The following is a 72,089-nucleotide window of genomic DNA, read 5'->3' as shown; positions in this document are numbered from 1 at the left end:
CATTAGAAACATTAGAAAGCCAGGTTATCCTCTATATGGAAGTGTGAAGTCATTGTGAATCTGTTTCATAAAGTGTTCTAGCCAGAAAATGAGCAAACAAAAAGCATTCTCATTCATCCACACTTTTTTCAATTATAGCCACCATTTTAGTTTCGATTTACACTTCCCTAACGACAAGTGATATTGAAGGTATTTCATGGGTTTGCTAACCATTTGTCTATCTCATTCAGATACGCATCTCTTAAAGTTCTTTGCCTATTTTTTAACGGACATGTTTATTTTTTTGTTGTTGTTGAGTTGTTCTTTATAAATTCTATATAGTAGAGACTTATTAAATATAGGGTTTGTAAATATGTTCTCCTATTTGTAAACTGTACTTTCACTTTCTTGATAATGTGGTTTGATGCTCAGAAGTTTTTTTGTTTTTGTTTTTTTTAGCTATCATTTTTTCTAGTATTATTTCTTGTTCCTTTTCTCTCTTCTACTGGGAATCTCATCATCCATGTATAGTTCTGCTCTACAGTGTTCCATGTTTCCCATAAACTGTTTTCATTTTTCTTCATTCTTCCAAATTTCTGACTTCCAGAATGAACAATTTAAACTGCCCCATCCTAAGGTTCACTGACCCTTTCTTCTGCCTCCCTTAACCTACTGTGGAAACATTTTAGTGAATTTTCATTCCATCCCTTGCCCCTTTCAGCTCAGAATTTCTATTTGGTGCCTTTTTATGATTTCGTTCTCTTTGATACTTTCATTTTATTCACGCATAGTTGTTTTTGTTTCAGTTATATCTTTGTCTATGGTTTTCACTCTTTTAACATATTTAAGACAGTTGATTCAACTTTGTCTATTAAATCCCATGTCTCGACTATCTCAGGGATGTTGTCCATTAATTCATTCTTTCATCTAAAGGGGCTTACTTTATTGTTTCATTGTATACTTTGCGGGTTTTGGTTAAAAACAGGATATTCAAATATTAGGAAGTGGTTACTCTGGAAATCAGATTCTCTCCCCTCTCTAGGTTCTGCGGTTTTTGATTATTGAAGACTGTAGATGTACAGGTGTTTAGTGATTTGCCAATATGTTTGCAATAGCTGTATTTTGTCATGGGTAGTTGCTAAGATCTCTTTTCCTTTAGCTTTTGTTCAGCTAGTATTTTCATAGAGACCTCCTGGAATGTTAGGGGATATAAAAATGAAACAATGACAACAACAACTCTTCCGTGGTATACAGAGGGACATCATGCTGGGACACTCCTTTAACACTTTGCCAGACCACTGAGAAATTTGCATCAGCTTTCACTTCCTGCTTGTAGTGAACCTACAAATCAGCCAGGAGTGAAAACTTTGTATTTTCTCAGATCTTTTCTGAACATGTATCCTATCCTGGGTATGTGTGTGGCTTTCTAAATTCCTCATTATATACAGACACTTTTGAGTGCCCTAATAGCAAAAAAACTCTCTCCCCAACTTTTCCTCCATGCTTAGGATGTCTACCCTACACCTTAACCATTATCTTTTGCCCCAGGAACTTGTGGTCTTTCATGTACTTTACAATTTTTTTTTTTTTTTTTGAGCAAAGACTGCTGTTTTTTTTCACTCTAAGTTGTGAGTAAGGCAAACAGAGACCAGCACTTTACATTACTTTTTCAGGTAACCCCCAGATAGAGTATAATAGACACAGACAATAATTTGCATGTGAGTCTGCTCTGTTTTCTCCAGAAACATGGAAGAGAGTCCCACACTGGGAACACAGGCTGTAGTCTTTAAGACTGATGCTGAGATGAGGAGAGGTGGAGCAAGGGCAAGTAAAAATGGCTCAAAGCTTTTCTACCATTTTTAAATTGAATTTTTTTCCTATTTGGAATTGTCTTGAGAATCAGGTAATCATGAGAAACACTATCTCATGGTTGTTGTGAATATCTGACTGCTTTTCAGAATTTAGACAAATTTGGTTTTAACATTTTGCTTTGCAATATATCTGTAGTAATGTGTGTTTGAAGCTATATACTCTGATCATTAAGTTACTTATTTATACATTTTTGGCTAACCACAGTTTACAAATGAAAGAGAGGTCACTTGCCTTATATCTTAGCACACATGTTAAATAAGGGTTCTATACAGAATCCAGGTCTATCTGACTTAAAAGTAATATATTCTTGTCCATGCCATACACCACCCACATACCATTTTGCGTAGTTTTTTTTTTTTAACTCAACACAAATTTATTGATTAAACATTAACTGCACATCAGATAGTCTAACAGTGTTGACGGTAAAAGGATGGACAAGTCTGGTCTTTATCCTCAAGAAGTTTATAATCTTTCTCAGGGAGCTGTCCCAAACTTTGTAAGGTAAGTAGGAAATTTTACTACAGCATAGTTACAATAAAGGAAAGGACAAGATACTATTCTGGAAAGGCTTTTCTTAGTTTTGTTTTGTTTTTTGTTTTTGTTTTTTACCACAAGAATAGCAGTCACATGAAAGAGCAAACTATAAGAAAGAAAAAAAAACATATGTGTGCGTGTACATACATCAGCCTGTGAATACAAATATTGTGAGCAAAGAGTAATATGTCATTTTTAGTTTTTGTTCTCTGCTTCATACTTAATTTCAAATACACCAAATATTTTAGTACTCAGAGATAGTGTTTCTCATGTTTGCAATATTAAGAGGATTAAGGAAGCATTGATCATCAAAAACTGTAGTTAATAAATTACCTTCTTTCATAAAATGCCCAATATGTTCATCATGCTTATAAAACACCCGTGATTTTTGGCCTCTAGTTGTGAGAATAAGTTCCATAAAAATGAAACAAAAAATTCTTTAAGTACCAATAATAAAAAATGTATATACTCACTGCAATTCAGTTTACACATGGACATGTATCTGTATAATTCACCCTGATTTTTATTTATAAATCACTAACACATAGTATATCCAGACTCATGATAAAAAAATATTCAGTAAAATCATATGCTGGCTGTACCCTTTAAAAATGAATTTGGGCCCTAAATTAACTTTTGACTGATAGTTATGTGCAGGGAAATGCTTCTGTAAAAACAAAGACTAGAGTAGTCTATAATTTAAATTGGCATATTGATGAGCTCTGTAGGCAGATTTGATACATAGTGAGCAAGAATAAAATTATGTATGCAAATATAACATTGCAAGTGTTGCATTTCCTGAAGAGAATATATTATAGGAATACAAGTTTGGCTATAGAGTATAGGGTACACCTGTTATGCACCAACATTTTATATTTCCTTCCATGAAATTACTCATGTGGAATGAGCATGTGTATGTATGTGTATTGGACTGATTTTGAGAGTACCTTAGAGAGAAGGAGAAGTGTATGTCATAAGATGCTCCCAGTTGCAAAACACTCTATTTAAAACAATGGAGCTCTGCGTTTGACACCAAGAAGATCAGCTCTGGGTCATAGTTCTGCTATGTTCAAGCCATACGACTTTGCTAGTGACCTAACCCTCTGATCTGCATTTAAAGAGTGGGGAATCTAATAACCACTTCTTCAGATTGTAACAAATATGAAATGAAATCAATGGCAAAGTGTTTTCTAGGTAGTAAATCATATAAATACAAAAGAATGATTAAGAAGTAAGTTTTTAGAGTTCAACCTTAAATATACATTTTAATTCCATATTCAGAAAAGCATTTTAATTCAGCATTTTACATGGAATATTTCTAGGACAGAAATGCTCCTTTCTCCCAGCTTCATTCTTTCCAATCATTTCCATGATTCAAGGTCCAGTGTACATTTATAATACTCTAGAAATCCTTTTCCAGTTATTCTCAGTAGACACTGACCTTGTAAATACAGATATGTAAGTATATACATACACACACACACACACATACACACACATATGTATATGTGTGTATATATATATATATTCCTAAAACCTCAAGTTACATGGAAATGTACCTAAGTTCAACTTACCCATTTTGCCAATAAGGACTCTGAATTCCAAAGCAGATGAGTGTTTTATCATATTTGTCATGTTACCAAATATTTACCATAGCCATATATATATATATATTTTGTACCTGTTGTTGGTTTTGCCAGGTGACCAGGCTAAAACAAGAGACATAACAGAGATAAAACATACCTGCTCATTGTCACATACTGAGAAAATAATAACCCCTAGCATAGAATGAGAAGAATAAATGGAAGGAGTCAAGGATTCAGTTTCAGAGTAAATTCAACAGTCGCAAAATCACTGAAGTTACTGATAGGCCAATGTGGAATCCAATCTTTGTCCCTCCTTGCTAACTATCAAGTCTTAGATGAGTCTGGCCACCCTATAACTGTAAATCAGATATACTGATAATATACTATCCTAGATGAGTTTTAATTTTATCAGTAAATGAACTTGGTTTGGCAGTGGTTGGCATAGTAAGGGGCTTAATAAATGTTAATCAGTTGCTTTTGAACAAATAAATTCTTCCTTGCAAGACTCCATTTTTATCCATGGCTAACCTAATCACAAGTCCACACATTTTCATCTCCAAAATATATCTCAAATGTACCTATTCCCCTCTTCACCCATTAAAACTGCCCTCATCCAACCCAGCATCATAACTGGGTCATAACCCAGCATCATATGTCTTCAATATATTCTGTCTGTGCCCTGATCCTATTTTAAATCTGCTCAAACTATTTCCCACAAAATAGTGGGGAGTGATTTCTTCCTCCCTGCTTCCATCCCTCTCTTTCTCTCTCCTTCCATCCTTACCCCCTTCACTTTCTTTCCCTTCCTTTGTTCCTAAAACATGTATTTTAAATCATCTACTCCCTTCTCTATTTCTCATTGCATTTACAATGCAAAATAGAGACTGTCTATGAGGGCATCCCATGTCCTGCAAGATCCAGACCCTGATGTCAGTTTTTACCTCCCATCATTCTCCCCTAGGTGGACTTTCTTTTAGTTCTTTCATAGGCTGGGCACCTGATGACCCCCCAGCCACTCCCCAACATGACTGTAAGGTCTAAAGGACAGCACTTTAGGGAATCATTCTCTATCACTGTGGCATACTCTTTTTTAGTCACTCACCATTTTTCTCCTTCACTGCATCCTATCCATTTTTAGCATGTAACCTAAATTATATTTCTATGTGCATTTAGGGGGTCCCTTATTCAATGTTTGCTTCTTTCATTAGAATTGGTTTATTCATTAAGGTATACTCAGTATCTGGAATAATGCTTGCTAAGCTCATGAAGGAGCTTAGCAAGCTCATGAAGAGCTCATGAAGGAGCTCTCTAATGCTGATTCTTACTACTGGGTTGGAGTCAACAAAAATAGAGTTATATTACACAGATTGAGTTGTTCAAGTTTGTATACATAACTTCAGGTTAAAATTTGAGTGGGACTTTGATTTTTAAGAAGTATTCCATGAAGAGACACTAAAAGTGAAAAGGAAAAATAAAACATTCTTCATCACTTATAAACACATCAAGAATGAGCATTTATTTGGCTGGTATGCTCAAATTATTGCCTTGATTTTCCACTTTTTGTGGTAAGACTAAAGGTATGGCAACCTAATATGATGGTAAGGAAGGCCTCTGGGGTGGACCAGCACTACCCCACCAGCGATGTCCCAAGTTTCCCACCAAAGGTTCTTGCCTCATAGAATCACAACAATTCAGAGGTTATTTCCTTCAAAGAACTTAGTCAATGATTCTCATACAATGAGATCACATACAAGACAATTCCTACAGAAAGGGTTCCATCGCAGCTTTGATAGATGATTTACTTCAAATTTTTCTCACCCATTGTTTTTGCCTTCTAGTCCCTGGTTCCTATTTCTTCCTACAAATTTCAACCTATAGCTCCACAGACAATTAGCAATACTATACAGACTCTTCCTTCTTCCTTTGCCTCCTCCTACCAAGTAAATTTTAATGTAAAATGGCATGCTTTCTTTTATATCATCTCCATGCAGAGTTTAGCTATAGCAAGAACATATGGAATTTGGGTCCTCAGAGAATCAGTTTTTTTTTTTATTATTTCAGAATATTTGGAAACAGAAAAATAAACACAGCTTTGGTGAAGCAGTCACCACAGAAACAATTCCTGCTCTCATTTATCTATTTTTATAGGGTATATTTTAGTTATAGTCAAAAATACATATATTTATTGTGGGACCTGGGTTTGCATTTATTTTCACAGATGGCATAGGAAATTTTTCCATTACATTCCTGGTGCTAGTCACTGGATGACTAAAATGTGATCATATTTAATGATTTAAATGAAAAACAGTAAAAGTGGAGTTCTCAGTGTTCCTTCAAAAATTAATAAATCTCTTTGCACATAACAGATCATCTCCTTCTGGGAAATATGTTTGAATTTGTTAAGGGCTTAACTTATAAAGAAGTTTGCACGAAGACAAAATAACTTTTAATAAGTAAGAAATAGCTCCTGACATGGGGAAGGGAGGAATCACTTCATTCAGAGTTAGTTCTTTTGGCTCTTTTTGTGCAGCAAGATAAGTTTGCAGAGGTTAGTCAATGGAATTCACCTTTTTTTTTTTTTTTTTTTAAGTTTTTTCTAACTCAGTCTTAGCCCTGTGATCCTCCTTGTGACATCTTGGGGAAGAAACATGGAAGGAAAATGTCAAATCTACATATCAAATCAACACCCTATATTATTGGCTGGGCTTCTGCCTAAAGCCCACATGCAGAACTCTGGTAGACTAAGCTGGAGAACATGGCTTGTTAGATAAGTCTCAGCCCTAAAGAACACCTAGTCTCCCTAAGGTCCATTTAAAAACCTTGGATGTTAGCAGCTAATGGTTTGTACTAGGAAGAGAAGACCGATTATGTGAGAAAGCCAAGAAATGGGTACAAAGAGCCCTGACCAAACAAGGTAGCCTCTGGTTTTTAGTCAATCTCCAACCTCACTGATGAAAGAGCAAGACCCAGTAATAAACGTGGCCCAACCAGGAACTCTAGAAAGGGATCAGTTTCCTTTGGAAAAATATAGGAATAAATGGGGAGGAAATGGACTTTTAATGCCATATTTCTCACTAAGCCCCCTTCTTTGAATCCCCCAAATGTAAAATATACTGAAGATTCAAGCACCATTTTGTTTTTTTTGTTTGTTTGTTTTTGTTTCTGTTTTTTTGTTTCTTTGTTTGGTTTTATTTTAGGCAGAGAAATAGGGTATTATTTCTTTTAAAGATTCATTTATTTATTTAAGAGAGAGAGCATGCAAGCATGGGTGGAGGGAGGGGCAGAGGGAGAGAGAGATAGATGGGAAGCAGACTTCCCCTTGAGCAAGGAACATGACCCAGGGCTCCATCTCAGGACACTGAGGTTATGACCTGAGCTGAAACCAAGAGTTGGATGCTTAACCAACCTTGCCACCCTGGTGCGTCAGAAACAGGGTATTATTAAACACTGTACTTGCACTAGATTCAAGTAATTATTCTTTGGTTCATTGTAGAGCAGAACTGATGCTGCAAAATACTTTTGTGGCAAATAGAAGCAAAATGAATTACTCTGAATAGCTGGTTTGGGAAAAAACATAACCTGTTCATTGGTCAGCCAAGACCAAACTTCCATCTCAGCACCACAGGAAGACTTACACAAATATATTCTCACAACATAACTAAGGTGCCTGGATGTGTGCTGGGAGAAACTCCCTGCTGGCCTGAATGCCTTCAGCTAGGAAATGAATGCTGACAGTAGTTATTCTGGGAAGTGATTAATTAAATCTCTTTCCTGGCAGTTCCATTAATATCAACACAACATGGCAGAAATATTGACATAGTGAGAAAACATTGCTCTCAACAATAGGGCTTTGTTGACAAAACAGTGAAATGTCTAGACCATTAGCAACAAATCAGGAATCCTATCTTCTCCATCAATCTCATTTAGCTTACATATAACACAAACATACACACATGCAAACACACACTACATTCTCTTAAAATGTTTAGCTGTTAGAGAAATGAAGTGGAATTATTAAATATGAATGCAGTTGGCAACACACTAGACCAACTCATTCTCATTTTTTTTTCTGTCTCCACATACACACATACATAACTGGGAAGGGGGAACCATCTGAGGTTGACTGATAATATTATTTAATCTATAATGTAATATAAAATGACATCATTTACTAATGGTCTACTTTATGTCTGACAGCTCACAAATACTATTTCAAGTCCACACAGAACTTTTTTAAGTTGTTTCATTGCCCTGAATTTTCAGCAGAACAAACTGTAGTTAAAAGAAGTTATGAAACTTTCGGACAAAGGAGGCAAGATGGAGGAGTAGTAGCAGACTAAAATGACATTAGGTCCCAGGAGTTCAGATAGATAGTTATCAAACCATTCTGAACACCTACAAACTCTACAGGAGAGAAGAGAAGAAGAGCAGCAATTCTAGGAACAGAAAATCGACCACTTTCTGGAAGGTAGGATGTGCAGAGAAGTGAATCCAAAATGATAGGAAGATCACGGTGGGAGGGGCTGGCTCCTGGCAAGCAGTGGAGCAATGAAGCACAAAATCAGAACTTTCAGAAATCTGCTCCACTGAGGGATATCGCTCCAGAGGTTAAGTGGGGGTGGAGCCCTCACAGGGACAGTGTGGGCTCAGGTCCTGTGGAGTCATAGAAAGACCAGGGGTGTCTGAGTGTGGCAGAGCTCAGGTATCAGAGCGGGGAAACCGGCTACAGAGACAGAGCAAAGGAATGGGCTCTCATAATGGGTTTACCTTAAACCGTGATCCAAGGCAGAATTGGGCCACTGCTCTTTGAGGAGGGACCCCACAAGTGGCAGATCCAGAAAGAACCCCCCTCCTTCCTCCTCTGGGAGGAGCAGCGTGGGAGCACGTGGTAGGAATCTGCTGGGTTTGGAGACTCCAAATGGGGCTGTGAGCCAGAGATAGAAATGCTTGGGCACAGGCCAGGTGAGCTCAGAGTGCAGCCAGAGTACAGGGAGACAGGAGGGATTGACTGCTTTTCTCTGAAGGCGCATTGAGGACTGGGGCCCCCAGCTCACAGCTCCTCCGGGCCAGCGATTGTGAGGCTGCCATTTTCATTCAAGTCCTCTAAAGCTCTATGGAAAGCGTCAGAAAACAAAAGCTCCTGAGACGGAAGCCAAGTAGATGATTTAGCTTGGCCCCTGGCAAGGGTGGTGCAATTCAGCCTCCAGCAAAGACATTTGAGACTTACTGCAACAGGTCCCTCACCCAGAAGATTAGCAAGAACATCTAGCCAAGACCAAGTTAGCCCGTCAATGAGAACTGCCAAAGTACAGAACCAGGCGAAAACAACACATAGAATTCATGGCTTTTCCCCCATGATCCTATAGTCTTGCAAAGTTAAATTTTTTTTAATTGTATATTTTTCTTATTCTATTTTTTTTAACATTTCCTCTTTCCTCTTTTAAAGTTTTTTAACTAGTTTATCTTAACAATACCTTTAAAAAAATCTTTCTAAATCTTCATTGTTATAGCCATATTTTATCCCTTCATTGTATTTAACCTTATTTTTTGTATACATACAGATTTTTTTTCTTTAAAATTTTGGGACACAATTTCTAATATATAAAAATGTACACTAAATTTAGCATATGCTTTGTTCTAATCTCCAGCCTGATCACATTTTCTCTTCTTTTTTTCTTTTTCCTCTTTTTCTTTTTAACTTATCAATTCCCTTTTAACATTTTTAAAAAATTTTCATCTTTACAGTCATATTTCATCCCTTCATCGTGCTTACCCTTATTTTTCTATATATATGTTTTTCTTTCTTTAAAATTTTGGGAGGTAGTTTCCTCCAAGAGACCAAAATACACCCCATATCAAGTGGGTGGCTCTGTTATCTTTATCAGTCATATCTATATATCTATATCTATATATATATGTATACACACACACACACATACACGCACACACATATATGTGTATGTATATACATACATACATACATACATATACTTGTTAATTTTTTAAGTTTTATTTCTTTTTCCCCCTTTCTTCTCCCCCAAGTTATGGGTCCCTTCTGATTTGGTTAGCATACATTTTTCTGGGGTCTTTGCCACCCTTTTAGTATTCCATTCTTTCACGCATATATTCTTATCTGGATAAAATGACAGGTGGAAAAACTCACCACACACAGATAAAAAAGAACAAGAGGCAGTACTGATGACTCAGATATTGGTAAATTGTCAGAACTAGACTTCAGAATGATGATTCTCAAGGTGCCAGCTGGGCTCAAATAAGGCATGGAAAATATTAGAGAAAACTTTCTGGAAAAATAAGATCCCTTTCTGGAGCAATAAAAGAACTAAAATCTAACGAAGTTGAAGTAAAAAATAAAAGCTATTAATGAGGTGCAATAAAAAATGGAGACTCTAACTTCTAGGATAAATGAGGGAGAAGAGAGAATTAGTGATATAGAAGACCAAATGATGGAGAATAAAGAAGTTGAGCAAAAGAGAGACAAACAACTACTAGACCATGAGGGGAGAATTCAAGAGATAAGTGATACCATAAGATATTAGAATAATTGGGATCCCAGAAGAAGAAGAATAAAAGAGAGAGGGGCAGAAGGTATATTGGAGCAAATTATAGTAGAGAATTTCCCTAATAGGGCAAAGGGAACAAACATCAAAATCTAGAGGCACAGAGAAAACCCCTCAAAATAAAAAAATAGGTCCACACTCCGTCATCTAATAGTAAAACTTACAAGTTTTAGTGAAAAAGAGAAAATCCTGAAAGCAGCTTGGGACAGGAAGTCTGTAACATACAATGATAGAAATATCAGATTGGAAGCAGACTTATCCACAGAGACCTTGCAGGCCAGAAAGAACTGGCATGATATATTGAGAGCACTAAATGAGAAAAATGTGCACCCAAGAATACTATATCCAGCGAGGCTATCATTGAAAATAGAGAGATAAAAAGCTTCCAGGACAAACAAAAATTAAAAGAATTTGCAAATACCAAACTAGTCTTACAGGAAATATTGAAAGAGGTTGTCTAAGCAAAGAGAGAGCCTAAAAGTAGTAGACCAGAAAGGAACAGAGACAATATACAGTAATAGTCACCTTATAGGCAATACAATAGCACTAAATTAATATTTTTCAATAGTTGCCCTGAATGTAAATGGGTTAAATGCCCCAATCAAAAGACACAGGGCATCAGAATGGATAAAAAACCAAAACCTATCAATATGCTGTCTACAAGAAACTCATTTTAGACACAAAGATACCTCCAGATTTAAAGTGAGGGGGTGGAAAACAATTTACCATGCTAATGGACATCAAAAGAAAGTTGGGGTACCAATCCTTATATCAGATAAATTAGATTGTAAGCCAAAGACTATAATAAGAGATGAGGGAGGACACTATATCATACTTAAAGGATCTGTCCAACAAGAAGATCTAACAATTTTAAATATCTACATCCCTAACATGGGAGCAACCAATGATATGAACCAATTAATAACAAAATCAAAGAAACACACTGACAATAATGTAATAATGATAGGGGACTTTAACATCCCCTTCCACTGAAATGGACAGATCATCCAAGCAAAAGATCAACAAGGAAATAAAGGCTTTAAATGACTCACTGGACCAGATTGACAACACATATATTCAGAACATTCCAACCCAAAGCAACAGAATATACATTCTTCTCTATTGCACATGGAACATTCTCCAAAATAGATCACATCCTGGGTCACAAATCAGGTCTAAACCAGTACCAAAAGATTTGGATTATTCCCTGCTTATTTTCAGACCACAATGCTCTGAAGCTAGAACTCAATCACAAGAGGAAAGTTGGAAAGAACTCAAATACATGAAGGCTAAAAAGCATCCTACCAAGGAATGAATGGATCCCCCAGGAAATTAAAAAAGAATTGAAAAAATTCATGGAAACAAATGAAAATGAAAACACAACTGTTCAAAATCTGTGGGACACAGCAAAGATGGTCCTGAGAGGGAAGTATATAACAATAAAAACCTTTCGCCTTTCTCAAGAAACAAGAAAGGTCTCAAGTACACAACCTAACACTACACCTAAAGGAGCTGGATAAAGAGCAGCAAAGAAAGCCTAAACCCAGCAGGAGAAGACAAATAATAAAGATCAGAGCAGATACCAATGAAATCGAAACCAAAAGAATAGTAGAACATATCAACAAAACTAGGACCTGGTTCTTTGAAAGCATTAATAAGATTGATAAACCCCTGGCCAGACTTATCAAAAAGAAAAAAGAAAAGGACCCAAATAAATAAAATCATGAACAAAAGAGGAGAGATCACAACCAAGACCAGAGAAATACAAACAATTATAAGGACATATTATGAGCAACTATATGGCAGCAAATTTGACAATCTGGAAGAAATGGAATCATTCCTAGAGACATATAAACTACCAAATCTGAACCAGAAAGAAATAGAAAGCCTGAACAGACCCATAACCAGTAAGGAGACTGAAGCAGTCATCAAAAATCTCCCAAAAAAGAAGAGCTCAGGGCTAGACAGCTTCCCAGGGCTAGACAAATTCTACCAAACATTTAAAGAATTAATATCCATTCTCCTGAAACTGTTCTAAAAAATAGAAATGGAAGAAAAACTTGCAAACTCATTTTGTGAGGCCAGCATTACCTTGAACTCCAAACTAGACAAGACCCCATCAAAAAGGAGAATTACAGACCAATATCCTTGATGAACACAGATGTGAAAATTCTCACTAAAATATTAGCCAATAGGATCCAACAGTATATTAAAAGGATTATTCACCATGACCTAGTGGGATTTATTCCTGGGCTGCAAGGTTGGTTCAACATCCACAAATGTGATACAATACATTAATAAAAGAAAGAACAAGAATCATATGATACACTCAATAGATGCTGAAGAAGCATTTGACAAAGCATAGCATCCTTTCTTGATAAAAAACTCTTCAAAGTGTAGGGATAGAGGGCACATACCTCAATATCATCAAAGGCATCTATAAAAAACCCACAGCAAATATCATTCTCAATGGGGAAAAACTGAGAGCTTTTCCCCTAAGGTCAGGAATACGGCATGCATGTCCACTATCACCACTGCTATTCAACATAGTGCTAGATGTCCTAGCCTCAGCAATAAGACAACAAAAAGAAATAAAAGGCATCTGAATCCACAAAGAAGAAGTCAAACTCTCACTTTTTGCACATGATATGATACTTGCGGAAAACCCAAAAGACTCCACTCCAAAACACTAGAACACATACAGGATTTCAGCAAAGTGTCAGGATATAAAATAAAATCAAAGCAAAGCACAGAAATCAGTTGTATTTCTATACACAAGACAGAAGAATGAGAAATTAAGGAGTTGGTCCCATTTACAATTGCACCCACAACCATAAGATATCTAGGAATAAACCTAAACAAAGAGGCAAAGAACTATAAAGTACTCATGAAAGAAATTGAGGAAGATACAAAGAAATGGAAAAACTGTCCATGCTCATGGATTGGAAGAACAAATATTGTGAAAATGTCCACGCTACCTAGAGCAATCTACACATTTAATGCAAAATACCATCCATTTTTTTCAAAGAAGTGGAACAAATAATCCTTAAATTTATATGGAACCAGAAAAGACCCTGAATAGCCAGAGGAATGTTGAAAAATAAAGCCAAAGTTTGTGGTATCACAATTCCAGACTTCAAGCTGTATTACAAAGCTGTCATCATCAAGACAGGATGGTACTGGCAGAAAAACAGACACATAGATCAATGGAACAGAATAGAGAGCCCAGAAATAGACCCTCAACTCTATGGTCAACTCATCTTCGACAAAGCAGGAAAGAATGTCCAACGGTAAAAAGACAGTTTCTTCAACAAATTGTTTTGGGAAAATTGGATAGCCACATGCAGAAGAATGAAACTGGACCATTTCCTTATACCACACACAAAAATAGACTCAAAATGGATGAAAGACCTCAATGTGAGACAGGAATCCATCCAAATCCTTGAGGAGAACATAGGCAGCAACCTCTTCAACCTCAGCTGAAGCAACTTCTTCCTAGAAACATAGCCAAAGGCAAGGGAAACAAGGGCAAAAATGAACTGTTGGGACTTCATCAAGATCAAAAGCTTTTGCACAGCAAAGGAAACAGTCAACAAAACCAAAAGACAACTGACAGCATGGGAGAAGATATTCCCAAAGACATATCAGAAAAAGGGTTAGTATCCAAAATCTATAAAGAACTTATCAAACTCAACAGCCAATGAACAAATTATCCAATCAAGAAATTGGTAGAGGACAGGAATAGACATTTCTGCAAAGAAGACATCAAGATGACCAACAGACACATGAAAAAGTGCTCAACATCACTCAGCATCAGGGAAATACAAATCAAAACCAAAATGAGATATCACCTCACACCAGTCAGAATGGCTAAAATTAACAACTCAGTAAATGACAGATGTTGGCAAGGATGCAGAGAAAGGGGAACACTCCTACACTATTGGTGGGAATGCAAGCTGGTGCAGCCCCTCTGGAATACAGCATGGAAGTACTTCAGAAAGTTGAAAGTAGGGCTACCCTATGACCCAGCAATCGCACAGCTGGGTATTTACCCTAAAGATACAAACGTAGTGATCCGAAGGGGCACGTGCACCTGAATGTTTATAGCAACAATATCCACAATAGCCAAACTATGAAAAGAACCTAGATGTCCATCAACAGATGGATAAAGATGTGGTATGTATATATGTATACACACACATATACACACTGGAATACTATGCAGCCATCAAAAGAAATGAAATCTTGCCATTTGCAACTATATGGATAGAACTAGAGGGTATTATGCTAAGCAAAATAAGTCAATCAGAGAAAGGCAATTATCATATGATCTCTCTGATATGAGGAATTTGAGAGGCAGGGTGGGGGTTCTAGGGAGTAGGGAAGGAAAAAATGAAACAAGATGGGATCGGGAGGGAGACAAACCATAAGAGACTCTTAATCTCACAAAACAAACTGAGGGTTGCTGTGGGGAGGAAGGGGAGGAAGAGGGTGGTTGGGTTATGGACATTGGGGAGGCCATGTGATATGGTGAGTGCTGTGAAATGTGTAAACCTGATGATTCACAGATCTGTACCCCTGGGGCAAATAATACATTATATATTAATGAAAATAATTAAAAAATGATACAAAAAAGAAGTTATGAAACTTTCTAGAAGTTACATGGCTTATAAAGCAGAGATTTCACTTTACATTGGTCTTATTTCAAAGTCTTCACCCTTTCTATACTGATATCCTCCCTTACTTCTTGCCCCTAGAGAACACTGCAAACTTCCCTTTCAGTTCCCTTCCATGCCTGAGCATCTGTGATCTGTTAAACAGGATTACATAATTAATGCAATGTTGCCATTAATTTCATCAGTGGTCCTGCTTAGTTGCTTATGTGACTGCTCTGCAAAGACTACTGGCTTCTGAAGGAAATTTGATGACTTAAACACACTCTAGTACTTTTTTACAAGTGGACATAAATGTTTCCAAGGAATCATATCAAAATAAAATTAGAAGTGTACAAGAAAGTCCATCATTGTCCATTGATTATTATCCTAATTTATTATATACTCCATCTTCTAACCCCTGATCTCCAAATTGCCTAGGAATCACCATCCTTACGACTTACAGGTCTTTCTTTCAAAGAGTGTGTTTCCCACAAACTCATGCTTTTATTCCTTCCCTCCCTTCCTTTCTCCCCTTCTTCTTCCTTCCCTCCCTTCCTTCCCTCTTACCTTCCTTCCTTCCTTCTTTCCCAAAACTTCCATGTGCAATTATCTAGGAGTCAACTATTCAAAATTCTCATGAGAAATAGGCAATTATGTAACAGTGTGAACAGTAAAAAGTCAGAGGTGTATGTATGATACACTGAGAACACAGTACACTTCTGATGTTTCGGGGCTCAAGAAAGACTACTTGGAAGAGGTAATTAGTGAACTGGATTTTGAAACATAGGAAATAATAAGGCAGGAGCTAATAGAATGTTAAGTGTTTTTTGTTTTGAGAAAAGAGAGACTAACACATTTAAAAGCTTTTCTTTTTAAAAATATTTATTTATTTATTTGGGAGAGAGAGTGTGAGGGAAGGGGCAGAGGGACAGAATCTCAAGCAGACTCCCCGCTGAGCTCAAAGCCCCACACAGGACTCAATCTCAGGACCCATGAGATCACAACCTGAGCCTAAAACAAGAGTTAGAAGCCTAACTGACTGAACCACCCAGGAACCTCTGTTTAAAAGCTTTGGGCACCTGAACCCTGATGTTTATAGCAGAAATATCCACAACAGCCAATCTATGGAAAGAGTCCAGACGTCCATCAACAGGTGAATGGATTAAGAAGACATCACACGCACGTGCATACACACACACACACACACACACACACACACACAGGAATATTACACAGCCATCAAAAATGAAATATTGTCATTGCAATGACCTGGATGGAACTAGAGGGTATTATGTTAAGTGACATAAGTCAGTCAGAGAAAGACAACTACCATATGGTCTCACTGATATGTGGAATTTAAGAAACAAAGCAGGATCACAGGGAAGGGAGGCAAAAATAAAACAAGACAATACCAGAGGGAGACTCTTAATCAAAGGAAACAAACTGAGGGTTGCTGGAGGGTCGGGGGGTGGGTTGATGGAATAACTGGGTGATGGGCATTAAGGAGGGCACATGATGTAATGAGCATTGGGTATCACATAAGACTGATGAATCATAGGCCTGTACCTCTGAAACCAATAATACATTATATGTTAACTTATTGTATTTAAATAAAAAATGTTTTGGGGCACATGGGTGGTTCAGTGGGTTAAGCCTCTGCCTTCGGCTCAGGTCGTGATCTCGGGGTCCTGGGATTGAGTCCCACGTTGGGCTCTCTGCTCAGCAGGGAGCCTGCCCCACCCCACCTGCCTGCCTTTCTGTCTAGTTGTGATCTCTCTCTGTCAAATAAATAAATAAAATCTTTAAAAAAAATGTTTTAAATAAAATAAAAGTAAAGTAAAAAAAAAAAAAAAGGTATTTAAAAGTCAGTTTCACTCAGGAGCTCCAGATTCAAGGACGAAGGAGGCACGATGGACAGGATTTTCTGCAGATTTGTTCCCTTGTTTGTTTTTTTCCCTGGGCCACACACTTGAATAAGGGTGCATATTTAATGTGAAAAGGTGTATTTGGCCTGCCAGAGTTCAAGCACAAGATTATAGTGTTAATTCCCATTATTCAAGGCTGGGCAGGTTGAAAAAAAAACTATCATCAGGGAAAATCCCAGCATGGAAAAGGGACCATGATGTGTTCACTGGGAATGGGAGTGGCTACCATCTACGGACTTGGCAGACTGGGGTTGGGATACCATCTGCGCCATTCACTGGCTGTGAGGACTTGAGCAAGTTATTCAACTCCAAGAGCTTCAGGTTCCCCACTTACAAAGTGATGATTATAAGCTGACCAGCAACATTTAAAGTTTAAATGGGAAAAGATATGTAAAATAACTTTCTGTAAGTTCTAATATACTATGTTCAATAAATAATATGTACTACTACATTAATAATAATTATATTGACTTTATTTGCTGTTCTCCACCCTAGGTATATGTCAAAATGGCTTTAGTGCTTTTGTACAAATTCAGACGTCTTTTCCTAGAACCCACTTGATCACAGTATCTGCAGAATGAATTTAGATATCTGTGACTTTAAAAAGTATGCTAGACAATTTCTATGCATAATTAGAATAGTGTTGGAATGTAAAAATGACCTCTTAAAACTCCATCACACAGCAGCTCAGAGTCTGTGGCCAGCAAGTGGACATATTTTCTGCAATTGCTAGAGATAATAAAAAAGGAAGGCTCATTCAGTGTTTTTCAAATTGTTTCCCAAATTATTTGTTCCCTACCATAAGCCTTACTCACAAAATAATAGATAAGTTATAGACTTATATCTATTATTTTTAAGCACTACCTAAGTGCTTTGTATAGATATATCATTCTATTTACACAGCAAGTGAATACGTTATTCTTCATGGCCTTTGTGTGACAGTTGAGGAAAATAATCAGAGATGTCAACATACTTTTCTAAAATCACACAACTATTGAGTATAAAATGTAGAGTAGAGGTGGGTACATGCTTTCCTCCAGCATGCCATGCTGCCTTCGGGGGTTACAAATGGATATGATTATATCCAAATCTAAAGACATTTTATATTATACTTTGTCTGTGGGACTGTATTGGGTACACATTTACAGTTCTGAAATATCAAGTGAACAATCCTAAGTAGCGTCTACCTCAATGGCATCTGAAGTCCAGTCAAACTGGACTATTATTTGGGAACTGAAGAGCCGCACTCACTTTAAACACGTGTACCCAGTGCGGAGCCACCGCTTTCTGAAATATCCTGTTCTTTCTCACTCAGTTCTCTATTAAATCCATTATTTAAGCATTCTTGTTTTGCTGTGTGTGTGGTTCCACTCCACTGAGCCGCTTCTGTGTGGATTACAGGCACCGTATCACTGTGGCTCAAACCGAATTGATTTCCATGGTAAATGTCAATGGAAGGTGGCAAATATGACTAGTTGTCCATCCAATATGACATGAGGTGGCTAATGCCTGTGTGTAATGAGGGGAAACTCTTCTGAGCTTCAACTCTTGCTTTACGGAGAAAAGGAAGTGAATCCTCAAGTGACTGCTGACAAGTCTATGGCAAATGTGTGCACCACGTGAGGAGGTGAAATAAAAGTGCTGTATGAAGTCGTTAAACATCAAGCCTGATGAATTATTCATTTAATGGCTTCAAAGTTGGACTTGGAAAAATGTAAATAAAATACACTGAAAACTTTCTCTTTTCTGGAAACTATTTTATAGTCATGAACTAAATGCGAGGAGCACTTAAAGTGTTGAACTGCATTGTATATTTTATGTAAATTAAGAATATTGAACAAATTCCCCATTTGGTACAAAAGAGAGAAAGAAAATAGACCTCTCCTGATGATCAATGCCTCTGAGAAAATGAATTATCTTTATTTTCTCCATTATCTTTTATTGTCATTTTATATACTCTATAAAATATCGACCTGCAAGGTATTCAAATGAAATGTGATGTAATTTTTCTGATTCACGAGCCTTTTCTTATACCCTTCAGGCATGACTGCGGCCTTCTCTACATCCCTAAATATGCCTCACAGCTAGACTCTGCCTTAGTATTAGAAAGTACTCTAGTAAGAGAGTGTATTACATTAAGGCAAAGGTAGTCCTTGGAGTCCAACAGGCTGGGTTCAAACCCCAGTTGTGTTCTTGAATGTGTAGCCTTGGAAATGTTCATTGCAATGACTAACTCAAAGTATTGCAAAGCTGAAGACAGACAGAAGGCACATCACATCTATATGATAGGATCATATAGAAGTATTAGTTAATGAAATGGATTCTAAAGAAATTCTTTTAGTGACTGTGCCCATACAATCCCTCTTGAATCCACAACAGCTTTTTCTCAAAGCTTAAAATTCACTACTGACATATCTTTATGCTCCTATGCACCATCTAGGGCAAAACAGAGAGTTATCATTCAAAAATGATGTGGGGCACCTGGATGCCTGGGGCACCTGGATGGGTTAAGCTTCTGCCTTCGGCTCGGGTCATGATCCCAGGGTCCTGGGCTCGAGCCCCACATTGGGCTCTCTGCTCAGCAGGGAGCCTGCTTCCTCCTCTCTCTCTGCCTGCCTCTCTGCGTACTTGTGATCTCTCTCTGCCAAATAAATAAATCTTCAAAAAAAAAAAAAAAAAAGATTTGACTAACCTTGTAAGAAGGCAGCATTCCAAAACCTTACTGAAAGCCAACACATACACAGAAACCATATCAAATGCCAAGTTCTCAGTGGAAATGCCCTGATTATCCAAGGAGTGCAACAGAATGGAGTCCATGGTCAAGTTTCCACTGATAGCAGGAAAATGAAAATAATATACCCATATGTGTGTATTTTTTTTAAAAGAAAGATTGGAATTGATTTTTTTATAACCTAAGTTCCCTGAAACTATAGTCTGATACAAAAACCTTGTACACTGGTAGTTTATTGGGGAATTTATTCCAGAATATAGGAGCGAGTAACCTAGGAATACAATTAGGAAAGAAGAAAAAACAGTAAAGTGCATTAGTGGTTGTTGCTACTGCTTGGTCTTGCCTTCTGAGGAGCCTGGTGCAACTGCTCACAAAACTGACCACTTGGCACCAAAAGGAAAGTCATTGTCCATGTTGTGCTGCTCAAGGGAGGCCCTAGGCTTTACCTCCTATACCCTTCTTGGATGCACCTGCATAAATGTCACCAGAGTTCCCTTGGGCATGCCATGTAGTCCAAAGAAAATCCTTGGACAGGAAGAAAGAATTTCTTGGTATAAAACAAAGTGGTACCCGGATAAAGCTCATAGAGAGTGAATGGAATTAGTTGCCTCAATAGGGGCCGGAGTAAGAAGTGTCCAGTACAGCTCTCTTTTCAACACTCAGATTGACTTACATAATTTAAGTTCAGCCTCTCAGAGAGTACCCTTCAGAGTTGACAGTCTCTGCAAAGGCTGATTATAAGAGTTTAGTAGGACAACTTACAAACCCCACTGTTATGGTTGATGTAGAAACACTAATTGAAATCCATCATTTGTATATGTGAGTTGCTCCCTACCTACGGTTTTGATTTGCACAGCTTTAGTTACCCACAGCCAACTGCAGTTTGGACGCAAATGACCCTCTTACAGACTGGATCATCAGAAGGTCAGTAGTAGCCTAATGCTATTTCACAGTGCCTCTGTCATTTACCTCACTTTATCTCATCATGCAGGCATCTTATCATCTTACATCATCACAAGAAGGATGCACATGGTACAATAATATATTGTGAGAGAGAAACCACATTCACATAAGTTTCATTATAATATATTGCTGTAATCATTCTATTTTATCATTGTTATTGTTAATCTCTTATTGTACTTAATTTACAAATTAAAATTTATCGTAGGTATGTATGCATAGGAAAAAACATGGTATATATAGGATTTAGTCCTATCTGTGATTTTAGGCATCCACTGGGGGTCTTGAAACATACTGCCCATGGATAAGGAGGGACTACTACCTTCCAGCACTCATTTTATACTTCCCTTACATTTAGCCAGCACTTATGCTGCTCTAGGATGCTTGTCTAGGACTGGGTGATTTAGACTCTTTATCCCAAAAGACGCTATGAGCCCTTGATTATCTTGCCCTTATGAGCTGTGGTTCCTACAATTTCCTTTTCATCAATATTACCAGATATGGAAGTGCGAAAGACAACATGATAATAGGACTGTGGTTCAATCTAACCAGGGGAAACTACCTCTGCCAGGATAGCAATTCTTGTTTGTCTACTGGACCAGTGGCAGGATTCCAAGGTGGGAGAGTTAGCTTTGGTGGAAGTGATTCACTCTGGAGGACATGAAACCTACCACTAGCCCAAATGAGTAGCCATTAAAATAGGCTGGTCTATGATCATGGTAATGGAAAACATAATTTCATATTTCCTCTAATTAGGTATAATTAGTAAAATTAAGTCAAACTGGATCAAACAGAAGATGACAGAAATAGTTGTTCCTGATTCCATAATTCCAGAACTTATGTATTGTTGCTGCTGTAGACATAGCACCATAAGACTGGTTAATTCAGTAAATATCTCACATATGAGTGGAGAGCATCTAAATTCTGCAGGAACTTATCTCTGAATTGATGCTTTGGATGAACCTTTAGTGGACTACTCCACTGTTTTTCAAGACATTTTTACATCATGGGGGCCCCTGGGTGGCTCAGTGGGTTAGGCCTCTGCCTTCAGCTCAGGTCATGATCCCAGGGTCCTGGGATCGAGCCCCACATCAGGCTCTCTGCTCAGCAGGGAGCCTGCTTCCTCCTCTCTCTCTGCCTGCCTCTCTGCCTACTTGTGATCTCTGTCTGTCAAATAAATAAATAAAAATCTTAAAAAAAAAAAAAAGACATTTTTACATCATGACATGTATGGTAAGACCAATGGGTCATAGTCACAGGTCTATTGTTGTGCATTTGCTGCCAAAAAAATGGACCCTTAGTCTGAGGAATTATTGTGCAAAATATTGAAGTGGTTAAGGAATTCTTCAAATATTTGGATGGTGATACTTCCACAGGCGCTGCAAGCAGAAAAGACAAACTCGTATGTGAAAAATCACTGTATCTTCAGTATAGAAGATTTCTTATGAAGCTAATCTGCCATCAAGGGATTCCTGATTCATTTAAGAGAGGGATCCTATTGGAGGATGCAGTCTTGGGTTCTGCTGCTTGTGGGTTAAGTAGGCATTGAGTGTTCACAGTGGCAAGGTCATACATTTTGGAGAGAAGGCCATGATGTCTGGCCCATTTTCATTTACATCCTTGCCACAATGACCATTCCATTCATGAGCCATTGCACTAACACTGGTTTGACTGAAGGAAAATTCTAGCTGATATCCACAGGATGAGACAACCATTTGATAGCTGAGTGCCTCCTCTGAGTCTAGTCAGGTCCCTCTTTCCCAGATTTCCTTGGGCCAATCTTTCAGTCTTGCTGCTTCTGAGTCTTTTATTAAAAGGCCAAGCATTCTCCTTGGGCAGTGGGGTTGGGGGGTGTCCTTGTATGTCCACACCTGAGGCTTCTCACTCCTTCCCACCAAGCTGATGACCAGGCGTACCATACAAAGCTCTACTCACTGGGAGTATTTCTGCCACTTTTGTTTGGGAACACCCTGGGTGGTTCTTGGTAAGGCAGGAGTCTATTTGTGGCTTATGCCTATTTGTGAACAAGGCCCAAGTGTTTTCCTCCCCATCAGTGGGTCATCAAAACAAACAAAGATGTATTTGTGAAGGGAGTATTTGGGTTGAGGGACTGGCAATAATGAGACACAGGTAGGTGATATGGGAGACTAACCTACATGTACATGTGACTTATATATGCCCCCTGAATGAGCCTGGCCTCATGCTGGAGATATTTCCATTGCCTGCTCTGAAGGATTGCTGCTGCACCATTGTGACCCCATAACAAGTCCTGAAGGGCAGCTCTGGACATATGGCCACTTGCTGTCCTCCACTTATAGTCTCTCAGTCTCTACAAGGGCTCAGGAGCATGTTAAGAGCTTCTTTTTAGATTCCAAGGAGTTTTCTGCCATAGGAGGCATGTTTTTTTCTAGGCTCTAGGAATCTCAACTGAGATTCCTCTCTTGCACATTCTTACCCAACCTAGATAATTGTGTACTATTGAATGTGCTTGATCATGTGGCAGCACAGCTGGCACCACCATCTGGACCTCCTGGAAAGCTTTCTTGTTCCAGGCCTTGCTCAAAATCAGCAGGACTCCAGGTTGTGCAGCCCTGAGCACTGAGTGAGTTTGTACCGACTCCCTGTGCCTTGGTGTCAGAGAATCCCTGAGGCAGGACACAAGAGATGGTGATAACACCCCAGGGATGTGCTGCTGCACAGTGGTTGTCCCGGTGGTAGGTGGAGGGAGAGGCGGGACCATGGAAAAATGAATTGGTATGCAGTGGGTACCTACAAAAACATGATAATGAAGATGTATCATTACTCAACTTAAGTAAATACTTTTATTTTTAAAATTAATGCCTTTCTATCTTTTTGGTAGTCACTGGGCTTTTCACTTTTTTTTTTTTTTTTTGAAAAGAGTAAAATGCAAAAACATTGCCAACCATATATCATTTTTTCCTCATTTCATACACCACATATTTGCACATGTGCATGCACAAACACACCACACAAACATACATACACCTACAAAAAAAAATAAAAGTATTACATATGGATGGGAATGCAGTCACCTCAGACAATTAATTAGTTAATTACAGTAGTCTCCATGCCCAGTGTGGAGCCCAGCGTGGGTCTTGAACTCACAAACCTGAGATCAGATTTGAGTTGAGATCAAGAATTGGACACTTAAGCAACTGAGTCACGCAGGTGCACAATTTGGAATTTAAATCTTCAATTCTGTTGATCAGATGACCATGGATATAGGACACATTTCTGACTTTTAATTTCCTTACATGTAAAGCAATACATAAAACTTATACTCATATTCTACTGCAAAAAGTAGCTTGGAGCACAAAGAGACATATATACACTCCAGAAAGTCCACAGGAAAGCCCTGAAAATCTGTGAATCTGCTGAAATGGAATGTAAAATCTGCATGTACACCACTGTCCAAGTGCATACATGAATTTTTTTCTAGGCCTCGGTTTTGATGAGACTAACAGAGAACACTCAATTTATTTTAGTACCTCTTTTTATTTTCTTCCTTCATTAATCCACCCATCTTCTACAACTTTCTTACTAAAGAGGTTTCTGCTAGAATGCAACGACTTTAAATCACTCTCTTGATTTATCTTACCCCAGAGTTTCCTGCATATTCAATCTTGTTTCCTATCCTTTTTAATATTTTTGGTTTTGGCTTATTTTATTCTATTTACTATTTTTGCCTTCAGTCACAATTCTTGCCAATAGAAAGGTTGGAGTTTCGAGAGAAAAATTAAATTTTCAGTGGACAAAAAAATCGTAACTCTGCTTTATTTTTATGAGATGAAGGCAGTCATGGGGTCCAAGTGAAGGATAAATGTTTGGCAGATATCACTTCCTTGCCTTTCAGTGTAAAATATCTTAGGAAGGCAAAGTTGATTCAAAACTTTAAAATTCCATGGTAGTTACAGTTTGCAAAATTATCTTTCAGCCTTTCCATCTGAAACAATAATCAGACTTCCAAGAACAGGCTTCATAGGTTGGTCTTCATTGCAACATAGTATATTTCAGATGAAAAATGTATTTTGCAGCACAATCAAAATGATAATTTTTTTTTCCAATATGCCTTTAGAAGCAGCCTTTGCCACAGAAGACAACAGCATACACAAACTGTATTGTGCAAACCGCTGTTTGTCAAGACTCTATCAAGAAACAGAATTCATTCTCCTGGGTGTTTTATAATATTTGTTCTCCTTGTATTCCTATACCCACGCCCTTGGTGGATTCCAGTGGGCATCCAAATCTATAATTCAATGGAATTATAGTGTAGTAATTTAATTTTTTTCATACAGCATTTTGACTTTACATATACTGCTTTTTAAAGGAAGAACAAATAGACTAAAGAAGGTCTAGGAGTTGATTTTGATTTTCTGTGAAAACAACACAATGTTTAGAGTTACTAATATCAGGATGTAACAGCCTTGGGTAAGATATTTCAATATTAGGCTCACTTTTCTCACTTCCTGAATTAGGGTAATCATTTCTCCTTCAGGTTGTTTTCATTTGTTCCTAAAGTTTGAATGAGACAATATATATGAAGTGATGAGCGCAGTCACTGGCTTATGGGGGAAAAGCAACAACTGGCTATTATTATTTAATGATGTTGTTATCACCAAAAACTATAATAATATTTTTCTCCCTTTCTTAAAACCAAATATCTCCAGTATTTATCATTCCAGCTAAAACTGATCACTCAAGACCCTGTCAAGTGTACTGCTCACAGGTGATGCGGTGAGGATGGTGAAGGAACTAGGTATCGTGCCCAATGATGAAAAGCTGATGGGATGAACAGTGTGTAGTCTGGACACTAGATATAATTAATATAAACAAGCACTTAGAAGTACTTATGTGGGGGCGTCTGGGTGGCTCAGTGGGTTAAGCCGCTGCCTTCGGCTCAGGTCATGATCTCAGGGTCCCGGGATCGAGCCCCGCATCGGGCTCTCTGCTCAGCGGGGAGCCTGCTTCCTCCTCTCTCTCTGCCTGCCTCTCTGCCTGCTTGTGATCTCTGTCTGTCAGATAAATAAATAAAATCTTTAAAAAAAAAAAAAAAAGAAGTACTTATGTGGAAAATACAGGAAATTTAAACTCTATGATTCCAAAGGGCAGAATTTGGGCCTACAATTCTAAGGAGTACAATACCAGTTCTGGGTTTGAAAAGGGCTTTACCAATGCAGCCGTCTAGTAATACAAAGTATACAGGAAACAGTCAGTCATTCCTTTGTGTATTTCATTCGGGTCTAGAGTAACTTTGACCTTGGGAGAATGGATCTATTACAAACAAGCAGTTGATAGGGAGAGAGAGGAAGCAATATTTATTTTCTCATCATCAGCATACTCTCTTGAGGTCTATAGCAAGGGAGAGAATAAAAGAATTTTTGTTTGTCTTTATGTATAATTCCTGCTTAGTAGGTGTCAAAAACAATCATTCTATACCTCAGGAGATTTTGCTATTCATTCAGTCACTCACTATCCTTTGTTCCATGTCCCATCCTTGTCCCTGGGTACATAAAGGTGAATCAGACATGGGACTTCTTCCTGAACACAGGCAGAGTTGTAAGCCCATAGTTGCAACCTGGTAAAAACTTAAGTGAGATGTCTATAAAGTACCATGTGGTCTGAAAAACAAAAACAGCTATCCACGCTGGTGCTTGGGATTAATTCAGGAGAGATACCAAAGGGACGGTGTTTTCTGGACAGTGTGCTAAATTATGCATAGTTTTTCTAGCAAGGCAAAAGTGGCATACATCAAAAAATGGCTGAAGCAAAACTACAAAAAATGAAAAGGAACTGGAATGCTCACGGGTCAGCAAGTAATTTGTGGTAGCTGTGGAGCAGGAGCCTATGTGGAGTTATTATGGGAGATCATTCTACAGAGTGAGGCTGGGTCCACCCCAGGAAAGACCTTAAACACCAAAACAAGCAGCTTGGAGTATGTCACATGGTTCGAGAACATGACATTTTACTCTGAAAGGGTGAAGATGGAACAAGGAGGGCAAGAAAAAAGACTGGGTAAATAATTCAGCACATACCGGGATATTAAAGGTAACAGGTGATGAGGCGGTGACTATGGCAGCAGGACAAGGAGCAGACAGAGAATGAGACCACTGATCTTCATGCCCTATTTGCTAAAAGGTACCATTCCAGGGGCACCTGAGTGGCTCAGTGGGTTAAGCTTCTGCTTTCGACTCAGGTCATGATCTCAGGGTCCTGGGATCGAGCCCCACATCAAGGTCGCTGCTCAGCAGGGAGCCTGCTTCCCCCTCTCTCTCCACCTGCCTCTCTGCCTGCTTGTGATCTCTGTCAGTCAAATAAATAAACAAAAATATTAAAAAAAATAAAAATAAAAGTTACCATTCCAACATGCATGGGGGAAATGTCAGACTTACACTGAGAAGGAAGGGCATACGCTAGGGCTTTGTCTCCGACTCACTGTGTTAATTGGAACTAGATGACTCTCTGTGATCCTTTTTGGTCCTATAGTCTCTATTTTTGTGACACAGAAGGCTATTATTTAATAAATATTTACTGTATTTCTTCTTTGCTCCCTGAATTTAAAAGATTAATATAGAAGCCTTGAGTGTACGACTTTTGAGTACATGACTTAAAATTCTATGTCATTTTGATCTTTTTACCATGCCTAATTTAGCTCCTTCTATTAGATTCATTAAACACTTGTTGTCTTTAAAGGATACATTTTTCTTCTCGCTCTGACCCTTCTTAAATGACTGTTAAAAAAAATTGTCTTACTTGACTTTAATGAATAAGCTACAAATATTCAATTAACAAAATATATTTAAAAACAAAAACTTGGACCATTTTCAAAGCAAAAGCCTGCTGCAAACAATTTCAGACCTCCATCAGGAATTAGCAACTGATGTGCTGACATAGTACATGCATATTTACTTTTGTTATTCCCCCCAAATGCACTGTTACCATGGTAACCCATGTAGTGCCACTGCTACCAAGAGACAGAAGTTCTTGGTGGCTATAAAGGAAAAAAAAATTAAAAAAGAGGAAGAAACAAAGAAAAAATAATCAATGAAAATTACTTTAAATGCAAAGCCATTTTTATGAACCACCATGTAAAAGGCTGAAAATTTATCTTGGGAAGATCCAGGGAAGGGGGACCACCATCAAGGAAATCTTCATTTCAACACACTGGTCCTAAGTGTCCCTTTATCAGGGAAGAAATATTGCAAAGAACCCTATTGGCTATCTGTCAAATTGTTTGAGTAGCTTCATTAATGTTCACTTTATTTTATGCTGCATGAGGGAAGAGAATTTGAATGTTCTGCTTAACATTTTAGGGCCAGCACCTGGTATAGTATCTTATACACAATAAGCACTTGAAAAACTGAAATAAAGGAGTAAATGGATGAGAGCAAATTTAAGGCAATGCCTACAAAACAGAGTTACAGAAGACCCCATGGAGTAAAACAGGCAAGACTTCCTAATTTTTAATGTGCATTAAAAATAATATAGGGAGTTAATAAACTGCAAAACCCTGAGTCCTACTCCAAATGATTTTGATTCAGTAAATCTAAGATTTACTGTTTATCCTGTGTTATGGGTGAGTCTGATGAACTTGCTCTAGGAACTTCCCTTTGGACACATTTAGGGAGATTATTAAACTCTAAGTTAAAGGATGTACATTTGCTCTACTGCTGAACAACTTCGTAGAATCAAATAGAATTTCCTGGTTAGGGTTCTCTTCTCAGAAATAAACAAGCTGAATTTTAATCATTTCCAAAATAGATGCAATCTAAGGTCTGCACTGAATTTCATTTAAAATAGCTCTGGACGGATGGCGGAGAAGCAGGAGACCCTGTTTCAACCGGTCCCCTAAAGTGAGCTAAATATCTACCAGAACACTCTGAACACCCATGAAATCAGCCCGAGATGTAGGATTATACACTTCTGGACCTCTACAGGGGCAAAAGACACCAGTGGAGAGGGAAAGCAGAGTGGGAATGCTCAGACTGATATTGGAGTATAAACATAAGGGGAGGGAGCCTCCAGAACCGACCCATTGGAAAGTAGTACCCCAAGAGGAAAGTGTCCTGTGATTGGGGACCAGCATAAACTTGGAGTCTGGTTAAAGCACTCAAAAAGAGCAAATGATCGTAAAGGGCAACTGGTGGAATCAGGCGGTCACAGACACGGGCCTAAGCCAAGGGACCCAGGACAGCCACTGCTTAGCAAACACCCATGCCAGAGAGAGTGTGACGGAGCCTCCAGTTCCTGGTCCCAGAGGCTCCGGCGTTGCGCAGCTTGCACCACTGTTCAGCTGGGCGCACTCCTGCCCCTGCGTTAGACAGTCTGCTGGGCACTCTCTCAAACCACAGCCTTTTGTACTCTGAACTGCATACCCTGCCTGAGCCGGAGAGAGAGCTCTGTGCCGGTGGTCTCTAGGACCTGCCAAGGGTTTGGACGTTCCCAGCCTGTGCCTGAAGGAACTCAGCGCGATCTCTGGTCAGGATTTCTCTGGGGCAGCAACCTGTGCAACCATGAGGTCTGGACCCCAAACAGCAGTCCCAGCAAAGGCAGCCACCAGAAGCGGGCTCCCTGGACCAATATTGCTCATGGTTTTAGTGGCATGGGAGTGCAGAGACAAGCAGGCCCTTTAGGCGACCCCTGAGATGGTGGCTGGGGACTCCCCACTGTGGGAGGTTGCACAGTTCAGCAGAGCTTGCAGAGGGGGAATCTGTGTGTTCTGGACCACCCAGAGGGGACCAGACTGAGTCTTCTCTCTCAGGCAGAGGTCTGGGTGCAGTTTGGTTTCCACTAAACCTCTGAAAATCTGCAAAAAGCTTCCAAAGAACAAAACCTCCAGAGAACAAAAGCCCGAAAAGCCAGTTTCCGCAGAGCGCAGCCCCTTGATAGGGAGTAGGGTTACTCAGCCCAAGCAAGACGGACTGAAAAACAATGCAGCAGGCCCCTCCCCCAGAAAGCAAGTCAAAAAAGAACGAGAGGACAACCACCACAGGTTTCCCATAAAACTGTAAAACCCCAACATCAGGGGAAAACAATATATTAATCTCCCAGTATTGCCCTAAAACTTGTGTATTTCATAGATACTACTTTTATTTTTAATTCATTCTCACTACTCTTGTTCTTTTTAAATTTTTAAACCTACTTACCATTACAACTAGAGGTTTAACACAACATATGCATAATAACTTTTTAACTTGAATTTTTTTTCATAGATATACTTGTGTTTTTCTTTTTCTTTTCTATTTTTTAATATACATATAGATATAAGCTTCAAGGTAACCCTCTTTCCCTAATCAATACTACCCCTATATATAAACCAGTTTTAATCTCCCTTCATCTCTGCAAAGCTGAGTCCTTTAACAAAGATATCAGGATATACCCAAGAAGAATCAAAATAAACTTCCTCAACCACATCAAGGATTTATAACCACCCTCCCATCTTTTTCTTCTGTCAGTGTTTCTGTGTATTTGTTTTTGTTCTTATATTATATAAATCTTATCCTTGCGGTTCATTATGGCTGGGTTCTTTTTTTCTTGTCATTTACTTTTGTTGGTCTTTTTGTTCATCCATTTTTGTTTGTATGCCTTATAAATCTTACTTTTGGGGCTCATTCTGGCTGGGTCTTCTCTTTTTCTCTCCTGCTCCCTCTTGCCCTCTCTCTTTTTTCTCTTCTTTCTTTCTTTTTGGTGGTGACTTCCGATTATTCCAAAGCCTTCCAGGGTGAACCTTGCCTGGATCAAGGTTGACTTACTCAGCTATATCCCCTCAATCACCTCTCACCAAAATGACTAGGAGGAGGAACACCCAACAGAAGAAAAATTCAGAGACTGTGCCCTCTCCATCAGAACTACTGGATATGGACATAAACAGTATGTTGGAAAGGGAATTAAGGGTAACAATTATCCTGGCAATGGATAGGTTGGAGAAAACCATTAGTGACAACATAGAATCTCTAAGGGCAGAAGTGAAAGTTACCCAGAAGAAATTAAAAATGCTATCAGTGAGATCCAATCTAATTTAAATACTCTAACAGCTAGGGTAATTCAGGCAGAAGATAGAATTAGTGATCTAGAGGACAAACTGATAGAGAAAAAGGATCAGGAGGAGGCATGGGAGCAAGAGCTAAGAAGCCATGAAAACAGAATTAGGGAAATAAGTGACACCATGAAACATTCCAACATAAGAATTATTGGGATCCCTGAGGGGTTGGAAAAAGACAGAAGACTAGAAGATATAGTTGAACAAATTCTGGATGAAAATTTTCCCCATTTGGGGAATGGAACCAGCATTCATGTTCTAGAGGCAGAAAGATCATCCCCCAAGATCAATGAATCTAGAAAGACCCCAAGACACTTGATTGTGAGACTAATGAATTATAATTTTTAACAAGAGCTTCTGTGGGCAGCTAGGGGAAAGAGATTCCTTACATACAGAGGAAGGTCCATCAGAATAATGTCAGACCTGTCCACAGAAACCTGGCAAGCCAGAAAGGGCTGGCAAGACATATTCAGGGAACTAAATGAGAAGAACATGCAGCCAAGAATACTTGATCCAAAAAGGCTGACATTCAGAATGGATGGAGAGATAAAGAGCTTGCAAGACCAGCAAGGTTGAAAAGAGTATGTGAGCACCAAGCCAGCACTACAAGAAATATTAAGGGGAGGGAGGGTTCTATAAAAGAAGAAAGAACCCAAGAGTGACAGAGAACAGAAATTTACAGAGACAATCTATAGAAACAAGGACTTCATAGGCAACATGATGTTTAAAAAAAAAAAAAAAAAGTATCTTTCAATAATCACTCTCAATGTGAATGGCCTAAATGCTCCCATAAAACAGCACAGGACTGCAGATTGGATAAAACGACAGGACCTGTCCATATGCTGTCTATATGAGACTCATTTTGAAACTAAGGATACATCCAGATTGAAAGTGAAGGGATGGAGAAGCATCTTTCATGCCAATGGGCTTCAAAAGAAAGCTGGGGTAGTGATTTTCATATCAGATAAATTAGATTTTAAACTAAAGACTGTAGTCAGAGATAAAGAAGGACACTACATCATTCTTTAAGGGTCTATCCACCAAGAAGATCTAACAGTTGTAAATAATTATGCCCTCAATACAGGAGCAGCCAACTACATAAGCCAAGTGTTAATCAAGATAAGGAGTCATATTGATATGAATACATTAATAGTAGGGGATCTTAACATGCCACTCTCAGTAATAGATCACCCAAGCATAAAATCAATAAAGAAACAAGAGCATTTTATGACACATTGGACCAGATGGACCTCATAGATATATACAGAAAATTCTACCCTAAAACAGCAGAATACTCATTCTTCTCGTGTGCACATAGAACTTTCTCCAGAATAGACCACATACTGGGTCACAAATCAGGGCTCAACTGATAGCAAAAGATTGAGATTATTCCCTGCATATTCTCAGACCACAGTGCTTTGAGACTGGAAATCAACCACAAGAAAAAGTTTGGAAGGAATTCAAACACTTGGAAGCTAATGACCACCTTGCTTAAGAATGTGTGGATCAACCAGGAAATCGAAGAACCTGAATAGACCAATACCTAGTAATGAGATTGAAGCAGTGATCAAAAATCTCCCAAAAAACAAGAGCCCAGGACCTGACAGATTCCCGGGAGAATTCTACCAAACATTCTAAGAGGAAATAATACCTATTCTCCTGAAGCTATTTCAAAAAATAGAAACAGAAGGAAAACTTCCAGACTCTTGCTATGAAGCCAGCATTACCCTGATCCCCAAACCAGGCAAAGACCCCACCAAAAAGGAGGACTTCAGACCAATATCCCTGATGAATATGGATGCCAAGATTCTCAAGAAGATCCTAGATAATAGGTTCAACAGTACATTAAAAAGATTATCCACCATGACCAGGTGGGATTTATCCCTGGGTTACAAGAGTGGTTCAACATTCACAAATAAATCAATGTGATAGAACAAATCAATAAGAGAAGAGAGAAGAACCACATGGTCCTCTCAAGTGATACAGAAAAATCATCTGACAAGATATAGCATCCATTACTGATTAAAATGTTTCAAAGTATAGGGATAGAAGGAGCACTCCACAACTTCATAAAATCTATCTATGAAAAACCCACAGCGAGTATCATCCTAAACGGGCAAAAGCTGACAACCTTCCCTTTGAGATCAGGAACATGACAAGTCCACTCTTGCCACTATTGTTCAACATAGTACTAGAAGTCCTAGCAACAGCAATCAGACAACACAAAGAAATAATAGTTTCATGTTGGCAAAGGAAGTCAAACTCTCTCTGCAGATGACATGATACTTTAGATGGAAAACCCAAAAGACTCCATCCCCAAACTATTAGAACTCAAACAGCACTTCAGTAATGTGTCAGGATACAAAATCAATGTACAGAAATCAGTTGCTTTCTCATACACTAACAATGAAAATATAGAAAGGGAAACTAGACAATCAATTTCATTCACTACAGCACCAAGAACCATAAGATAACTGGGAATAAACCTAACCAAAGAGGTAAAGGATCTGTACTCAAGGAACTACAGAACACTCATGAAAGAAATTGAAGAAGATACAAAAAGATGGAAAAGCATTCCATGCTCATGGATTGGAAGAATAAACATTGTTAAAATGTCTATACTGCTTAGAGTAATCTATACGTTCAATGCCATCCCGATCAAAATTCCACTGGCATTTTTCAAAGAGCTGGAACAAACAATCCTAAAATTTGTATGGAACTGGAAGAGACACTGAATTGCTAAGGAAATGTTAAAAAAGAAAAACAAAACTGGGCATCACATTGCCTGATTTCAAGCTTTACTACAAAGCTGTGATCACCAAGACAGCATGGTACTGGCACAAAAACAGACACATAGACCAGTGGAACAGAGTAGACAGCCCAGATATGGACCCTCAACTCTATGGTCAACTAATCTTCAACAAAGCAGGAAAATATATACAGTGGAAAAAAGACAGTCTCTTTAATTAATGGTGTTGGGAAAATTGGGCAGCTATGTACAGAAGAATGAAACTTGACCATTCTCTTATACCATACACAAAGATAAACTTGAAATGGATAAAAGACCTCAACGTGAGGCAGGAATCTATCAAAATCCTAGAGGAGAATATAAGGCAGTAACCTCTCCCGACATCGGCCATAGCAACTTCTTTCAAGATACGTCTTCAAAAAGCAAAGGAAACAAAAGTGAAAATGAACTTTTTGGGACTTCATCAAGATCAAAAGCTTCTACACAGCAAAGGAAACAGTCAACAAAACAAAGGGAACCCACAGAATGGGAAAAGATATTTGCAAATGACACTATAGACAAAGGGCTGATATGCAAGATCTATAAAGAACTCCTCAAACTCAACACACACAAACCAGATAATCATGTCAAAAAAAAGGGCAGAAGACATGAACAGACACTTCTCCAAAGAAGACATACAAATGACTAACAGACATATAAAAAAATGTTCATCATCACTAGCTATCAGGGAGATTCAAATCAAAATCATATTGAGATACCACTGTACACCAGTTAGAATGGCCAAAGTCAATAAGACATTAAACAATGTGTGTTGGAGAGGATGTGGAGAAAGGGGAACCCTCTCTTACACTGTTGGTGGGAATTCAAGTTGGTGTAGCCACTTTGGAAAACAGTGTGGAGATTCCTTAAGAAATTAAAAACAGAGCTACCCAAGACCCTGCAATTGCCCTACTGGGTATTTACCCCAAAGATACAGATGTAGTGAAAAGAAGGGCCATCTGTACCCCAAGGTTTATAGCAGCAATGCCCATAGTCATCAAACTGTGGAAAGAGCCAAGATGCCCTTCAACAGATGAATGTAAAAAGAAGATATGGTCCATATATACAATGGAGTATTACGTCTCCATCAGAAAGGATGAATACCCAACTTTTGTATCAACATGGACGGGACTGGAAGAGATTATGCTGAGTGAAATAAGTCAGGCAGAGAAAGTCAATTATCATATGGTTTCACTTACTTATGGAGCATAAGGAATAACATGGAGGACATGGGGAGAAGGGGAGGAGAAGTGAGTTGGGGAAAATCAGAGAGGGGAGACAAACCATGAGAGACTGTGAACACTGAGAAACAAACAGGGTTTTGGAGGGGTGGGAGCTTGGGTGAGCCTGGTGGTAGGTATTACGGAGGGCATGTAATTACATGGAGCACTGGTTGTGGTGCATAAACAATGAATCTTGGAACACTGAAAAAATAAATAAAATTAAAAAAAAATAGCTCTGACTGCAATAGTCTTTTTTCTTTTTTCACCTTTGGTTCTTACATAAGATTTTTTTTCAAAAATTTCCTGTTGTTGAACCTAATATGACAATAATGACCTTAAATGCAACCACCAAACAACTTTGACAATTTTAGGAATATGTAAGTTTCAAAAAAAAAAAAAAAATCCAAGTTTTAGAAATTACATGATTGATTTTATTAATGTAGGCACCCTAGACCAAAATAAAATCTGTTTAGGGACCATAAATAAATCTTCTTTACAAATTCTATTTACCAAATAACTGCCAAATCAACATTGTTAGCTTGTTACACATAGAAATACAGAATAAGAGATTTATTTTCAAACAGACTTCCTTTGTTTTTGTTTTTTTTTTTTCCCCCCCCTCCGGAAGAGCTTCTCTTCCTTTATTCTGTTACCAAAACTGCAAAAGCTAGATGTTATTGCTGGGCCTATTGAAATATTCTAGGCAGTAAGTAAAAGATGGAAGGGGAGCCTGATTTCTGATGTTCTAATTCACTAGAATCCAAATAAAGTATAAATTATGTTAAGGAAAAAAGGAAGAAATACAGTTGAAACTTCAATCATTGTGTGTTGGATTAATTAAAATGGCTAGGAAATACCAACAGAAACCCTGTCATCAGCTGTTGCTTTTGCTTGCAAAATAATTTGTCATTTTGCATCAAACTCTGCCCCGAATGTGCTCAGAGTTAAAGGTTTTGCAACTTGATCAGCTTCCAGACAAACTGGCTCAATCTCTTCTTTGTGGGCTTGGCTGAGGGCCTGTTTCCTGTAACTTGTTTTTCTATCCTCCTGTCTCCTCTCTGCTTCCTCTTCCCACCATCAGGGTCCTGAAGATTCTGAACCACTATTTCCTGATTTGGCTTATTTCCTTCATGAGCACTTCCCACTGGTCAGACACATTGCTAATGCAGTCAGTGACCTCATAAACGGAATAAATCCAAAGATAAAAATGGATGTGCCAATTTAAAAGAGGTCAAGCAGCAAGTGGGAATCAAGTGTGAACAGCAAGCAGATGGTGATTGCATTTCAAAGAGACTAGCACTTCCAAAATACATGGCTGCCAACACAATTACTATATTGTTGTATTTAAAGAAAATACATTTATAAAGATTATGAATGTAAATCTCATTTAAAATGTAAAACACTTTAAAAAATAAAAATGTAAAGAACTTTAAGAAACTTTTATTTAAGAAGATTTTGTTTATTTATTTATTTATTTATTTTTAAAGATTTTATTTATTTATTTGACAGAGAGAAAGATCACAAGTAGGCAGAGCAGCAGGAAGAGAGAGAGGAGGTAGCAGGCTCCCCGTTGAGCAGAGAGCCCAAGGCGGGGCTCAATCCCAGGACCCTGAGATCACGACCTGGGCTGAAGGCAGAGGCTTAACCCACTGAGCCTCCCAGGTGCCCCAGATTTTGCTTATTTATTATTTAGAGAGTGGGGGAGGAGCAGAGGCAAAGGGAGAGGGAAAAATCCCAAGCAGGCTCCACGATGAGCACAGAGTCCCCACACGGGCCTTGATCTCACAACCCTGATATCATGATGTAGGCCAAAATCAAGGGTCAGACACTCAAACTGACTGAGCCACGCAAGAGCCCCAGGAGCTGTTTTAAATGAAAAGTAGATATTTGAAAATTTAAATCATGATAGATTGATAAATGAATTTCCAGAAATCATTTGATTCCAAGGTGTATATGTGTAATAAATACCCACCCTCAGGGTATTTATTGCCAGGGTTGTACCAGTGCCCTCACATATACAGTTGTTTTTATTTCTAATACGCAAGAGGCAAAATAAGTAGACTGCAACCAACTGCATTTCAGATAAAGACACAAAGGTTCAGAGAGGATAAACTACTTTCCAAGATTAAAGTTCCAGAGCCGGCTGAGCCATCACTCAACTCGCTCTCTCAAATAATAACTACATATCACAGGATAAGAAAGTTTAGAATGACCAGAGAATATGGTAAAGGCTCATGGGCAATTGATTTGACCCCAGCTTTGAAAGATTCAGTTCAATGTTAAGGAAGTTTAGGTTAACGAAGATCATGAAAAAGATACAAAAATGAGGGCTTCGGGGCTGCTGGTTGAATCCAGAGGACTCTGGCCAGGGAGTCAAATGTTAGTTGAAAGATCTGAGTTGGGCTGGGAAAGTTAGTAGGCTGAGACAAAGGCTTTCAGAAAAATGTTATTCATGAACAGCTTGAGAAAAACCTAAATTTAATTATAATTGTCATAAAAATAATATAAAGAGCCAACGTGGGTTTGTATTGCTTGCCTCACCAGTGTGTTTGTCCATGTATTTGTCCATTAACTTGCTGAGGCTTTATGCAGTGTGGACTCTAGGCCAAAACAGCTGTGATCCTGAGGGGTGAGTGGACACAGTGCAAGCAGAAAAGCTGAGGGTGCCATTGTAGTGGCAGGGGTAGTGACAGAGTCTTTGTAGAAAGTGATGGTCACACACACACAGACACACACACACACACACACACACACACACACACAGATGAAGAGGTATCTACTGAGATTTGGGTGACAGAGGAGATCACCTTCTGACTGAGCTGAAGCTTGAAAGAACAGTAGAAGCTGGCTAGGTAAACAAGGGATAGATGCAGACACAGTGTACCAAGACAAGGGAGAAGCACATATAAATAAACAAACATCCCACAAAATAGGAATATAAAGCATATCCAGATGTCCAGGGAACTCCAAGGGACTGGGATGAATGGAACATAAGGCTAGAAATGTATTTGGAGGTCATGCTGAGGAACTTCTATTTTACCCTGTAAACAATGGAGACCAAGCAACATCTGTTAAGCTGGGGAGAAACCTGATCATATATTTGTTTGAGGAAGATGACTTGAGCTCACTGTAGAAAATAGCTATTAGAGCCTATGAAGGTAGGGGAGAAAGTGGTGGTGCTTGTGATGGGATCAGGGATGAGAAGGAAGGATAAAAGGATGTTCCTCCTACAAAGACTTCAAAATTTTTTACTTTTTTATTGTCACATTTAAGTGCAAAATAATTTGTGTGCAAAATAATTAAAAATATGATTTGATCACCTTCCTCAAAGTGCTGCAACCCAATCTGTTTGTTTAACAAAATGGAGGGGATCATTGTACACCACCTCCCCTCCCATCCCATTTAAATGAGAAGATTTCTTTCCTTGTTTCTGCTTCTGGAAAGATGTTTTTTTCCGAGATGAGCTGGAGGGGACTGGCCCTTCTTGAACAGGTGAAGTGACCCCGGTCTCTGGAGAGGCAGGGTCTTTGACCCTGAGGCTGCTGCAGCCTTTGAATCACTGTCAAGACATGGCCAGAGTTCCCTAGAGAGAGACTTAGCAGAACCTTGGAAAGATGAGCAGGGATTTTTAATATGTTCAGAAATATTTATCAGTGAAGAAACGGAATGTTTAGAAGCCACTGCAACGAAGATTAAACTAGAGCAATCAGGTTAATGACGGCTACCTTTTTACTGAAGACTTTAATACAGGGAGGCATCATTTTCAGCACTTTACAAAGACTTTATTTTATTCTGATAATTCTGTAAATGTTCTATCAGTCAGGGTCCAGGGAGAAAACACTTAGGATGCTTTCATTAGGGTAATTTGAGAGAGATAAATCAGGCACTGTTTTCAAATGCGTGCTTAAGAAACAGAGAAGCCAAAAGATGGAGTGCTGTCTCTCTGGAATAGAAAAAAAGGGGGCTCTGTTACGACAGAAGCCCTGAAAGGGCAAAGAGAGTAAATAGTAATTATAACAGCACATAGAGGGGAAGCTGCAGCAAACTATGGAATGGGAGCTGAGACCATAGTGGAGCCACGCCAGTGCCTTGGCCTTGCGAGAGAACCAGAGTTCTATATTAGCCAGAGTTCTCCAGGGGGCAAAAAAAAAGAACCAGTAGGAATGATCGATCGATCTATCTATAGGTCGATCTATTTACCTGCAGATTATCTGTCTATCTAGATTCATTATTTTTTGAATTGGTGTATGTGATTATGAGAGCTGGAAAGTCCAAAATGGGTAGGGTAGGCTGGCAGGCAGGAATCTCAGGCATAATTTCTACATTAGTCCTGAGGCAGAATTCTTTCTTCTCTAAAAAGCCTTAGTTTTTGCTTTAAAGATCTTCAAGGGATTGGAGAAGCCCTATCCACATTATGGAGGTTAATCTCCTTTTCTAAAGTCAAGTAATGTACATGTAAATCATATCTACAACTTACCTCTAGGGCAATACTTAGAGTAATGTTAGATGAAACAACTAGGCAGCGTGGCCTAGTCATACTGACATAGAGAATTTAACTAACAGAACTACCCAAACTTCTTTTTTTTTTTTTTTCCCTTAAAAATTACCTTTAACCAACCAGGCACAATGTGTGCCAAACTTCTTTCTTATTAATGGATTTATCTGAGAGGCAAATGTGAAAAAGTTGTAGACATTATATTTTAGACAATTCATTATGTTTCTCTACGATAAAGTGGAACACACATGGGTCCAGTGATAACAACTAGTGATTTTTTTTGAAGGGATTTTTTAAAAAATGATTTTGTTTATTTATCTGAGAGAAGAGAGCACAGGTAGGGGGAGGGCAGACAGAGAGAAAGAGAAGCAGATTCCCTGCTGAGCAGGGACCTGGGATCATGACCTGAGCTGAAGTTAGACACTTAACTGATTGAACTACCCAGGAGCCCCACAAATAAAGATTTTTTAAAAAAAAGAATGTTGTTTCCTTTATTGGTATGACAGATTATAGCTGCTACCCCAGCTATCTCACATAATAGTTGGTTTTTCCAGATAGTTTCTCCTTCTACTGACAAACAGCTGTTAAGTTTCCTAGCAGAAAGAAACTCTAATCACCCAAACTCTGATGCCTGTACGTGAATAGGGATGTTAATTGCTCTGAGGTTTTGCATTTCTTTGCTTGCTTTGTTTTGTTTCATTTTCAAAGTCAGGTTACACCATTTTTTCTTCTCTTTTAAATGTTCTTATTACCTCATCTACTATTTTGCACAAATTGAGAGTGCTTGATTTCTTCTTTCCCAACTGCTTTTAGATCAGGGGTTGCCCCAGTTATCCTGTAAAAGACCACATTGTAAATATTTTGGACTCTGAAGGCTATGTGGTCTTGTCACTGTTGTACTTGACACTATCACTATAATACTTAAGGAGCCATAGACACTATGGTAGTAAGTGGGAATGATTTTGCTCTTATTAAATTTATTTATGAACTGGAGTTTACATTTCATATAATTAATGCTCTTTTCTTCACAAAATTGAAAAAGCAAAACAAAACAAAACATCCTTAGCTCACAAGCTACCCTAAAACAAGTGGTATGCCAGGCTTGGCCCTTGGGCTATAATTTGCTGATCCTGGCTTTTAGGCAAATCCTTTTATGAGACCCAAAAGACTACTTCCTAGAGGAGATGCATTGCATATGCTTTCTAATTTTTGAACAGATTTATTGAGGTATAATTGATATTGATATATATATACACATAAAATACACATATTCAATGTATACAATTTGAAGAATTCATTGCTTGAGAAAGAAAAGACCAGACAGCAACTGACATTTGCTGCGCATTTATTCTGTAGGTTGTTTTATGTAGGTTTCCTCACTTAGTCCTCTCAGATGCCTAAGGACACCAAAGTGTTTCCCTTCCCTTTGTGTAATCTCTGTTGGTTTCACTGCAAAACAGAGCATGCCATTAACTAAACAGACTGTGGAGAGAGCCTGTGGGTAGCACCTTCACCTGCTTCATGCAATCCACCAGAGCTGACTTTGGGATCTAGAGGGTCTTGGTCATGACTTTTACTCTTAATGAAAATGAATAAGGAAGTTTAGGCCAATGCAAATAGCTAAAGGAAAGCTATATGCTTTATCTTCAAGTATTTCAAAAAGCAAATTCCTTAAATAGTGGTTCTCAAACTTAGCCAAACAATAATAAGCCTGAAAAGACTCTAAAGTTCCTACCACCAAAGCTACAACTTAAAGCAATTAAATGAAACTCTTTGAAGGTGAGATCCAGGTATCAGTTTTTAAAAAACTCTCTAGGATACTCAAATTTATGGGCAAGGCTGAGAACTGCTATTCTAAAACAAGCGTGCCACATTCAAAAGTACAGCACTGTAGCTGTAAAATACATTTGGACTGTAGGAAGTACAAGCATGTTGTATGTGTATATATGTATACACGTGTGTGTGCATGCGCGCACACACACACAACTGCCAAATATTCAGTATTATCTGTCTTTTCCAGTACAAAAAAATTCATCTAATATTCTAATCCTGTATTTAAAAAAAAAAAATCCTTGCAAATTATCCCTACAGCTACTGCACATCTCCCCCTGTAATTCTTGCCAAAAGTATAGTTCAGCAGCTAGAAATTCAGGAAAGAGAAAAGGGGATTTCAAGTCAAAAACATACATTTATATCACATATGCCTATCTACCTACTTACCTATCTAGCTATCTAACAAGAGAGAAGGGAAGTGGAGCCTTTTTCTTGATTTGTGTATAACCCCATACTATCTAATTTTTGAATCAGAAAGTGTGTGGCAGCAAAATCAATTTATATATGTAGATACTGCACTTTTATCCAAGGCTGCTGTGTCTGGTCAGAAACTGGGTAAAAACTGGGTAACAGGGTAGTCAGATCTGTGCTTCAGAAGGAACATTACCAACTGGCGAGCAAGATAGATTCCTCACTTGTGAGGAGGTGATGAGGTCGGAGGCAAAGCAGCCGTTAGGAGGTAATTACAACTGCGCACATGGGAGCTGAGGAATAAATTGGGAAGCTCCAGTAGAAATGGAATATATTCAGTGAGATTTTATAACTGACTCAATGTGAAAGATGGACTGCAAGTTTCTAGGCCACTTGAAATGTTGAGGCATATGATTTATATTCTGGGATATATGTCACAATGGCCTTGCCAGGCTGTGGTTTTATCAACAACAATTAAATATCTAAATACTGGTGAACAGGCCAAGGAAAGTGTTTCTTTAATAATTCAGTGATCAAATGAAATAACCTGATCCTAAATGAAGTAGAGTTAGGGCTCAAACTTACTTTGGAAAATGTTCGGACCCTCCAATTTATTTCAGGAGATTTTGGTTTAAAAGGATTCATTTAGGGGGCACCTGGATGGCTCATTTGGTTGAGTGTCTGACTCTTGGTTTAGGCTCAGGTCATGATCTCAGGGTCCTGGGATTGAGCCCTGTGCTGGGCTCGGTGCTCAGCGGGGAGGAAGGGAGGCGGTTCTGCTTGGGATTCTTTCTCTCCCTCTCCTGCTGCCCCTCCTCCTGCCTGTGTGTACTCTCTCTCTAAAAATAAATACTTTAAAAAAAAAAGATGATTCACTTAATTTGCTGCAGGTTATAAGGAAATTCATATGAATTTTAAGAATCAGTCTGTAAGGCAGCAAACAATATACTGTGCCCTGAAGAAGCTATTTTGAGTATAAAATACCATTAATATTTAAGTATAAAATACCCTTAATATATGGCAATGGACATCCATTGATTAATCTTTTTATTATTATTGTTATTATTTTTATTTTAGTAGGCAATTTTGAATTTGTTTTAAGTGGTTTTAAATTTCCAAATTGTTGCTATTTATTAACATTTCTTTTTCATTAAGAGTCTACTTACATCCCCCGTCCCATGTCCAGTGTGGAGCCCATCATGGGTTTTTAACTCATGATCCTGAGATCAAAACCTGAGCTGAGATCAAGAGTCAGACACCTAACTGAGTGAGCTACCCAGGCTTCCCTTTAAGTCCCTAGTTTTAAAAGATTTGCTTTTTATTCGGGCATAATATGTATAAAATAAAATGTACAGATTCTAAGTATAATTTGAATGTTGGCAATTGAATACTTCCATATAACCACTCAAACTAAAATTTAGAACATTTCCAACATCATGTCCCACTATAATCAGCCTCATCCTCTTTTACCCTTATGCTATTTGATATTGACAAGCAATTCATGATAAAAAAATACAATATTTAAACTTTACATGTCAAGTAGTATAACAGCTCCATATAAGTCAAAACGTGTTAAAGCTTTAGAAAAAATTACTTAAAAACTCAAATATAAAAAACCTATTTATAGGACAATGGAAGCATCAATTATTCCAGTAATAAGCTGATATACTATTAATACATGGAGAACAATATATCTTTATATTTTAGCACATCTTGAAGGAAGAGGTATATTGAGGCCCAGTATTTACTAACAACAACAACAAAAAAACAAAAACAGGTATTCTCTTTGGGTTGTCTACATATTTGAGTTCTGCTAATACCTCACTTATTTTAAGGTAGGCAGATTATTTCCTCTGAATCTGGTTAAAAGTTTGGTGTTTAATTGCAGTCTCCTGTTATGAAGAATTTTATTGTTCCTATTGCCTATGGCAAGTTTACTATAAAGAAAAACATAAATTCCTAAATAATTTGAAGTGATCTGCAAGTTTCATTTAGCCAGAAGCACTAAATAATAAAATAAAAAATCCAAAACGTAATACTTAATGCAGGATCTATCCTCAGTATGACATGCCCCTATTTGCTGACAACTCCCCATGTTAGGTCTGCATTATAGAGAACTCTAGTCTTCAGTCAATTAGGGAAAGAGGTGGTAATCGAGTATGTGAGAAACATGAAAAGCCCTGTATAATCTGGAAACAGAATTCATTCAAGTAGAGATGGACTGTAAGATTTCTGATAGGCAAAAGTCTGCTTTTGACTACGTGTGGGTACTCAGTAACAATACATGAGGATCTCCTTTTTTCCTGCGTGGACCCATTATTTTTCCTCCAGCTCTCTCTGTGTTCTAAAAAGTAGAAAAGTCTTGGTATTGAAATTTTCTGTTTTGCTTTCTGTCTCCTCCTGGTTTTACAGGCTTTTCGAGGCAAAGGCCATAATTTATTCATAGTTTTCCACCTGATATAGGATTGAGTGCTCGGTACATTGGAGGCAGACCATAAATGCATATTGTGTCATACACCGGCCTCCCCCACCTCCCGTCTTTTCTAACAAAAGCCAAACAAAGCAAGAAAAACAGAGCTCTGTATCATATTGCAATAGTGAAGGGTAGTTTGAAAAGAGGTTGACTAAATGCCAGATATGAAAGTCATTTCCAAATGAAAGGTGGTGGATAACCAAAGGCAAGGGTCCTTGCCTTAGAGAGTTATAAGGGTTGGTTGGAAAATAAAAGAATCTTTAGCCAAAAAATACCCTACAGCTGGAAGGATGTAAACATGAATATAATGTAGGAAGAAAGCAGTGCTCATGGGCATGTGACTTGGATAGCCACACAGGGCTCCATGCTTGGCTTAATGTTCTGTTGTCACTACCTTGAAATTCTTAACACAGTTTGAATAAGAAACCCCACATTTTCATTTTTTGCTCGGCTTTTTAAATTTTGTAGCTGGTCCAAGAAGAAAGGTTTTGTAGGATGTCAAAGAACTGATCCCACTTTCCTTTGTCTTCACTAATTCTTTAATAGCACAGCTACCCTTTTTGATTTTAAAATATCATATATATGTATGTGCATATATGTGTATACCTTCAAAGCAATGTAGACTCCTTCTATGAAACTGTTAAGACTCAAGAAATATATAAAAAGCCCCCAAATTCTCAGAAATTAAATACTTATGAGCTGATATTAACATTTTTAATAAACTCATCATGTCCATTTTCTATATACTTTTCTCAAAAAAGTTAAAATAACTAAAATAACTCTCAAACAACTCCCCTCCCCACTTTTCTGTCTTTTTTCTTTAGTCTTTTACCATAAGTAAATACTTCCATAACATTATACTTAAATGGCTAAATGATAATCCAACCATATGGGTATAATATTATTTGACTTTCTCATTCACCATGTTTCAATATTCTTTTGATTTCACTGTTATTTTCCTACCTCAGTTATTAAGCTTTCCTTTGGAGGCATTTGAAGCTTAGAAAAATAACAAGAAAGAATACTGAAAATTGGATTTCCAACGAATTAAGACATAATTATTCCCTACATGTAGAATGTAATATCCATGATGTAGCACATAACCTATTTGTTCACTAGATATTGGTAACATTGTTTGTTATTAAAAGGACATTGAAATCTGTGCTTCTCTAAGTGGCATTCTTAAACCACATCTCCATAGTTTCATGTGAGTCTCAAACCCACTTTCAATACGATCATTTAGGAAATTGCTTTAGCAACTATTTTGTCATGTTTTTTGGAAACGTGAATTTGTTTTCCTCCAATACTGTCAGGAGACATGGGCAAGATTATAAATAAAACTAATGTGACAACTGCCTATTCACTGTGAAATATATTAAGTGCACTACCACCACGCCTTTATTGTAGAGCCTTTGTAACATTTCACATGCTGGCCATTACCAACTGAAGTCACTTTTTGTTTTAAGGAATAGAATGCCAATCAAAGTCCAAGAAGTTTTTTGAGAAGTGGATCCCTTTGATTTAGAGTTTAGACCCTAGACTGTACTCATCATTCTCAGGAGATCATATTAAAACTATCTTTTTTAAAATTTTAAATTCAATTAGCCAACATATAGTACCTTTCAGATGTAGTGTTCAGTAATTTATCAGCTGTGTATAATACCCAGTGTTCATCACACCACATGTCCTACTTAATGTCCATCACCCAATTATCTCATCCCCTCACCTACCTCCCCTCTAGCAACCCTCAGTTTGTTTCCTATAGTTAAGAGTCTATCATGGTTTTTCTCCCTCTCTGATGATTTGCCCTTTGGTTTTCTCTCCTTTCCCCTGTGATCTTTTGCACTGTTTCTGATATTCCACATATGAAACATGGAGTAGAAAGCATATGATGATTGTCTTTCTCCGGTTAGCTTATTTTGCTCAGTATAATACACTCCAGTTCTACTCATGTCGATGTAAGTGGTAAAAATTCATCCTTTCTGATGGCTGAGTAATACTGTATGTATGTGTGTGTGTGTGTGTGTGTGTGTGTGTAAATGCATACCACATCTTCTTTATCCACCTGTCAATGAACATCTCTGCTCTTCCCACAGTTTGGCTATTGTGGATACCTGTATGGTGGCCCTTTAGATCACTACATCTGTATCTTTGGGATAAATATCTACTAGTGCAATTGTTGGGCTGCAGGATAGCTCTGTAGATTAAAATTATCTTTGGGTACTACTGTGAAATTAAGGCTCAAATGTACAATAGAAAAATGGGAATAGTCCAATAAAAACTTTATGGAGTCACTGAAACACTAACCACTTTTCTCTACAAATCAGGCAGATGGCTTTCTACCATAATTGTAACTATGTTGTCATGACTGCATCATAACATCAAACACTCCTAAGTCATGACAAAGAGCACAGAGTCTGTGTAGTGTTTTTTTTATTCAATGACAAGGTGTATACTGGCTGGATTTTGCGAAGACATGTTCTGCAGGGAGTGTGTTAGTTGACTCTTGTTTCCAATATCATCGCTATACTAAGCGCTCTGAATGATGATTAGTTGGGCTCTTGCTATATGGCAAGAGCTACTCTATACTGTTAGCATTCAGTGTTTCATTCAATTCTCACGAATTTCCCAAGACAAAGGCATTATTTTTACCCCAGTCTTAGAAGCAAGGACCTCAGATTTAGAAACATGTAAGAGCTTGTTCACGTTTACACAGCTATTAAATTGTGGAGTTGGGTTTGAATAATGTTGGTAATCTGAAATCATAGTCCCTTTTTATTATGATTATGCTGAGGTTTGCTCAAATTTTCCAAATTCCCCCAGGCCAGTGTCTTATATCACTATAACATATTATCAAAACCAAGAGATTAACACTGGCATGATACTATTAACTAGACTATAGAATTTACCTGGATATCAGCCATTTTTACATGTATTCTTGTGTGTATGTGTGTATGACATTTTATCACATGTTAAGATGTGTGTAAACACCACTGAAATCTGCTTAACATTTCACTTCTGCGAGAGTAACAACTTGTACCTAGGAACTAATTTAGTCATGTGAAACCCAACCATGGAATAAATCAGGATAAGACTTGCAAGTCTGGAGTTACCTTAAAAGCCTGAACAGGCTTTAATCTTAGCAATACACAGAGAAGAGAATCTATAGAGATGAGTCAAATAAAGTCCTTTGAAAGAGATGAGGGGCCTCAAGGGGATTACAACAGGTGATAAGTGTAAGGAGACAGAAGTGGAATTCAAAACAGGGCACAAATCCAAGGGGCAGGAATTTGCAGAATGGTGGATGGCAGTGTGAGAGTCTTAAACTATTGTTACAGTGGGGGTGATTATTTTTAATGGTTTTTCTTTCTAGTTACTGTGCATAATTAAAGTAAGTGGATAGGATGAGCCCATAGGAGTAGGGTTGTGATAGGCAATTTTGTCTTCAAATAAACTATGAAGTTGATAGAAAATGTGTTCCAAAACCTGGCACAAGAAAAATAGCATCATTCCTGCATTACAGAGTTCATTCTCCTATATGATGATATTGAATTACTTGATGATGACACTGGTACCTGTTTCTTGCAAGGTGTGGCTGCACCCTGGTTCTATCTGTTATTGGAGGTCAGGGGGATTAGCTGGAGAACAGTGGATTGGCAATGGCCAAACTCTCTCAGCAATGAAAGTAGTGAGTCTGCATGCATTGCATGGATAAACATGTCAGGATTATCTAGCCACTTTATTTATTTATTTATTTATTTATTTAATCCAGCCACTTAAAATGAAAAAACAAAACAGCAATCCCCAAAAATGTGTCAAAACTTATTTTTGTGTCATTTGCAAATGGAATGCTTTCCCTTTACACTCTTACTTTTAACACCTGACCTTATTCAATCAAATAAAAATACATTAATTTAATATCCAATTCCCACCCATAATGTATGATCTTAAAATGGAAGCTTCTTTAGGCTAGGCATGTTTAGTTATTTTACTCATTTTAAGTTATTTGGGGCATGATGAATTGATAAAAAGTTGATGTTCAATAAATACAAGTAAAACTGAACAAAAATGGCATTTATGGAATGTTCAATAAGGGTCATATGCTGTGGTAAATACTTCAGATATTTACTTATTAACAGTGGTTAAGAAGGCAGTTTACTGAGAAGCTAAGACCCGTGACAGCAGATCAACCTGATAAGACCACACTGCTAGTTAGTCAGAGAACCAGGATTTTTTCTGAAGTTTCCATCACTTTCAGTTCTTCCCAGTCACTGAAAAAGCCATTTTGTGATGTAATTGAATTGGTTGTTTTTATATAATGAAACCTGAAACATGAAGGAGGAAGGGATTATCTTTTTAAAATAAAATGAAGTAACTACTCTAAAGCAAGAAGGTATTTGAAAGAAAAATTAGAGAGTATATAAACATAGAAAATAATTTGGAATTCAGAAACAATCAAGGATAATCTCTCAAGAACCATTTTAAGGAAGCATAGCAAATATGTGATTTTGTGCAAGGAGAACAATAGAGGAAAGCTGCTGTTTGTCCAAAGATGCACAGAACCACTTTAGGAAGAAAGAAGCTCTTTCTAACACAGTGAAGAGGGATGGGCAGGGAACCATGGCAAAGATATGCTGTTACCTCTACAGACTGCTTTGGCTGCTATGTATTCTTCATTCCTCTTTTCCCCACTGCCCTGAGAAAATGTTCCTCTAAAACAGTTTACTGAAGTTTGGTTTTATGGTCTCAACTTGTAAAATTGACGGAGAGGAAAAAAAAATAGAGTGACAAAAGTGGAATTCCAATATAAAAAAAAATAAATAAATAAAACTGCAAATGAGTTTGAGGAAATAGGAAAATAAAATTTGAAATCCTATCATGAATTGTGATAATCATTTCTGGTATTTGACCTAGAAGCCTAAAGTTTATCTCTAGGTCTTTACGTTTGCTTTGCTGTCAACGTATTTAAAAGAAAATACACAAAATTTCAGTTTTAAAAGCAGAATTTTGAAGGCTAAGTGGTAATTGAAAAATGTGTCTTATGTCACACTAAGTAAAGAAAAAAAGTCAGAATACAAAATTGCATCCATGCAAGGAGTATACCAGTATTCAAATCATGCATATGCACTGATAGGGTCTGATAGGAGACATGTAAATGTAGAATTCTTACATTTGTTAAAGTTACAGGATTATTATTAGAATATATGTTTCCTTCTTTATTATTTTCATCAATGTCATAACTGTGGTTGTGCCATAGATGTGATGGTTTTTAGCAGGCCCAGAAATTTGCTGCTGTACCCTATGCTCTCCCAGTAAAATAATGTGACAAACTTTCTTGGAGCTGAAGTATATACTTTGTGAATAAATATGCAATTTCCTTTCTTCCAAAGGGTTCAGAGTTCCTTTAATGTCTAGTACGAAAAAAAGCAAACATATGGGGAATTTTCAGGAGTTGGTAGACATAGTTGATTAGTTGGATCCACAGTCCTATGTCAGTTGTTCCAATTTTCCTCATACACTTAGTGTTCCTACTGTGATGGTTTTCCAATTGTGCTGATTAGAGTTTTATGATAAAACCAAAAATCACATTTAGAATGTTCTAATTTGGGGCACCTAGGTGGCTCAGCTGGTTAAGCGTCTGCCTTTGACTCAGGTCATGATCCCAGGGCCCTGTTTATCAAGTCCAAAGTTGGGCTGCCTGCTTAGTGGAGAGTCTGTTTCTCTCTCTCTCCCTCTGCCACTCCCCCTGCTTGTGCTCTCTCTCTCTCTCTCAAATAAATAAATAAAATCTTTTTAAAAATGCTCTAATTTGTCACAGCTTTTAAGAAAAAGCCAACTATTGTGGAATTTAATTGAGAAATATTTCCAATACATTCCACTGCTAAAATCAAGGATTCCATGATTCTATCACACTATTCCACAACAGGAGCTTAATACAGAGGAAGTCCCAAAGAAGTGAGGGAAGATATCCTATTGGTTCTTCCTCTAAATGAAGATATTGAACAAGTATTTAATATCCACTCCAAGCAATTTTAAAAAACAGCAGAATATATTTGCCTTCCAAATAATTCTGGAGAGTGGTAAGGACCAAATAAGACAATGGATGTGAAACAGATTTGTAATTTTTAAAAGGTGATTAAGAAATCATCATTCCCGAATAGTCAGCCAATAGTGATTTGCAGTAACTAAATAATTCAAGTGTGTAGTTCTCTGGCCTTTTTCATTCTCTGACCAAATTCTGTCACTAGAAAATGAATCCACTCCTACATGTTCATGTATTGCCCCTTTCCTGCACACCTTATAGAACAGCTTCCTTCTTTATTGGTTAAATAATATTTATAAAATATTCCAGAATCTTCAGAAGAAACATCAGTTGTACTTAATTTGTAATGAGGTACTAAAATATTATGAATGTTGCATAACCATATACTTACAATTTATTTCAGAGTTGGTGAGTCAATAACACAAAATAGTGATTTAGAATCTCTTAGCAGTGGAGTTTGAAGTGATCTTTAGTACTACCAAGAATTGCTTAACCAGGGGTGCCTGTGTGGCTCTGCTGGTTAAGAACTGCTTAACCACATTTTTGATCACTTAAAATATGTGACTATGTGTGTTAAGTGCATTTGATACAATAATGAACAAGACAGGACCTCTGATTCCTAGGGCTTACATTCTAATAAAATGTCAATTGGACATTTAGAAAAGAAATGAAGTCAAATTTTGGCCTAATAATGATCATATTTCAAAACTTTCAATTAATGTAGAGACAATAAACATCTCAGATGTTCATCTTATTTTATTTTTGCTATTTGATGCAAAAACATGCTATAAAAACTGGTTCCATTAGGACAATTTCAAATATGTAAGAAAAAAGGCAGTCGTCATGAGAATTATTAATAAAATATATAAAGACTATTTTTTTTAGTATAGATTCACTCTTTGTTATCTTTTGCTCTTTCAACTCTGACTGTCTCATTAATAATATTGATTTTGCCAACTTGTGCTTTACTGATATCATTTTGATACTTGCATGCAGAAGACTGTGGCATTGTTATACATTTACACTTGAAAGGTGATATTTATCCATTATTTAATAGCTATGTGTAGTATCTTTCTCCTCCAAAGTATGCAAGAAATAGGCCATAGGATATTTTATTATGATCAATGCTAATGCTATGAGGTAGAGGAAAAGTAAAGCAATAGACTGGAAGTAGAACAAGTAAGACAGAATTCCGGATGGGGACACATTAAAGCAAAACTCAGTTAATGTTCATAAAAGACGCCTGCCAGGCACTGTTGTTTACTTCATTTTCAAGAAGCTGTATAAAAATTTTTGAGAAGAATATTTCTACTTTCTTAGAATATGGAGCCTGAGGATGAGAAATTTTAAGCATTTTGTCCCCCAAACGGAAATAAAACCATGGTTCAGGTTTTCCAAGACAAATATTCTATATAACGCGTTTTGACTATTAAAAAGGGAGTAGGGCATTAATAAAATTATCTGGAAAATTCCAATAGAGCCTTTCTAATTAAAATATTAAGATGCTTTTTTAAATAATATAATTACCCCACTTATAATAATGATTGAGCATACCTTTTTTTATATTTGACTGTAAGAAACACATATATTTTTGAAAGATTTTATTTATTTATTTGAGACAGAAAACATAAACAGGGAGGAGGCTCAGAAGGAGAGGGAGAAACAGACTCCCACTGACCAGGGAGCCTGATACAGAGCTCGATTCCAGGACCCTGAGATCATGGCCAGAGCTTAAGGTACCCACTTAACTTACTGAGCCACCCAGACATCCCTAAATTCATCTTTTTAAAAAGTTTTTACTGAAATCCCAATGAAAATACAGTATAATATTAATTTGGGGTGTCCAATAAAGTGATTCAACATCCAGTGCTCATCACAAGTATACTGTGTAATCCCCATCACCTATTTCACCCAACACCCCACATTCTTCCCCTCTGGTGACCATCAGCTTATTCTCTATAGTTAAGAGTGTTTCTTGGTTTGCCTTTCTTTCTTTTTTTTCCCCTTTGCTCCTTTGGTTTTTTTTTTTTTTTTTTCTTAAATTTCACATGTGAGTGAAATCATGTGGTATTTCTGTTTTTCTGACTGACTTGTTTCACTCTGCATAATACTCTAGCTCCATCCATGTCAATGCAAATGGCAATGCTGTCATTCTTTTTTATGGCTGAGTAATATTCCATTAACAAAATACCACTTCTTTATCCATTCATCAGTTGATGGACACTTTGCTGTTTCCATGATTTGGCTATTGTAGGTAATGCTGCTATAAATATCAGAGGGCACGTATCCCTTTGAATTTATGTTCTTGTTTTTCTTTGGGTAAATACCTAGTACTGCAATTGTGGGATCATAGGTTAGCTCTATTTTTAACTTTCTGAGGAAACTCCATACCTTTTTCAAGTGGCTGTAAGAGTTTGCATGTCCACTAACAATCAAGACGGTTCCCCTTTCTCCACACCCTTGCCAACACTTGTTTCTTGTACTGTTAATTTTAGCCACTTTGACAGGTGTGAGGTGATAGCTCACTGTAGTTTGATTTGTATTTCCCTGATGATTAGTGATGCTGAGCCTCTTTTCATGTGTCTATTAGCCATCTGGATATCTTCTTTGGAAAATGCTCTATTCATGTCTTCTGCCCATTTTTAATTGGATTATTTATTTATTTAGTGTTGAGTTTTATAAGTTCTTTATAGATTTTAGATATGAACCATTCATCAGATATATTATTTGCAAATATCTTCTCCCATTCCCTAGGTTACCTTTTAATATTATCATTTCCTTTGATTTTGTAGAAGCTTTTTATTTTGATGAAATCCCAATAGTTTATGTTTTTAGTTGTAGAGCTTGTTCTGTAAATCTTCAGGTCAATTTCTGGGGTATTTAGGATGATTCAATAGTTATCTAGTTGTAATCACAGGATAAGAGGAATGTAGGGTCTTCCTATTCTGCCACCATTTCCTTTTCATGAAGAAACAACCCATCAGGAGCAAGAGAGAGGAAGGGTGGGAGGGAGGGAGTATTCTCTCTCCCATTAGCATGCCACAATAAAGAATTATTGTAGTGCAGAAAATGCCCAATTTGCTCGATTCTACAGTTTTATAAATAAATAGAAGTGCCATTATCCAGAAAATGTGAGAGGTAAAATAGTTCATAAAAATCCTTTGACCAGAAAAAAACAAATGCAGGTCTAGAAGGGAGCAAAGAACAGGGAGTTACACTTACAAGAAACTATTAATAATCTTAAACTATTAATAAGAATTCTGGAAAAAAGTGATCAATCGTGAAGCAATTCAAATGGAATTTGATGTTTGTGAATGAGGTAAAATAATTACTAGAGTAAAAGAAAAGAAACCCAGGCAAAACCAAACTGATTCTCCATGGGATCACCACATTCAATTGTAGATGTATCAGGGCAATGTCACATTTACCACCACTCTGTACGGTGGAGATTTCTAATTCATTTGAGTGGGGCCTAATGTAAGAAATCACAGAGAGATTTTTAAATTACCAACAGTAGGAAGAATTTGAACTCTGGTTTTCACATCAGAAGTTTTCAAACATTTCCCAATTTGAACCTTGTGATTTTACCCTAAAAGTCAACTTTTAGTGGGTATCCACCATGGGTCACAGTGGTACATCTTGAACAGCTAACAATCCCAGTAAATTAGATCAGCCACTTTCTAGTTCTGGTAAGTTTAGAAGACTTAACCACTCTAGGCCTAGGTCCATAATTCTAAAATGCTGGTGAGAATACCCACCTCTCTGCCCTATTTATTTATTTACTCACTTATCACTCATTTAGTATTTACCCAGTACCTATTATGCTCCAGGCACTGTGGATACAGTAATTAAATACATATATTTGCCTACTTTTCTGGTGAGGGAGAAAGACTTATGGATACATACTAAAATATTAATAAGAGTATTATGAAACAAAAAAGAGAGAAAGGAAATCAGAAGTGATGGTTCGCACAATTTATAGAGAACGGTTGGAGACCTCACTGAGTAGGTGACATTGAGAATCAAGTAGGGCATAATCAAAGGACAATGGAAAATCCAGTAGAGCTGAATCAGAATGAACAAAGGGAAATTACAGAAAAAATATTTTCTAAGGGTAGCCAGAGGTTAGATCATGCAGAAGTCAAGACAAAGAGGCACTAAAGGTTGGGAAGAGATTAGGATATATTAATCAAATACACATCCTTATTTCTGTGACTCTATATTACAGAGTTAGAATTAATTCATCTTGCATTTAATCAATGCTTTTTGAGTGTACACATTTCCCTTGTACTTGGGTACTGGGTTAGAAAAAGTTCTGAAATCATAAGAGGGCAGTGCTCTAATAGGTATGAATGTTAAACACCAAAATGAACAAAAATACAAACCCTTTAGTCCATAAACCTTACCTTTTAGAGATGTAAAAATGACAATGAACATTACATAAAAGCAAATAATTGAAGATTTACCTGGGTCATTTTGAGATGTCACTAAATATATCCCATTATTTCTTTTAATTATCAATCAGCATGTGTCTTTAATATGTTCTGGGGAAATATACTTAGAGAAATTTTCCTACCTGTATCCAGTTTTCCTTACCTTATCTCACTCATGTCTTGAAAACTTGAAGTATTGGGGAAAATACGAATGGAGTTGGATGTGGATGTTCATGTGATTTAAATAGCTAAGCAAGAATGTGTTTCTTCTTGCCAGCACTGGATAGGGAAACACATCCTATACTTCACTACCCAGAGTTCTGAGTTTAATGCTTGCTAATAAATTGTACAGTAAACACCGGCAACCTGAAGTGTAAGTAAGAGAAACTACCAAAATATACTAGATAGGAAATCCAGGCCAAGTGAGGGATTTTGCAAAGAATGGAGGATATTTGGTCTAGATTAGAGAAACCTGAAGAATAACGCATCTACAAACAGCTTCCATGAAAAAGAAAACCCAGAATGGGATGGGTTTTCTATGAGCAATGAATTCAATGTCACTGGATATATTAATGAAATAAGTGATTGTGAGATGAAGGGAGGTTACAAAGGGCCAAGGCTCAAAGACGGGACTGATAGATTACTAAATTCTTAACCCTCAGTGTGTTTCTCTTATTCTGTGAAAACTCGATGTCATATACATAGGAAAGAGTATCAAGCTAATTTTATCCCCATTTTCCCTATGAAATTTCTTCAAGCAGAAAGAAATTCATGTGATTTAAATATGGGCTTTTGCTGCTTCTAAGAAAGAAAAGGAAGAAAAATAAGGGGGAAAAGTAGGAAAAAATGAGAGAGACAGAGACAAAAAGAGAGAAAGAAAGAACAAACAAACTTGGATAGTATGGATATCCATATACAGACTTATTTTCCCTGACCTTTGCTTTTGGGTCTATTTAGTACCTACTATTAGTTTTGGTAGCAGAATTTTATTAGCATGCAAAGAATATAATTTCTCTTATTTCATTCTGCAAGATGCATTTATCACCAGCATTTCAAAAAGCAATTTCTTTAAGCATTTAAAAGTCATATTTCCCACAGTTATAGTCATGATGTATATAATTTTCCTCTTTCTTTGTATTATTAATTGCATTTTCTATATTAATACCAGTGCTTAATAAACATTATTTAAAGCACTGCACAACATTCCAAGTATTTCCTACTAATCCATAATTTACTTACCCAGCCTCCTATTTTGTGATTTTTCACCATTACAGACAGTATGATAAATATATTTGAGCAAAAAATGTTTTCCTCCATGTTTTGGATGGTCCCTTATGATACTTTTCAGAAATTGAACTATTGGCTTCAGTAATATAAATATTTTAAAAGATTTTTAATCTATGAAAATTAACTTTCAAATGACTAATAACCTTTTCAGACTATTTTAAACATATTTTAATGAATTGTAATGCAAACTTTTTGAAGACTGTAATTAGTATCTCTGTCAGTCTAAGCATGATACATTTAGCTGAGTTTTAATATTAAAACACTGAGCAAATTTCCTTGGGATGTTACGTGGTGTTAATTCTCATCATCACTCACACTTAGGGTTTATTCTGTGCCTGTCTCTTTATCTAGCTTATCTTGCTCAATTTTCAGAACAATCCTAAGAGAGATCTTACTATTTTCTCTATTTTGCCGATGAGGATACTTAGTTTAGAGAGATTCTACTCCTTGTCACACAGATAAGAAATGGTAGAGAATGGAATCGATGCTGCCAGACGGCAGAGCTGATCATTTCTGAAAATGAACTATGCTGTTTATTTATGCATTTTAAGGAGTTTTTAAAATTGAATTCTGTCTTTTATAGAAGGTTTGTTCTCCCTAAAGTGGCTGTGTCCAGTAGTATACTGATAAACCGGCTCTCGACAACAAGCACTGAACTGAAATGTTTGCTGATTTTTGTTTTGAAGATACTTTCACTGTGGCCAATTTCAAGTTATCTACACGGAGTCACAGAATGTGGAGAGTGCAGACAATCGGCTCTCAAAAGCTGGTACAGCCAGCTGCGGTACATCACTGGCTGTCACTACCTTTCAGTCCCTCTTAATGAGACTGAACCGCATCCTAGAAACATGTCCCCTTACCAGTTGGCTCTTTTAAGCTTTTGCAAAGAGGGAACGGGAGAGACATTGGGAGACCAGAGCAGGAGGATCAGGTTTCCTTCAGTGGTTCCCTATGCTCTCTTTCAGCAAAGGAACCCACAGATTATTAAGAAAAAGATAAGCATCCTTGGCAGAAATTTTCTCAGCCACTTGTGATTGGTTTCTATAAACTAGCTCTGACCTATCCGCTTTGGGGCATTTCATCCTTATTGACAGTCTGTGTTTCTGTGGCAGCCTCATTTGCTTCAGCAAGAATTACATCTCAGGCTTAGTTCTTCCCTTGTTCACTTTTCTTCAGCCTACATATATTTGCTGCTTCCTGCATTTTTAATTTCTGGGCCATTTAAGCTTCTTCTTTAACTTCAGTAGTAAATCACCTACTAAATTCATGACACCATCATACCACTTGAATCACAGATGTGGTTTTATCTCCCTTTTGGCCTCTGATTCATGAACTCCATACAATAAACACCACCACCAAAGAAAAACAGGTTGTGAATCTCTTACCTTTGACCCAAAATTTCTGGGCAGCACCTCCAAGGTCTAAATGAAGCACAATACTCTGTGTCATGTGCCAAGAGATCAATGCGCTTAACCTGAAATTAAAATGAATTAACAAAAATTATATAAATAATGGTAGCAATCTGCAATGAGTGTTTATTACATATGAAGAATATACCAAGATCCATTATGAAATAAACCATCTTTAAATTTCTCCTTTGAAGTGGGTAGTCATTTGATAGATAAGGAGAATAAGAAGACCAAAGGACATGCAGAGCCAAAACTCTAGGCCAGTGCTTTAAACCAGGTTCTGTTCAGAACTTTATTCTAGTGTTAAAAAAAAAAAAAAAAGTTGTCATGCAAGGTAATTATTAAGATATTAATTTTGCAGAAATGTCTGCTTAGAAAAGGAAGATACTTGAATGATGAATTTTATTCCATTCTGATCTGTTCCAAAATTATTTTATTCTCTTACTTTAGAAGTTAAAGAATCTTCTGGAATTAAAAAAAAAAAATGCAGATAATTTCCCAGTCACTTGTTTCACTTGAAGAAATGGCATGGAAACTAGAAAACTTGCTTCATTTGTTGAATACTTGGAATTTTCCCAACTAATGCTGAGAATAAAAGAGCTGCCAAACTCATTAATTACCCTTAATATTCAATTCTCAAGTATAATGAATTCCATTTTCACACATATCTGAGAAAATTACATTGGAAAGTTAATATATTGCCTTTTGCTAGTTTTCAGTGAATACCTCAACATGAAAGCAACTTTCACAGTGAACGTGGTGGCAGACTCACATTTATCCTCCCATACCTAGATCAGATGCCTGCCAGCCTCAGCCCTATCGCCCACTGTTCTATAACTGAGACGTGACTCCAATGGCTCAAGAAATTTACAGCATGGTCCTCCTTTAGACCATGGCAGTTCGGCAGTGCTCATGAAATTTGTAATCTACTTTACCACATTTCCAAACTTCTCTGCACTTAATCAGGGACATAAGACAAACTTATGGCTACCATACTTATATCCTGCTGTGGGCAAAAGGAATATGTATTATTTTCAGGATGAAGCACTGAAGAGTAGTGTCTTCTCGTGCTGTGAGATCCAAGGATGTGCCGATGTTACAGAGACCCCGGGGGGTCTCTCAGCCTTGATACAATGGACATTTTGAACCAGGTAATTCTGAGTGTGGGAGACAGAGGTCTATCCTGTGCATTGTAGGATGTTTAGCAGTATCCCTAGCCTATAATCAATAGCTTCCAATATCCTTCTCTCCAGTTATTACAATAAAATTTACAGACTGACACTGCCAAATATCCTCTAGTGGGGAATTGCCCCTGAGCTAGAAGATGGTAGAGCTTTCATCAGCCTAGCTCTCTGGGAAGCTAAACGGAACTGAGCACCTCACTCTTTTATGTTGTATAATACATGTGAAATAAAATGCATACACACACAAATCTTAAAAACAAAACAAAACAAAACCCAAAACAATGAAATTGTTAAGCCAATGTGATTTAGGAGTTGTTTGCTATTGTTGTAGAACTTATCCTCAATAATATGCATTTTATATGTGCTTTCCCCTCAGATTTAAGCCCTTTTTCAGGAAGATCTTCTCTGAGATATTGAACTCATCAGACTATGCCATGACTTCTGTCACTGGATCACTTTCTATTTTTCTCACAAATAATTATTCCAGTGAGATAATTTATTAACACTTGTTTTACTGTTAGTCTATAAACTCTTATGAGGGTACAAATCCATCTCATTGGACATTTATTTGACTTTCCAATATATGGTGCAGTGCCTAGATTATGACAGATTCTAATTAAGTATTTTTTGAAAGAAGATGGAAGAAAGAAGGGAGGAAAGGAGGGAGGGTGGGTGGGAAGGAGGGAGGAAGAGAGGGAGACAAAGAGGGAGGGAGGAAGAGAGATAGTTAAGAGAGCAAGCAACATCTAAAGTTCTGTAAAATAAAGAAAAACACAATTCAATCCATGTTTTCTTCCTCTTTCATCTGTACTAAAGAGAAAAATTCTAGTTAGTAAAGGAATATTGGTAAAAAAAAATAATATATTTAGTTGATATTTGTTACCAAAATAAATACTACAGAATGATTGAAAAAATACAGAAAAAAATGAAGACTATTATACTAATAGATAAAAAAATGTAAATATGAGTTAATAGTTCATACAACTCAAAATACAGTTTTATCAACCCACATTTATCTTCGGTTTTCAGTTTTATTTCTGGGTTTGTTTATGTGTGTGTGTATGCATGTGAGTATGTATATTAAACTGTGTTATACTATCATTGGTACAAGCAATATGTCCATGTGGGTAACTATGCATATCTAACATTAGCAGGATACTTAACACCAAATTAATTCCCTGTCAAAGGCACTGCATCTGTGTTTCAATTACTAAAATTCTAAATTTAGTGGAAAATATAAGTATGCTTTCTTATTATCACAGCATTAGTATTTCTAGGGCAAACAAGGATAACAACTAAAGTGGTTATTAGGGAAATGGTATTTCAGTGTGAATTTATGCTTACCAAATGTAAGTGTCTTATTCAGATGTCATTTATGTGATTGGCTCTATTTTGGAGACAAGCATTTCCAGATATGAGTCTTCCCTTCAAACACAAATATACAGCAATAGCTTCCACTTAGAATCATTTCCTTTGTCTTCACCCAGACTATGTATTTCTTAAGATTAATATTCAAGCATTTTAAGAAATATGCTCCCTTCATAAGGATGTTTATCTTAAATATGCACGAATGAATATGGTTTTGGTTATACCTGTTGGTCTCACAGGGCTTTCCCAGATCCTTTGCACCCACCCTTTTACACACTAAAGATGTACCCTTCATTGGACTCTCCAGCCTGATGAGCTAAAGTTTTAAATGCTCCCTTTTTTAACAATGATCACTGTTTTCCATCCAATAAGTAATTTTTGCACTGATATCAAGAAAGATGTTCATCATGCTGGTTGCAAGGCCCTGTACATTTTTCTCTGAACTCTGCAACTAACAGTTTTGATCTTTGTATTAAAGGTTAAGAGATTTCCAAGTGATTTGTAAAAGGAAGGCTATTCGTATATGTAAATATAGACATTTGGGACGCTCACATCGTTAAGAAGTTTGCTTTATATTAAGGAGCATATTGTGTTCTGACCATCTATTATCATTGCAGAAGTCAAAATGATATCCTGGGAGGTAATATACATCTCCTCTGTTTCTATCTTGCATTTAAGACAATGCTTTCCTTTTGCTTTTGCAGATTTAGCTACTACTGAGCCATGTTGGAGTAGACAGCAACCTTGAGTGTCTCTTGGTAAACACGTATCTGTGGGGTTGAAAGAGTATTGATCTCAGAGCAATCCCATTAAATCTATATGCAAGTTAATCATGAACTTGGATGTATCCTGGTAAACAGGTACTATTCTTTCTTATTAAAAAAGAAAACCACTCTTGCCCTGAATACAAAACAAAACAAAAATCATACATTCTGTATGTTATTCTAAACTAAACACACACAGGCACCAGACACATACAATTTTTCACCTGATTAGTTGCTATTCATAATTTAGTTTTCAGCTCCAGTATCACATTTCTACAAAAAAAAAAAAAAACTATCAAAATTTCTATCAAAATTCAAGTGTAAGGTGTTTTGTTTTGTTTCTCCTTTGTGTGTTTATAGCATTACTGTCCTACCACTTCTATCAGTTTGTCTTTGTACCTTTATTAATGTGTTTATTTCATTAATCTCTCTCCCCCTAGGTTCTTCCATGTAAGGAGGAATTATACATAGTTTTTGTCCCCATTGTATTCCTAGAGCCAAAAGAGAGGTTTAGGCAGGCAGTAAAATTTGAAAGGCCTTTATAGGGGGATGAATGAAGGAAGCATAGCATGTGGTTTTTAGTAGAAGATAATTTGTCTTCTCAGTGCTTCTATAATTGGCACGAATTGGTGCCAATTCAAGTTATGTCTAAATTTTCTGTTTAATAAGAACCATATAGATGACCCTTGCCCTCTAGCCACTGTTAATGTTTAAATACTGTTCATTCAAAAGGCTGCCAGCCATGCCCTTACCATCTAGATTTGTCCCAAGATACAAAAATGAAAATTTGTTTGGAATAGAACAATTTTAAAAGGGGTTTCTGCCTTTAGAGAGGATAGACAGAAGTATGAAAGTATAGAAAAGAAAAAGAGAGCGTGTGAAAAGTGAGTAGAACCCACGCTGGCTCACCCATGAGACTGGTGATCACCAGAGGAGCAAAGCTTTCCCTTGTGTTTGGGAATGAGAGGTTTTGTCCCTTTGGTAACACGATGGTAGAGGGCAGCAGAGAGAGGGTGGCGTCCACAACTCATGCAGGTAAAAACTGGCAAGGCTAGGGACTGTGGACAGCATACAAGGAGGCCATTCCTGTAGGCTAAGAGAAAGCCCCGAATGTCATCTCAGAACAGGCTGCTTACCCACAAGGGCAGTACTAAGAACATCCAGGAGGAAGGAGCAGAATGGAATTCTGTTATAAGGGGAGGGTGGGGATTAATGGTGGGTATTGCCCTTGAAGTTATATTTGCAGGGAAATCTAAAAATGAAAGTCACTGCATTAATTTTTTTCTTCATTCCACCAAATATTTCTACAAATAATATTTACAGGTCATTCACAATTTTCAACACAAACACTAATGGAAGCTAATATCCACATATTCATTATCTTTAATTCTGTCAAGTGTATATGGGTGTAATTTTCCTAAAATTGTCTTTATTTATTTCAATCCTGAACACTTACCCCTAAAGAGAAAAGAGCACAACATCACTTTGAGGCCATATGACATATAATTCTGTAGCATATCTTTCAAGATCCCAGGTTCATTATCTTCTGGGGGAAACTGAACTTTCTATTATCAGTGAAGTATTCCCCATTCTGAACTCTCAGAAATAAAGCACATGTCTCTTTGAACTGAATATCTGACCCTAGGAATTTAGTCAGGTACCATCTATTGTATTTGTTCATCCACTTCTGTATTTATTCAACCACATGTTGGGTTGAAAAAAGAAGAAATAAGCAAAAAAAAAAAAAAAAGAAGAAGAAGAAGAAGAAGAAATAAGCCAAAAGTTGACTGGATTTTAAAATCCCTCCTACCATCTTCATATGCTGATTTTTTTTCCCCCTAACAAAATCCTTCTTTATGAAGTAAGTTAATTAGCTTACTAACCTCTACTTTGAAAGTAAAATTATCTCATTATGCCAGCAATCAATGCCCAAATAAATTTGCCAGTGAACAAAGGTTAGAAAATGACACTGTTGGTGTTTTCTATGTATAATCAGGTCGGTTATTGACCTTTCCAACTGACCATTTTTAAAAATCAGTACTCGGGCTAATTTCTTCATATAAAATAGAATTATTTGCCTACATACTATCATTTCTTATTTTACAAATGGATTTTGTTATCAGTTCAATTAAACTACATGCAATGCAAATCATGTCAACATTCTTTAGTAATATGTATTTAATTTTTTAAGATATATATATATGTGTATTACACATGTGTTTTTAGTATTTTAACATAGAGGGTTTTGTTTGTTTGTTTGTTTAGCATAGGAATAGTTACAGGCAGTTTATTTGCTCTGAGGAAGATAAGTAATTACAAGTTTTTGGAAAATTATAGAAAGATTATTTTTTATGAGCATGCAAAGGGTTAATTTCCCCTGACTATACTGTTAATCAAGATAATGGAGGGTACATGAATGCATCAATAATATAATTTGACTCAATTTTTCTTCAAGTGTAATACTCCATTTTGTGTATTCCAATTACAATAAAAGCACTAAAGCTGGCAAAGAGAGAAGACCTGTTAGATTCTCTAACTTGCTCTTCGAGCAATGGGGAGTAATTTCTGTTCCGCTTCCTTTCTCTCAACCTTGTGGGTTTTCTCAAGTAAACTTTTTTATTTAAAACTTTCAAATACTGGGAAAAGTGCCCTTGGGAAAATATTTTGAAGCTCAGAGGATCCTTCAGGCATTTTTTTTTTCTTTCTTTCTCAAAACCCGGTCTGGTTTAGATTTTCGCCCTCCACAGTACTCTTCTGTTTCATCTCCTGCCATCCATTTTGCAACATCCTATGTCTGAAAGGGCTCAGTGTTCTAAAGAGAGGCCCTATCAAAATCGTAACTACCTATCAGTGACTGCTTCCCAGGGACTATGTGACTTGCACAGAACAATCTATCCCTCAAACCAACACTTGCATCTATTGGTGGACACATGAAGAAAATGGGGTTCTGTGACCTTCAGAAAAAACAAAACAAAGGTCAAAGAAATGGCACAGCCAAAATTCTAACCAAAATTATTGAACTTTCAACGCCCTTCGGAATTCAATCGTGGTGTCTCCTGGAAGCTAAAGATGAAGTTTTCATGCAGAGGTATCTGAATATACAAACAAAAAAATCTAAACACCCAGAATCACAGTTTCATTCTAGAAGCTATAAACAATAATTCATTCAGCATTCTCTTTTGCATCTATTAATTCAACCACGAAGGTCTTGTATATTTTTGTGATTGTGGTTCTCAGTTGAGTTCACAGTCTCAAAACTACAAGTGTATCAAGAAAGAAGCTTCCAAATACCTAGGCTTACTTTTTTTTTTTTTTTTGAAAGTAGGCTCCACACCCAGTACAGATCCCAAAGTGGGGCCTGAACCCACAATCTATGAGGTTAAGACCTGAGCTGAGATCAAGAGTCAGATCCTTAACCAACTGAGCCACCCAGGGACACCTCTAGGCTTGCATTTACATTGAAAGACTGCCTTCTCAAAAAATTTCAATAGGAATAATGCACACAGACCCATTCTTAAACATTCTACACATTGTGTCACAGCATATGTAATAATTCAATATAATAATGAATTTCTCCTCTTACCTTTTCTTCCAAGTTCCCTCACGTTGTTTACCTTCCTACCACTTTAGATTCAATGACTCACACACGTGTTCTTACTCAGATCGCACCAGCCACACTGGTTTTCTATTTGTCTGAGCATGGGATATTTTCAGTCATTACCACTTGCTGTTGTTTTCTTTGCTTAAAAAAATACTTCTGCCAGCTCTGTGAATGGATAACTCCTTCTCAACATAAACTCCGTCTTTTCAGAGAGGCTTTCCTTGATGTCTTAGGTCAGGTTTCTCAGAAGCCACACTGTAGGTTAACCAACCATTTTGGTTTGACCACAACTATCTCAATGTTTCTACTTACAGTTCTACCTGCTGACAACATTCCACTCTCAGGCAATCCCACAGCACTGGACAAAGTGGGACAGTGACTTACCATAGATTTATAAGGAAAACACTCCCCAAGAGTTTCTGGGAAGGGTGTGGGAGAAGCAGAGAGGAAAGGAGATGTCACTCAAAGCAAAGTCCAGTGGAAATAGCTTAAAACCGATCCCACAAGGGAACATGTAACGTTAAATTAGGTTCTGAGTTTTTCCCAATGGAACCAAGAAATTTGAGTTTTCATAATCTCCTACCTGTTCATGAATGGGTAACATGTCTCCCGGGGGTGGCAGTGCTAGAAACCTATTTCCAGACAGGTCCTGCTTTCTTAGAATGCAGGCAGAGCCGTTCCATTAGCTCCAAATCAGGTGTCTAAAGAGCGTCACGGGTGTGGTTCATTAGAAGCACAAGAGCACTGAAGCTGGGGAGGAGCACAGAGAACCTTTTCTGCTTAGGAAACACCTAAGGAATCTTGGGCAGAATTCATTGAAATGTCTCTATAGTTTAAAATGCAAAGGTGAACAGAGTAATGCAGTATTGTGTTCTCATTATTTAATAGGTTTTAGCAGCCATTTAAAATTCCCATGATGGTTCATCACATTTAAGATGGTTTTATTTGTGCTCTAAGAAATCCACTAATGTGATCACTTATAAATATAATTGCTTTAGCAAGTTTAAAAAGTTGGTAGACATTTCTTGCCATCCCACCCATAAGATGATCAAAACATTATTCTTGCTGTTTTTACTACATATATGTATTTAATGTTTTAACACATGTATGATTTTTTTTTTCTACATGTTTGCATTTGAACATTAAATGAGCAGACTTCTTAGCATAGGAACACAACATTACTTATGAAAAAATGTTTGCGTGGCTATAGTCTGATACCAGATCCTTTTAAATGCATTTTTACTTATACATGCAGATGATGAATGTTTGAGAAACAGCGTATGTAGTAGTTATGGATGCAGAACCTAGATACAGAGTGCTACTCTACCTTTAACTATCTGTTCATGAGCTTAACAAATTATGTCACCTGCCCATGCCTCAATTTCCTCATCTGTAAAACAGATAATAAATAATAGCACTCACTCTTAGGGTTGTTATGAATTTTAATATATGAGTTTATGGCAAACACCAAAGTGGCTTGGCACTGTGCTTGGCAAATTAAATATTACCTAAGATTTAAATATTATTGTTACTATTAATAACATAATCCTCTGGAATTCATTTTATTAATTCATAATATGAGACATATGGACAGAGAGCATTCATATATATATATATTTCTTATAAAAGGGAACTCATGTCAATTTAATGGTGTGTTTATGTCATCATGGCTATTTACTCTTAGATTTGAGTGTGTAAATAAAGAGTATTATAAAATCATAGGATTTGGGGTCTATTCTTGACCTTACATTATCAACTATGTGCTCTCAAGAAATATAGCTCCTCTGTGGTTCATTTTCCTGATCTGCAAATGAAATAGTGATCATATCTTCATAAAAGAGTGGTTATGAGGTTTAAATGAGATGACATCATAGCAGTGGAAATTCTTGGGAAACTGCATCAAAAAAGTTATACCATATTACTGTCTTCATTGTAAATAGTTTTTATTTTTTAAAGTTATTGTGTTTCTATTACGCTGTTATTTTCCTTCAAAGTATATCTTAGTCTTGATAAAATGTTTAAATGCTTTGCATTTAGGGATCTCACCTCTAGAGTTATCTTCCTAGCTGAATTCTTTATAGTCAGGATAACAGATAAAATTAATTCCTCATGCCAAAGCCAATCTACTGGTAGTGTTCCCTGGGAATGCTATGATTCTAAGGATTCTGAGGTCATACTTGAATAAGAGTCACTTTACCTTACACAGTCGTGAAAGGAGACTGTATTTGTTGCTCTTAGCTTACAAAATATGGCAGATCTGTCAGTAGGAATGAAAGGCATTGCCTGGTAGGACTTGTGTCCAAAGTCTTATAGCAAGAAGGACTTATATTCAATGCATTGTTTTCTGTGTATACCTCTCCAGAAGATTCTAAAGGTGTTAAGGGTAAGTCTGAAGTACCCACGAAGCAAGGTCCCAACTCACTGCCAAGTTTCAATCTCTGCCCAACTTGCAATGGGGGTTACAACTTTCACTGGAACCATTAACATAAGCAGATAACATAATATTTAAAAAACAACAACAAAAAAATTCCTATCTGATGATTTCTGCAGGACAGGCCTCTGGGCTTTTCCAAAAAGAGATTTTACTGCCAAATTGCATTTTAATTAATTCCTTCTTGGCATTCCTTAAAACGAATTCTTTAGAATGGGATGGTAGGAACTTTTAATGTCGGTATACAAATAAATTAATTAATATCTCAGAGAAACTCTCTTTTTTATGCTGAAATTCATTTCCTGATGATTTAGGCTCAAAACATAAATGTGATATTTAGCAGCCTGGTAAATAAATTCCAACAAATGTGTCTATAAACCAAATTATATCTTTATGCCTCATTGATCAGCATGTGCAGAGCTGGGTAGAAAGAATGTCTGCTCCTACTCTGTATGTTGTAACTTTAAATCCTTCTCTAAAAAGCCTTGTATAAACAGAAACGGCACCTTTTCAGAAATATTACAATTTCATTTCTGAGGTAGTTTAAGTACGGTCTTATCCCTCACATACCCAAACACTTCTCCATACCTCTGCTCCTCTACCCCCATCCAATTTTCACTATTGTTTGACTCATGATAAGTCTCTTACTCTCAAAGATCTGGTACTATTTTGTTCAAAATCAAATTACAAAACCCAGGGAAAACTCCATGCATTCGAAACACTGACTCATAATGGGATGAAACCATCAGGTCAACATGGAGATAATTCAATGGGGCCAAATAGTATTTAGAGTATAGCTGTTTAAATAGGATACTTAATTAAAAACCAGTTATTACTGAAAGGGGTATAAATGATTTTTGTTGGATTTGCAGTGGGGAGGGGTGGGGTAGGGATTCCATTAACACATCAGTTATTATATGCCAGACATTGTACACAGCATTTTATTTGTATTATTTAAATTAATTCTTAGAACTACCAGACGTTTTTATTAAGTTATTACTAACTTGTTGAGAGCTTAGGTTCATAAAGAATATGAAGTACTATTTGACTCAAAGCAAAATAAGCGGTTGCTGTAAGGCTGAGAACCAGGGAGACTTAAAGGCATCTCACGCTGGCAATTAATGGACATTTCCTTGCAGCACCATAGGCAATATAATTAACTCCCTTCCCACTTGATTTGAATCTTTGGGTCACACTGGTGAAGATGTGAATTCTTAAGATGACTTGATGACAACCTGAGCCACCTGTCACCATTGGGCACGTTAGGTTAGACTGCCTTGATTGACAGCTGTAGGTGGTTAACAAACGAGGGGAAAGAGAAGTTCAAAAAAGAAATAGATGCTGGGCAAGTAAAAATAGGAGCCCAAATGAGGTATCCTCTGGACAGCTGCTAATTTATCTAAGCTGAAACTCAGTGCAATTTTCGGACGGAGGGGATAAACTCTCAGGTTGTTGCCTACTTTATGTGATCAAAACTACTTTTTTCTCCAACCACAGAAAAGTTACTTTATTTTATTTTATATTTTTTTATTTTATTTTATCTTATTTATTTGACAGAGAAAGAAAGAGCATAAGTAGGCAGAGAGTCAGGCAGAGAGAGGAAGAAGCAGGCTTCCTGCTGAGCAGAGAGCCTGATATAGGGCTCTATCCCAGGACCCTAAGATATTGACCTGAGCCGAAGGCAGAGGCTTAACCCACTGAGCCACCTAGGCACCCCCACAGAAAAGTTTTAATGGTTCTTTCCCTTTGCCGCTGTAAGACCAACATAACCTATGGCGATACAAGTGTTCTCCGTTGAGGTTACTGCTCCTCACTATATTGTGTGCTAAATCTGTGCCTTTGGGCAGACCATGGAACCACCTCCAAGGCCCCATTCCGTCATCTCTAAACTGGGGTCTATAATAGCCCTTTTTACTCAATCATAGTGATGGTAGGCAGAGGACATAATGTAGGTAAAGCACTTGGCACTGTGCCCAGTACATAATGTCCCACTGGTATTTGTAAAACTCTTTGGATTATATGAAAGGAAGCAAAGCATTCATTCTTGGGGAAACCCTGGATCAATAAATTGATCCAAATAAGGCAATGATTTGCTCAGAGAATCAATGTTTTAAGGAAAAACTCAGAAGATTTTCTCTTGGCTCCTGCGCCTATCAAATAAAACTCTTTTGGATTTGGATAAGACTATCAGCATTTGCATATACCATTTTAGCCAAGGCACAGTCAAAATGTCAGTCTGTGTTTAATTGTACATGGCCTGCTAAAGAAAAGGAGTGCCAAATATCATTAATAGCCATCAAGGAAGAAAAGGTTGTTACAAACTAACACCCCCTGGGAAACATGCCGTAAAACAGAGTATCAAGCAGCCCTATAAATAATCTGTTAGCTACATCCTCACCTAAATCAGAGACAAGCCTAATCTTACTGTAAATTATATCAAAAAAAGCCCGACCCCAAAATGAGGTTACAGTAAAGCTATAAACTCTTCCCATGTACTATTTTTAGATATTAATTTTTCAAGTGTGGGGTGAAGTAATAATTTAAATATGAGTAAAACAGTCACCTCGTCTAATTAAAATGGAGAAGAAATACTCCTTAGAAACAGTCTTAGCCCTTCTTCTTTGTTCTCTGCTTTTAATCCAAAATCCATCAGAAATTTGAGTTGTGGTAGTCAGAAATGGTGATCTTGGTAACATTATACAAATTATCCTGCAAGGAGTGGGCTTATCCTCAGAAACATCACAGATCAGGGTTCTGGGGAATTTTTGAATTGTATTATCAAAGATGTATCTAAATACAACTGACACCAAAAGTTGCACCTTTTTGGAAAGGTTCCTTGTTGTTCTATCTGGGTTGAAAAATCCATTTTCATGTTGAATAATAATGTGGAAAAGAGCAAATTTTGTTAAAAGGGAACCTCGAAGTACACTGTTAAACTGCTTCCAATAATGAGAGAAATAAAGAAGCATTTGGGGACTTTTAAAGTCTTTCCCCTCTCCTCCACCATTAAATCTCCAAAGTACCTAAAATTGTTAGATCTCTTGAACATTGTGTGTGTGTGAATGGTGGTTGAGGACTGGAAAGGGAGAAACTCCTTTTTTCTCTGCAAGTCATTATGCCAGTGGGGAAGTTTAGAAATGCAAATAAGCCTCTCACAGGCTTCTATGTGGCTGTTTCTCCACACACAAGTGTTTTTACTCCCAAACCTGGCAACAAGTTCTCACATTCCCCAAAACAAGAATGTTACTCTCAATTTGTTTCAGGTGCAGTAAAATATTCTTGTTCGAAACACTACCACTTTGGCTGCAGTTTCTTGGTAATATCAACTACAGGGAGAAATGTCCCATCAGCGAATTCTATTCATTTTCATCTTTGCTTAATAATGACAACAACAAAAGGCAAAGGACCCAGGCCCACTTATCAAAGAAACTCCTGATAGAACAAAGTCCTTAAATACATTTGATACAGAAAATACATTTGCTTATTTAAAAAAAAATAAGAATTATGGCTTTTTTTGAGGAACTAGGAAACATTTCTATTTTCTACATATGTGTGCAAGTATATGAGTCATCACAAGGGGTTTAGAAACAAAATCACTAAACTCAATCTGAAAATCCATCATAAAATACTTTTTGGTCACATTAAATTATTTTGACTTGATAGTGTAAAAAAAACTGCCCAAAGTGTTTACTGATGTACTCTAAGACAGTTTAGTTCAATACTATTTATGTAAGTTTTTTTGGTTAAACATTTCCTTTCTAAAATGTCCATGTTACATGTAAACATTACGTTTATTTTTTGTCCTGAATGCAGCTAAATGATGCCTCCTAAAAATTATTGTCATATCTTTCCAGAATCCTGACAATAAAATAAAAAATAACATTATGGCACCATCTAGTGACCTAATATTTCTTTTTCTTCTTTTGTTATTCAGCTTAAAAGTGCATATTTCTACTGATTATATAAAGCCATGTGTACTTTTAGCACAGGTGCAGGTAGAAATAGTTTCTTTATACTATTACCCATGGATAAAGCAAACTGGTCTTGACAAACTGAAATTTCAGAAATAATTTTCCACTTTGTAGAGTACAAAGAGTTTTATGAGTAGTTCAACAATTTTGGGCACAGTCTAGTTCTACAAACAAGTAATGATATTACCATAGATTCGTATTTGGAACTAAAGAAGAAAAATCCATCTCTAGAAAATGTTTTCATCAACAAATGAAACTTTTTTTTTTTTTGTATAACAAAACTGACAAAGGTGGTTTTATTTTTCCTGTATAAGCAATAATGATTATGTATGTAGCAATGGCATAAATCCAAAAATACAGGTAAAGGAAAAGAAATACCTCTCAACCCACCAGAGATAATTATTTAATACATAGCCTTGTATATTCATTGCCAACAGATATGTATTGTTTGGCATTATGAGATCATCAAATTGATTTATAGCTTATTTCTTAAGTTCATAAATACCTTATTACTTCTTTAACAAACCTTATTATTTTAAAGTTGGACTGAATTTTAAACAGAGATGTATTAAGTTCTGTGTTTCTGAAAATGGAATTATCAAACTATTAACCTATCTTCCTCTTCAAAATTTGTTGCTTTATATGTTGTAGTGGGAATTCACAAAATGGAACTTTCTAAAAGCATACTTAAAACTAGAGCCTGTAAGCTATGAAAGTTAAGTATATTATACTGTAAGTAAACTGATGGGGCAGTGACTGCCTCTGCAACACGAAACATATTTAATAAAAGAATGACCTTCACTGAAGACACTGTGTTATGCATTTCTACCACCCTGGAAGTTAGAATTTTTATTTTAATTTTTAATTAACATATAATGTATTATGAGCCCCAGGGGTACAGGTCTGTGAATCGCCAGGTTTACACACTTCACAGCACTCACCAAAGCACATACCCTCCCCAGTGTCCATAGCCCAACTGGAAGTCAGAATTTGACTGTAAGAGAAGAAGTATCTATCAGAATATTTAATTTATTTAAAATAAAACAATACAGCATAAAAAGAAAATTATAGTTATTTTTTTTAATTCAAAGCCTTGGAGAAATATATATTTTTTAAAAGTTTGAATGATTTGGGGCCCCTGGGTGGCTCAGTGGGTTAAAGCCTCTGCCTTCGGCTCAGGTCATGATCTCAGGGTCCTGGGATCGAGCCCTGCATTGGGCTCTCTGCTCGGCAGGGAGCCTGCTTCCCCATCTCTCTCTCTCTCTCTGCCTGCCTCTCTGCCTACTTGTGATCTCTGACTGTCAAGTAAATAAATAAAATCTTTAAAAAAAAGTTTGAATGTTTTGTCCATATTTTGTAAAGAGAAATCTGTATACTTGACGCTACTGTTCATTGACACGTAGGAGTATATAGGCTCATCAGTGGTTCTGATACTCACTTCCAGTTCCTTTTCCCCCTGGAACTGGCATTATCCTTGCAGGGATAAGGTGAGGTTCTA

Source organism: Lontra canadensis, unplaced genomic scaffold, assembly GCF_010015895.1.
Source record: "Lontra canadensis isolate GAN:19392208 unplaced genomic scaffold, GSC_riverotter_1.0 scaffold8, whole genome shotgun sequence".
NCBI lineage: Eukaryota > Metazoa > Chordata > Mammalia > Carnivora > Mustelidae > Lontra > Lontra canadensis.
The sequence above is the reverse complement of the archived record's forward strand: the minus strand, read 5'-3'. Positions refer to the sequence as shown.